This window comes from Staurois parvus, unplaced genomic scaffold (genome assembly GCF_062004578.1).
Source record: "Staurois parvus isolate SC_StPar_1 unplaced genomic scaffold, SC_StPar_1.0 ptg000080l, whole genome shotgun sequence".
In the NCBI taxonomy this organism is placed as follows: domain Eukaryota; kingdom Metazoa; phylum Chordata; class Amphibia; order Anura; family Ranidae; genus Staurois; species Staurois parvus.
Window position 1 is genome coordinate 7,647,831 of NW_028317876.1, and position 72,089 is coordinate 7,719,919.

The window sequence follows — 72,089 nt, forward strand, 5'->3', positions numbered from 1 at the left end:
TTGTTTGTACCCATAGTACAGCCCAGAAACAATAGTGTGCATTTTGTTTTTGTCTTTTTTTTTTTTTTTTTACCTAAAACACACTGACACTGGCATTGACACTAACTGACACTGATACCAATTTTTTTTTATCCTGACCTTTGACCCTGACCTTTTGACCTTGATCTTTGACCCTGACCTTGACCCAAACACTAACCCTGGTACTGAACTAGATGAAACCTTGATCTAGGTATTTTTTCTTTATTTTTTATTTTATTTTTTAATATTTATTTATCGTTTTTTTTTTTTTTTTACAAACATTTTTTTTCTCTCTATGCCAGGAGTCAGAGAGATACAATGTATCTCTCTCCTCCATTCATAGAGAGAGAGAAAAACAAGGGGGCCAGGCTGTACAGTGACTGATGACTGTGATAGCCAATCAGAGGCTATCAGAGCGATCATGTGACCAGGAATTGGGAGTCCCGGGTCCCGATCGTTCGAACAGGACCCGGGGCTCTCAGTGACACAGCAGTCTTTGTGCTGGGAGCACACTATGCGGCGCGCTCCCAGCACAAAGACAGGTATGCAAATATGCAGCCCCATGGAAAAAAGCCCAGTTCCGTGAGGCTGCATATTTGTGTGACTTCGGTGTCAAGGGGTTAAAGTGACACTGAACTTTAGTTTAAAAGTCTATTCAAGTAAAGTAAAGTATTCTTAACTCAAGAAGTACCTTTTTTGATCTTTGACTCCTCCAACTTCCCTTTTTCATTTTTCTGTGGGTCTGACATCCTGTTAGAAGGTAACTACTTTCACTCTCCATGGTCCCACTGCATTTAGGAACGTAGCCACCCTTTCTTGTTCACTCCCAAGATGGACTAGACTATGGACTTTGTAACATGCATAGAGCAGTGCATACTGTATCTCTGTAACTAAAGTGCACTACTCAGTCCAAAACAAACTGAACTGAGGATGAAAAGGAAAGGTTCTGGAACTCACAGAGAACATTACAAGGTTGCAAAAAAAATTGTAAAAAACAATTTCACAAACAATAGATTACAGGACAATAAAAGTAGTGGATATGTTTATGCTTTGGAGAATAAGGATATTGTTTAGTGTCATTTTAAACAGGACAACCATTTGAATTATAAGTGTCACCAGAACAGGACACTTGGGGCACATGCCCTTGGTATTCTGTCCAGTGTCCCAGGTCTAGTGACACCTCGCGATCGGGTGCTTTCCGATCATGTGAGCGCTGTGACAGCCAATCACAGCGGTCACATAACCTGAAAGCTCGCCTTCGCCTCCTGGCTTTTAGAACCCATAAAGGGCCGGAAGGTTGCCATCGCCAAAAGGTTAAAGAATATTTTATGGGTACAAGGACTGTGGCATATGTGTGCAGTATAATGTACACAGCAAGTAGGCTAGGATTCTATTTCCCATTAAAGTCACTCTCACTGTTAGGGGCGATCTGGCACTGCACACCCTTCAACCTTCTGGCTTTAAGAAACACTTAAAAAAAAATTAAAAAGAAGGAAAACTGTAGTCAGTTGCAACTGTTTTTGCAGATCAAGCAGAGGAAAAAAATATGGCATCAATCAATTCTGAGGAAAATATTACAGCACACCACTAGTACTTTGTTGCACCACCTCTGGCTTTTATAACAGCTTGAATTCTCTGAGGCATGGATTTAACTATCCACAAACAGTATTCTTCATCAATCCAGCTCCAACTTTCTCTTATTGCAGTTGCCAGATCAGCTTTGCAGGTTGGAACCTTGTCATTGACCATTTTCTTTCATTTTCACCATAGATTTTCAATTGGACTATTTTCAAATAGTCTGGACTATTTGCAGGCCATGCCATTGATATTATATGTCTTTCTTGAACATTTTCATGGCTTTTGTCCTATGGCAAGATGCATTATCATCCTGAAAAATGATGTCATCATCACCAAACATCCTTTCAATTGATGGAATAAAAAAAAGTGTCCAAAATCTCAATATAAACTTGTTCATTTATTGAAGATTTAATGACTGTCATCTCCCCTGTACCTTTGCCTGCCATTGAACCCCATATCATCAATAATTGTGGAAATTTGCATGTTTTCTTCAGGCAGTCGTCTTTATACATTTTATTGGAACGGCACCAAACAAAAGTTCCAGCATCATCACCCTGGCCAGTGCAGATTTGTGATTCTTCACCGAATGTCACTTTCATCCTGTCATCCCCAGGCCATGATTGCTTTTCTTTAGCCCACTGTAACCTTGTTTTTTTTCTGTTTAGGTGTTAATGATGATTTTCATTTGGCTTTTCTGTATGTCAATCCCATTTCCTTTAGGCAATGTCTCACAGCTCAGTCACAGACATTGACTCCAATTTCTGCCCATTTGGTCCTCATTTGTTTTGTTGTGCATTTTCTATTTTCAAGGCAAATTGTTTTAAGTTTTCTATCTTGGCACTTTGGTGTCTTTCTTGGTCTACCAGTACGCTTCCCTTTTACAACCTTCCCATTGGATTTATATTTGGTCCAGATTTTAGACACAGCTGACAGGGAACAACCAACATCTTTTGCAACATTCCCTGATGATTTACCTTCTTGAAGAAGTTTTATAATCCTTTCCTTTGTTTCAACTAACATTTCTCGTGTTGGAGCCACGATTCATGTCAATCAGCTTGGTCCAACAGCTCACCAAGGTGTGAAAGCACGCTTTTTTTTAACTGCAGATTAATTAGCAGATGCAATCTGATGCAGATGTTTGTTTTCCAGCTGCAAAGTATATGGTGATTGCATAATATTTTCCTCAGAATTCAGTGATTCCATATTCTTTTCCTCTGCTTGATCTGCAAAAATAGTTGCAACGGACTACAGTTTTCTTTCTTTTTTATTTTTTTAAGTGTTTCCTAAAGCCAGAAGGTTGGAATGTTAAAAGAAAATAGTTTTGAGGCATCTCTGTGATTAGTTTTATTTTCTACTAAATTAAACAATTGAATTAACATTTTTCAAGAGTGGTGATTCCATACATTTTGCCAGGGGTTGTAGTAATTATTCCATAGGAGTGAATTACAAAATTATCTAATTACGTCCTATGAAGAGGCTGCCTACAAGGCATCCAACAATAGACCTCTCCATAGTTCTCCATACATCTCCATAGGTAAAAATGGCAATTTTCTGCATAGAGAGTATGCTGCAGCTCCCTATGGGCTATAAAAACTGGACCCGAGAAAAGCATAGACAGGTGAAAATAAGAATTTGGAGGGTGCTGTGGGGGAAGAGGTTTAAATAAGGGATAATTCTATGAAAAGAAAAATATCCTCTACATAGTTGCTGTAGCAGTCAATTACAGTGCAATATATAGGTCTGTTTTAAATTTTTTCTTACACAAATGTCAGAAACATTTGTACAAGCTGAAAGAGCTTTCACTATATGTTTTCTAATAGATGAATTCCTGTATTATCAGCTCTTTGTAGTGGCCAAAATGCAGTCTAGTTTTATGAAATACTTCAATGAGAAAATATAGCGTTTTGGCCACTAGATAGAGCTGATGAAACCGGAACTAATAACACTGTTCAACAGGTAAAAAGTTTTGGGCATAAAATTAGCTAATCTTACATAATTTTGGGGTGCTGAAAACGAAAATGACCCTAAAAAATGTTGATTGGCTCTAGTTTCCATGATATATTCACCCATCTAATGACGTAAGCCATTCAAAATTATGATGCAACTTCAGCTGCATATTGCGCAATTGATACTGGTGACCAATAGAAAATTGCATGTATACTGAGATGATGCAATATTAGCCTTTAATTGCATCACTTCACTGCATAAAATCTGCAGTATCTGTAGCTGATTGTAGTTCGACAGCGTCTTTACATTTCGTTTTATGCTTCTATAGGCTACTCAGTAATGCCTTGAACTTGTGTGAATAAAGCAGATAATTTCTGCTATATCTGCGGTGAAATAACTTTTATCTCACAAAAAAGGAGGATAACAGGAATGATTAAGAAAACCTACAACTTGTATTTTGGCTGCAAGATAGGAGACCAGGACAAGAGCTGGGCACCACATATATGCTGCAATTCTTGTGGGACGGCACTGGAGCAATGGTTGAATGGAAAAAAGGCATCTATGCCTTTCGCTGTGCCAATGATTTGGAGAGAGCCAACAGATCATGTTAGTAATTGTTACTTTTGTATGGTGCCTCCAATTGTAAAAGGGCTAAATAAGAAGAAAAAGTTATCTGTGCACTATCCAAATATTCCATCGGCAATACGTCCAGTTCCTCATGGAGAGGGGCTACCAATTCCTAAAGCACCAGAATCCTTCGTGGTTGAGTCAAGTGAGGAAGAACCTGAAGCGTGTAGTCACGTGCAGTTGTAAGAGATAGCCCTTTCCTCAAATACAAGAGAAAAGCCAAAAGAAGCAAAACCGACACAAACTGAAGACAAAACTAGTGAGAATCCTAAGTATTAAAATGATTCAACTTAGCTTATGGCTATAATTTTTCTTGGTAATCCTATGCAATATATTATGCCATTTAGGCTTTGTTATGTAGTCAATATCACTTGCTTTATATTTGTGGAAAGACATCTATCTATATAATTATTGTGCATTATGTAGTCATTACGCCTATAGTAGAAAACTTTCCGTTTACAGAAAAACTAGAGCCAATTGACAAATTTCATTGTTATATTTGAACTCAAAATGTGAAATTCATTAAGAAATGGATCCTTTTGTTTCCAAAACTGGCAAAAAATAAAAATTTGTTGAACAGTGTAATTAATCTATAATTATTGTTATTACTATTGTAGCATCCTCTAGTGTAGATAGTTCATTGTGTGTAGTTAGAGGCTTGCTAGAAGCCTGGGTTTAGACAGAAGGTTACTTCAGGTTAAGCTGGAGGGCTCTACAGGTCAGTCCTCTGGTACCTCTCCCTGCTCTAGAAGCTGATCTGCATATTTATAGGAGTCTGACCAATCTCAGGCAGGAGGCCTGGAAGTGTGGCAGACTGACCCATAAATATGACAGAGCCTGGCCAGCAAGGGGGGAGTTGGGTGGAAGAAGGAGGAGTGAAGAGCTGCTGTGTAGCCTGGGAGGGGCCCAGGAGAAGGGGGAGGTCTGCCTCCAGGTTGGAGGAAGCTGTAAGAGGGAGCCCCACTGCCCTGCAGCCCTGCGAAAGGACAGCCTGAAAAGCCTGGAAAAGAACCAGTCCAGCAGAAGGCCTGAAAACAGTTCTATCCACAGCTGCAGGACAAGGACAGTGTAAGTACCTCTGCAACCCCAGGCCTGTAAGGGAGAAGTCTGCCAGATGCAAGTTCTTGGCAAGTCTTAAGGGGACAGTTTATAGCTTACCCAATCCCTTGTCCTGGGATATCAGATACCGTAGCCAAGTGGGCTGGCATTTTGTTCACAAAGGGGACCCACAGCTCCTACAAATTTCACTTTTCTGCGAGCATGTGAGCACTAAATTCCTAAGAGGGGATTACATTGCTAAAGACTGCCGTGGTTGCGGCTGGATGCAGTCAAAAGTCTGTCATTTTACAGTATTCTAGAGAAGGAAATTGTCCTCACTTTGTTACACTTCAATCAAATTGGCCATTCCATAATCCCTTTACCTTATCCAAGTTACATTTTCTAATAAATTAAAAAAAAAACAAGCCCATGGACTGTTTATTTGTGTCTGGATACAAGTTGGAAAATTTGTGTTGCGTGGCTGTGCAGGAAATAAGGGGGACCCAAAGTCAGCTGCTCTCAAGAAGGTAGCACCACATGATTATTAATATTATTCAGGATGATGCAAGCTTCCCTAAAGAGATATGTTTTCAAAGATCAACAGAATGTGGACAAAGTAGAACAGACCTGGACAGATTGGAGTAGTGAGTGCCAGAGGATGGGAGAGGCTCTGGAGAAGTCCCGGAAAGAAGCATGGGAGGAGGAGCTAGAGAGTAGAAGGTCTTGGAAGGAGCAGAAAAAATAGTTTGGGTGATATATTGAGATGGGGTTGGTTATGTAGCTGGAAGCAAAGTTGTAAATGGCTTTGTATGTTGTTAGTATTTTTAATTTTCTTTATTGGGCAATTGAAAACCAGTGAAGGAATTTGCAGAGAGGAGTGGGGGACATGCTAGTGTCCATGAATACAGAGGAGACTGAAGGGGAGAAGTGGGGAGTAGAGAGATAAATGTGGGTGTCATCAGCCTACAGATTGTATTGAAAGCAGTGGGAGTTTATCAAGTGATCAAGAGAAGAGGTGAAGATGGTAAAGAAAAGGGGTCTGAGGACAGAACCTTGCAGGACCCCTACAAGGAAGTGGAGAGGAGGAGTTGGCGGCAAGACAGAAGGAACACTATGATAGGTAGGAGGAGAACCAGCAAAGAGGAGAGTCTTGGAGGCCAAGAGAGTGGAGTTTTTTAACTGCTTCAATACTGGGCACTTTTACCCCCTACCTGCACAGACCAATTTTCAGCTTTCAGCGCTCTCACACTTTGAACGATAATTACTCAGTCATGCAACACTGTACCCAAATTACTTTTTTGTCCTTTTTCACACAAATAGAGTTTTCTTTTGGTGGTATTTAATTAGCACTAGTTTATTTTTTGTGCTATAATTTAAAAAAGACCAAAACGTTTGAAAAAAACCCACATTTTTCTTCATTTCTGTTATAAAATTTTGCAAATAAGTTATTTTGTTTCATAAATTTGGGCCAAAATGTATACTGCTACATTGCTTTGGTAAAAATAATCCCAATATTGTATTGTGTATTATTTGGTCTGTGTGAAAGTTAGAGAGTTTACAAACTATGGTACCAATCATTGAAAAGTGATCACACCTCATCAAACCTGATGTACTGAAGGCCTATCTCATTTCTTGAGACACTAACAAGCCAGTACAGTACAAATACCCCCCATATGATCCCTTTTTGGAAAGTAGACATTCCAAGGTATTTAGTAAGATGTATGGTGAGTTTTTTGAGCCTGTAATTTTTTTCCCACAATCCTTTGGAAAATGAAGAAAGTAAATAAAATTAGTTTTTTTTCACATCATTGTTATATTAACAGGTTATTCCTCTCATATGGTATATGCATACTTGCAGCTTCAGCCCAAAATACATTCTGCTGCTCCTCCTGAGTATGGGGATACCACATGTGTAAGACTTTTCCATAGCCTGGCCACATACAGAGGCCCAACATCCAAGTAGCACCTACAGGCATTCAGGAGGCATAAATTACATATCTAATTTCCTAACTACCTATCACATTTTTGAAGGCCCTGGAGCACCAGGACAATGGAATTACCCACAAAATGACCCCATTTTGGAAGGAAAACACCCCAATGTGTATTCTATGAAGCATAATGAGTCTTTTGAACATGTTATTTTTTTCCACAAGTTTTCAGAAAATGTGGAAAGAAAATGAAATTGTATTTTTTTTACACAAAGTCCATTTATAAGATATTTCTAACTCATAGCATGTACATACCAAGAATTAAACCCCAAAATACATTCTGCTTCTCCTCCTGAGTATGGGGATACCACATGTGTAAGACTTTTCCACAGCCTGGCCACATGCAGAGGCCCAACATCCAAGTAGCACCTTCAGACTTCTAACACATAGCATGTACGTACCCAGAATTACACCCCAAAAATACATTCTGCTGAGCAAAGGGTAAACAAAAAAATTACCCGTGGTTTTAGTAGTGCAGTTGTCCACAGAGGAGAGCATTGGTCCAGGCAATAAGCAGGGACAAGGTCAGCAACAGCGAAAGGAATCGCCCAGGCAGCAGGAAGGAATGTGTCAGATGTTTATCACTGGTACTTATGTGGGTTTGACACTGATACTCTGTGACAGATATTGATCGCTGGTACAGATGTGGATTTGACAATGGTACACTGTGACAGATATTGATCACTGGTATAGATGTGGATTTGACAATGGTACACTGTGACAGATATTGATCACTGGTACAGGTGTGGATTTTACTTTGGTACACTGTGACGGATGTTATTCACTGGCACTAGTACTGTGTGACAGATATTGAACACTGGTAAACTGTGACAGATATAGATTTGACACTGGTAGGCCGTGACAGATGTTGATCACTTGCATAGAAGTGGATGACCACTGGTACACTGTGACAGATGTGAATCACTGCTACAGATATGGATGACCACTGGTACACCGCGACAGATGTGGACCACTAGTACAGATGTAGAATTTACATTGATACACTGTGACAGATGTGGAACACTGGTACAGATGTGGATTTTACACTGGTACGCCGTGACAGATGTGGACCACTAGTACAGATGTAGAATTTACATTGGTACACTGTGACAGATGTGGAACACTGGTACAGATGTGGATTTTACACTGGTATGCCGTGACAGATGTGGATCACTGTTACAGATGTGTATTTTACGCGGGTACCCCGTGACAGGTATGGATCCATGGTACAGATGTGTAATTTACACTGGTACACCGTGGCAGATGTGGATCACTAGTACAAATGTGGATGACCACTGGTACACCATGACAGATGTGGATTACTGGTACTGTGTGACAGATGTTGATCACTGGTGCACTGACAGCTGTGTGGGAGACACTATGGGGTGATGTGTGTTTGTAACTCATAGTTTTACACAGATCAGCTCAGCTTCTCCTCACTAGTGGGCTCTGTATGAGCAGAGGCAGAGCCAATCAACAGACTAGCGGCTTTGTTGACATTACATGATGGCTGTGATTGGACACAGCCATCATGTGATCAGAAGGGCCAATCAGGTAGCCCTTCTGCCGCACGGCGTTGTGCTGTGTCCAGGGGACACAGGCACCCTGAGAGCGCGCAGCTGCGCGGCCAAAATTCTGAGGGATGTTTAGAAATGTCCACTCAGAATGGCGAAGATCCCACCTGACCGTTAATGTGCAGTTGCCAGATGGGAAGCGGTTAAGAAGGAGATGGGTGGTTAAAGGTATTAAAGGCAGCAGAAAGGTCTAGTAGTAAGAGAATGGAGTAGTGGGTTTTAGCTGTTAGCAAATTGTATGTGAGTTTTAGTAGGGCAGTTTATTGTGGAGTGTTGTGTGGGAACGCCAGACTGTAAGGGGTCAAGAAGGTTGTTGTCAGTGAGGTAAGAGCCCAGACAGTTGCAGACTAGGTATTCTAAACGTTTAGAGGTAAATGGGAGCAAGGAGATGGGTCTCAAGGTGTTCAAGCTTGAGGGGTCCAGTGAGGGCTTTTTAAGTATAGTGGTGATCAGTGCATGCTTTATAGGGGATAGGAAGGTGCTTATAGAGAGGGAGAGATTGAAGATGTGAGGGAGGGAGTATAGGATAGAGCAAGAGGGAGACAGTAGTAGTTTCTGTTCTCTGCAGCTCGAGACAGAAAGCAGGAGCCACCCACACACCAGTAAGCCAGGCAATTGCCAACCTGTCTAAGGTATATTAGGACTGTTCAGGGGAAGACTTGCATTAAAAGAGGCTCTGTGTTGTTAGGGGTGCTGTGTTGTGTTAGGGGCGCTGTGTTGTGTTAGGGGTGCTGTGTTGTGTTAGGGGCGCTGTGTTGTGTTAGGTGGTGCTGCGTTGTGTTAGGAGGTGCTGTGTTGTGTTAGGGGCGCTGTGTTGTGTTAGGGGTGCTGTGTTGTGTTAGGGGCGCTGCGTTGTGTTAGGGACGCTGAATTGTGTTAAGAGGAGCTGTGTTGTGTTAGGGGCTCTGTGTTGTGTTAGGGGAGCTGCATTGTGTTAGGGGCGCTGCATTGTGTTAGGGGCACTGCGTTGTGTTAGGGGAGCTGCATTGTGTTAAGGGGTGCTGTGTTGTGTTAGGGGAGCTGCATTGTGTTAGGGGCGCTGCATTGTGTTAGGGGTGCTGTGTTGTGTTAGGGGCGCTGTGTTGTATTAGGGGCGCTGTGTTGTGTTAGGGGAACTGTGTTGTTAGGGGCGCTGTGTTGTGTTAGTGGCGCTGTGTTGTTAGGAGCGCTGTGTTGTTAGGGGCGCTGTGTTGTGTTAGAGGCGCTGTGTTGTGTTAGAGGCGCTGTGTTGTTAGGGGCGCTGTGTTGTGTTAGGGGCGCTGTGTTATGATAAGGGGCGCAGTGTTGTGTTAGGGGTGCTGTGTTGTGTTAGGGGTGCTGTGTTGTGCTAAGGGGCGCTGTGTTGTTAGGGGCGCTGTGTTGTGTTAGGGGCGCTGTGTTGTTAGGGGCGCTGTGTTGTTAGGGGCGCTGTGTTGTGTTAGGGGCGCTGTGTTATGATAAGGGGCGCAGTGTTGTGTTAGGGGTGCTGTGTTGTGTTAGGGGTGCTGTGTTGTGCTAAGGGGCGCTGTGTTGTTAGGGGCGCTGTGTTGTGTTAGGGGCGCTGTGTTGTTAGGGGCGCTGTGTTGTTAGGGGCGCTGTGTTGTGTTAGGGGCGCTGTGTTATGATAAGGGGCGCAGTGTTGTGTTAGGGGTGCTGTGTTGTGCTAAGGGGCGCTGTGTTGTGTTAGGGGCGCTGTGTTGTGTTAGGGGCGCTGTGTTGTGTTAAGAGGTGCTGTGTTGTGTTAAGGGGTGCTGTGTTGTGTTGGGGGTGCTGTGTTGTGTTGGGGGTGCTGTGTTATGTTAGGGACGCTGTGTTGTGTTAGGAGCGCTGTGTTGTTGGGGCTCTGTGTTGTGTTAGGGGCACTGTGTTGTATTAAGGGGTGCTGTGTTGTGTTAGGGGTGCTGTGTTGTGTTAGGGGCGCTGTGTTGTATTAAGGGGTGCTGTGTTGTGTTAGGGGCGCTGTGTTGTATTTAGGGGTGCTGTGTTGTGTTAAGGGGTGCTGTGTTGTGTTAGGGGCTCTGTGTTGTGTTAGGGGTGCTGTGTTGTGTTGGGGGCGCTGTGTTGTATTAGGAGCGCTGTGTTGTTAGGGGCACTGTGATGTAAAGGGGGGCAGTGATGTGAAGGGGAAAAAGAGGACACTGTGGGACTTCTTTAAAGAGGGGACTGTGATGTAGAGGGGACTACAGTGTGAAAGATCATAATGTACTGTGATATGTTACATCGTTAATAAGATTCGGACCTCTGCTGGAAGGAAATTTTGCTGAGTGGACCTCTGTAAATTTTAATGCAAGACCCCTGATCTAGGGTCAAGGCTTGCTGGGATTTGGTTTTATGCCACAATCACTCCAGTACACGGCTATGTCTCTTGAGATTTCTTATATCAGTCTGCCAAGGTAGTAATGGCCGAGGTTTGATTCTGCATATAGTGAGAGGAGCAAGTGCATCCAGTGAGGATGACAGTAAAGTGAATGTAGAAGGAAGTGGCTGGGTCAGGGCAAGACGAGATGAGATTTTATCATAGAAGTGGGCAGTAAGTAGCAGAATAGAGAAGTGACAGGTTAGAGTGGTGAAGGTTTCTACAGCTAATCATTTTCTGCTGGGATAGGTGGTTGAAGACAGGGACACCTCTGTGAAATCTCTGTGGTCAGGATAGGAAAAGGGATGCTATAGAGGTTACAGGGAGTGCAAAGATGGGAGAATTTCGATTTACCATACCTAACCATGGACCTACTTGTTACCCTTCTATCCCAACCTTAGCACATTTGTCTTCCCTCAGAGATACTCTCTAATCAAATTGTATCTATACCACATGAACAGGCCAGTGTTTACATGGAACTGGTTCTCCTGAGATCGCTCAACTCTCACACCTACATTCTAGCCCCCTGCCCAAAACCCTTCCCTATTATTATCTCCCTACATAGGAATTGAGTGACCTCCTTGCCTGTTGCCCTGAGCCCCATTGACTCATTAATGAATATGTTTATGTATAGAACCTATACCTGTTGTACCTGCAAAACAATCTGTGTTCTGTAAGGTTTGAACCTTGGCCACATTTGATGTTTGTATCATTTAAACTTCCCAATAAACCTTTCTGTGGAAAAAAAGATGGGAGTATTTCAGGTCAAGGGTGTTATCTTCAAAGTGGAGTGGAGGACTGTGTCCATTGTGTTAAGTCAAAAGACGAGGTTAAGTTGAGATGTATCCAGACTGGTAACATTAATGGGGATGTTAAAGTCACCAAGAATGATAGGGGGTATGTCAGAGGAGAGAACGTAGGGTAGCCAGGCAGTGAAGTCATCAAGGAAGCATGATACTGGTCCAGGAGCTTGATAGATCACTGCAGTCTTTAGAGAAATTGGAGAAAACAGACGAATATAGAGAGCTTATAAGGGATACAGAGGGAGGAGGAACTTGAAAGGTGCACAGTGGGGATAGGAGCAAGCCAACGCCACCTCCTTTCCATCCACTGGGTCTGGGTGAGTGAGTTCAGAGGCCTGGGAGAGGGCAGCTGTAGAGGCAGATTAGAAAAAATAAGGGAAATGTTTTTTCAGCTTGCACAAATGCTTCTGACAGCTTAGTGTAACTTTGTAACATTGCACGGCCTATTACTACAGACCCCATGCTTGTTCTGCGATCAATTGTCTATATATATATATATATTGTTGTAAAGTGCTGCACAAACTATTGACTCTATATAAATCATGTATAATAATAATATACAGATACACTGTATATTTATTATTGATACATAGTTACTGTCAAATGCATTGGTAATAGACTTTAAATTGTAAAAAAAGGTCTGGGTCCTAAGTATGAACAAGTAGTAGTGGTCAATATATGATGAAACATGTAGCCTTCACACAATGCAATGAAAATTATACGTTATTTATGCCCTGGTCTACAGGAATTGACAGCCTCGTGGGTTCTGTTTCCATTGTCTGTCCTTGGAAATGCCACTGATTTTAAACCAGCTAAATTTATGTCTGAGGCTTCTCTCACACTGATCCATTTTTCTTCCGCTTTTGTGTTAAAAAAAGCAGAAGAAAAGCGTGTGACCATGTATTCCTATGGAACTCTTTAAATTGATCAGTTGCGGGTCCAGTGCGTTTTTCAAAGTCTTGCTTGCTGAATTTTGATGCAGGTTTTGTGTGGTAAAAAAAAGCACCAAAAATGCACCTCCCCATTTAAATAAATGGAGAATACGGCAAAAACACATTAAAAAACCGCACCTGCATTGCATTTTTAGTGAGGTTTTTGAGTCACATGTCCTTTAAAGAACGCATCACAAACACAGTAAATACACAGCAAAAACACATGTTTTTTTTCCATGTATCAGTGTGAAAGTAGCCTTACACCTCCTTTTACTGTTTCCTAAACTGTGTGAGAGGAGACATGGAAGAGACCTGTATGTTGACAGGCTGAAATAAAAAAAAAACTGAGATTTGTGTGCTAATTAACCGCATGCCGCCCAGCCATTGTAGATATACGGCGGCAGGGCGGCACTCGCAGGCAAAACCACGTTTTAAAACGTGTGTTTTGTAAACAAATAGGGGGCGCGTGCGAGTTGTGCCGCCGCCCTATGTCTCCCACAGATCACCACCGCAGATGTGAGTCGCCGGGTCACAGCCGTTCCTTAGCGGCTGTTTCCCGGCGATCGGCGGCAAACAGTGACAGAGAGCACAGCTGCAGTAGCTGTGCTGTCTGTCACTTCCCTGTCAGCTCGAGGATAAGCTGATCGAGAAAGAACAGTTTCTCTTTCTCGATCAGCCTTGTCCTGTCCAGCACACACCCCCGCCCCCTGTAAAACACTCCCCTCACTCCTAAACCCTTCCCTGCAAAATAAAGTTAACCCCTTCCTCCCCATTGCCTTTAGTACAGTGTCAGTGATTTTTTTGCACTGATCACTGTATTAGTGTTTTTGGGGATGTCGGTGACCCCAAGTCAGTACCCCCCCATGTCAGAATGTCCGCCGCAGTCCCGCCATAAGTCGCTGGTCGCTGCCATAAGTCCCTGATCACCACCATAATTCGCTGATCGCCGCCATTATTAGTATAAAAAAACCCCTAAAAATCCCATTATCTTTCCTGCCATTTGTAAACGCTATAACTTTCACGTAAACCAATTAATTTACACGTATTGGTTTTTTTTTTTTTAGCAAAGACATGTCGCAGAATGTATTTTGGCAGAAATTTATGACTAAATTTGATTTTTGCATTTTTTTTTTACTGGACATGTTTTATAGCAAAAAGTCCAAAATATTGTTTTTTTTTCCTCAAAATTGACAGCCTTTTTTTTTATAGCGCAAAAAATAAAAACCGCACAGGCGATCAAATACCACTGAAAGAAAGCTCAATTTGTGGGGAAAAAAAGGATGTAAATTTCATTTATGTACCATATTGCATGACCGCGCAATTGTCCGTTAAACTAGCGCAGCGCTGTATAGCAGAAAAATTGCGTAAATTGCAGTATTTATACCATAGTTTGTAGACGCTATAACTTTCACAAAAAGCAATCAATATACACTTATTGGGATTTTTTTTACCAAAAACATGTAGCAGAATACATTTTGGCCTAAATTTATAACCAACTTTGAGTTTACTATATATTTTTTTATAGCTGAAAGTAAAAAATATTGTTTTTCTTCAAAATTTTTGGCCTTTTTTTGTTTATAGCGTGAAAAATAAAAAGCGCACAGGTGATCAAATTACACCAAAAGAAAGCTCTATTTGTGTGAAAAAAAGGACGTAAATTTCATTTGGGTGCAGCATTGCATGACCGCGCAATTATCAGTTGAATTAGTGCAACGCCGAGTAGCAAAAAGAGGCCTGGTCATTAAGGGGGGTAAATCCTCTGGCGCTCAAGTAGTTAATTCCATTTATTGCAATAATTTTCCAAAATCTATTTATAATATTTTATCCACATAAGCTTTAATGATTTAAAGAATTACAGGCAATTTTTTTCTTTTTTTTATAATTTTGGATAAGATAAGGGAGGGTTATACCCCTGTCATTTTTTTAACTGTGTCCTCATTAGATAGGGTAGATAGGTAGGGTGGATCTCCTTTCACTTCCTGTCCCACCGCGAAAACAGGAAGTGAGGGAAATCCTTCCAAAATTTCCCCACTGAAACATTTTCCTTCTATTTGTGTTATGGTGACAATCCAAAATTGGGGATTTTATTTCACTTTTGGTGACAACGGTAAACAGGACAAATAGAGGGTGTGAATCTATTCAATGATAGTACAGTCAAAAATAAAAACCAGACAGGGGTTCTAATTACTCTCCACTATTTCCAAATATATAAAATGAAATATTGCCTTTGGTAATCTTTGTTCCTTATGCATACAAGGCATTTTGTGTGCTCCTCTGGATGCAGGAACTCCTTGCAGGAGAAAATCCATGTATTGCATAAGCATTTAAACATATTTAGGTGCATCAAGTGTTTGAGTGTTAGTGGATTCCATTGGTTTAATAATTATATTAAGTATATTCTGGCCATTGGAATGCATTAATGCCAAGTGCTAGATGCGTCTGACGTTTAGGCATGTTTAGATGCTTTCTGCCATGTTTTGTGTCTTTTCTGCTCTTCAGCTCCTGTCCTGAACATGTCGTTGGTGGGTTTTCTTTTTGCCTGTAAATGCTAGACATGTGCATGCTTGAAGTTTTTGTTTCATTTTGGATGCATGCATTCATTGAAGAATTTTGTTTCATCATATTCATTATGGTGAACTGATTCGTTTTTGGAATTTCATTTCATATTTTTGGCATTCGTTTCGTATATTCTTTGGTCTGGGTGGCTTCAAAAAATGTTGCAGTTTTTCCAGAAGATTGCTATATATTCAATATATTATTGAATCAGACAGTTTTGAATTGGCCACACTCTATATTTTTAGACACTAGTCAAACCCACCAAAAGAAATGGCAAGAGTTGATTGGACAATATCGACTGGTGTCATGTGTACCCGAATCAACGAATTGAACAAAATTCTGATCCATTTGGTATCCGAATTTGAATTATCGAATGGATTCAAAAATTTAATTAATCTCCCTATTGTATCATGTGACCTCTTCGGAATGAAACAAATGCATTTGTTAATTTTGTTATAATGTTTTTTCAGATTCATTGAAATTCGTCACTATGTCTATTTGGAGATTTGTATACATTCATCTAAAAAGCGAATCATAACGAAATGCATATGTCTACTAAACGCTCCTCTTCTAATATGCCTGTAAACACCTATGTGTGCATGGACATATAGGCTAGCATATAGTTGATTTTACAGAATGAAAAAAACAAAAAACAAACGCCATGACACAGCGCAGTTTTTTTAAGCCTCAGTGTAAATGAGACCTTAAACCTGGGTTCACATACATGCGGTGCGGTATATCGTATGTGATTCGCACAGGAACCGCACCGCATTCCTGTGCAAATCACATGTGATTTGTGTGCGGTGCGATCGGAGCCATACATTTTGTATGGCTCTATTCGCACCTCATCCGCATCAAAAACGTGCTGGACCCCTTTTTGGGTCGCACCTATGTGATTCGATTCTGTACATTGCACTGCGTTTTGCGGACCACTTTCTGGGTGTTGTTAACATACACACCTACAGCTGTTCGCATAAACGGGTGCGATTCTGATGCGGTGCGGAATTCGCAATGAAAACGCTGCAAATTCCGCACCGCATCAGTGTGAACCAGAGCTGAAGGTATAATCATTACGCTAAGGTGATAAGATGATTATTCTGTACAATCTTTTGATCCTAGATTGTAAGCTCCAAGGAGCAGGACCCTCGAACCCCTCGTGTATTGAATTGTATTGTTACTGTACTGTCTCCATTATAATGTACAGCGCTGAGCAAACTATTGGCGCTATATAAATACTGTATAATAATAATATAATAATTGTGTACTGTGAGTACCGTGACTGAATAGTTTAGGTACACCTAAGCAAAGTGTCCTAATTTAGAAATATTGGAAGTAATAGATTAAAAAACAGGTACAAAATTCAGAAATTTTACAACCAGGGAAAGCACAGTGTACCTAGCCATCTGTATCACAAAGGGTTACATATTATAAATCAGGGAAACTAAACTGTGAGAGTTGCTGGGCCAAAGTGAGGCCCATCCCTCTCTGCAGAGAAGCCTGATGATAATGCAACTCTGGCTCAGTGGCTGGTAGCTGTGAGCTGGGGAAAGATCCAGCTACGACCATGGCACCATGCAGAACCTTCTATCCCATCCTCCTCACCCTCATCCTGGCATATTCCTCTATGGCTCGGCACAAGCTTCTGGTCTTCCTGATTGATGGCTTTAGATTTGATTATATAAATGATAAAGAGCTGGATCTGCTCCCTGGCTTTAGGGAGTTTGTGGAAAGTGGCGTTAAAGTGGATTATATGACTCCAGACTTTCCTAGTCTCTCCTATCCCAACTACTACACACTAATGACAGGTAAGTACCATGCCTCTGTCACCTGCAGCTATCTATGCATTTCTCTGCTGCATACATGTATTAATAGCACATTGGACAAAATACCATTTTCAGATTACTGATGCATCTCATACTCCTCTTCTGCCTCTTTTGGAGAGTTAGACTGGCCATACATTATACAATTTTCTTGAGATTTTTGGTTTAGATTTACCAAAAAACATATAATATGAAGTCAAACCTAACAACACTTTAAATTGTATCCAGTTAAGCAGCCTCTTGCATTACATAGTTGAAGGTAAATCTAAAGAAAATTGGACAGAAAATTGTATAGTTTATGGCCAGCCTTACATAGTTACATAGTCTGGCTGAAAAAAAGACAAAGGCCCATCCAGTTCAACCATAGAAAAAAAAAAGTTAAAATCCTATACCCACAGTTGATCCAGAGGAAGGCAAAAAACCCCAGCAAAGCATGATGCAATTTGCACCTGCTGGGGAAACAATTCCTTCCTGATCCCCCGAGAGGCAATCGGATATTCCCTGGATCAACTTTACCTATAAATGTTAGTATCCAGTTATATTCTGTGTATCTAAGAAACAATTCAGGCCTTTTTTGAAGCAATCCATTGAGCTGGCCAGAACCAACTCTTGAGGGAGTCTATTCCACATTTTCACAGCTCTCACTGTGAAGAAACCTTTGCGTGTTTGGAGATTAAATTTCTTTTCCTCCAGACGTAAAGAGTGCCCCCTTGTCCTCTGTGATGACCTCAGGGTGAATAGCTCTACACCGAGATCACTATATAAACCACTGATGTATTTATACATGTTGATCATATCCCTCTTAATCTCCTCTTCTTAAGAGAGAATCAATTCAGTTCCTCTAATCTTTCCTCATAGCTGAGCTCCTCCATGCCTCTTATCAGTTTGGTTGCCCTTCTCTGTACTTTCTCCAGTTCCCCAATGTTTTTGTGAATTGGTGCCCAAAACTGAACTGAGGTCTTACTAATGATTTGTACCAGGGTAGAATGATATCTCTCTCTCTGGAGTCTATACCTCTTTTAATACAAGAGAGGATTTTTTTTTGCTTTAGAAACCGCAGCTTGGCATTGCATGTCATTATTAAGCTTGTGATCTACCAGAACTCCCAGATCCTTCTCCACCATTGATTCCCCCAGTTGTACTCCCCGTAGTATGTATGATGCATGCATATTCTTAGCCCCCAAGTGCATGACCTTACATTTATCAACATTAAACCTCATTTGCCACATAGTTGCCCAATTAAACAGTGCATTGAGGTCGGCTTGTAAATTGGAGACATACTGTAAGGACGTTATTCCACTGCACAGCTTGGTGTCATCTGCAAAGACTGAAATAGGGGTTTTTAATCTCAGACCTTATATTGTTTATAACTATATTAAAAAGTAAGGGTCCCAACACTGAACCTTGGGGTACACCACTGACAACCCTAGACCATTCAGAGTATGAATCATTAACCACTGTTCTCTGAATACGATCTTTTAGCCAGTTTTCTATCCATTTACATACGGATTTTTCCAAGCCTATAGACTTTACCTTACACATTAGCCATGTGTGGGGAACTGTGTCAAACCTTTTGCAAAATCCAAGTATACCACGTCCACCGCCACCTCTCTGTCCAAGGTTTTGCTCACCCCCTCATAAAAAGAAATCTGATTTCTTTTGACAACTTCTGTCTTTCATAAATCCATGCTGTCTGTTGCTTTAAATATTTTTTTTCCAGCAAGAACTCCTCTATAAACAAATGACACAGTGAATGATGTAGAGCTATCACTGTGTCATTTGTTTATAGATCATTAGGTATTTGATTGGATGTTGGCAGCTTTATTAGTGTATTGATTTAGAGATCTAGGTAGGAGCGCAGGAGGTTTCCATTTATATTATTCTAAAGAACTTATCTATGTGGTCTTTTATTAAACTCTCCACTATCCTCCCAACTATAGAAGTTAAACTAACAGGTCTGTAATTACTTGGTAAAGATTTTGACCCCCTTTTTAAAAGTCCCTAAAAATTAGATACAATGGCTTTGAAATGACAGAGCTCAATTCTTTAAGGACCCGTGGGTGTATGCCATCCGGTCCAGGTGCTTTTATTCACCTTTATTCTGTCTAAATATTTTTGGATCATATCAATTATGAGCCAATGTGGATCATCTGGAGCTGTGTCAATACCATGCCCATTATGGACAAGAGCTCCCCCATGCTCCTTTGTATACACAGAGCTGAAGAAGGTATTAAATATATTTGCCTTCTCCTTGTCCCCAGTCACTCACTCTAGAATATTTTGTAAAGGGCCTACATGCTCGGGCCGGACCTTACCAAAGAGTAATTAAAGCTGAATTCTAGTCAGGTATAGAAAACAGAAATGAATGCTGACCTGTTATTAATAAATCATTAAAGTTTTACTAAACCCAGGACCCTGCATTTACTGTATCTGGTCTCCCATAGTACACAACATGGGAATGCAATGATTGTAGTAAATATTAACTGCCAAATGCCTTTTCTTATCAGCAATTGGAGTAGTCTTGTGACTTCTATCAGTGTCCAGCAGAGCACTGGTTAAAGCTTGTAGGATGAGTTTTCATTCTCCCACTGCCCTATGAGATTGCATAATCCCTGACCATCTGTCTGGACAGCTCTGATTGGCCCTGTGCTGATCACATGCACCCTCCCAAGAAAAAGAAAAAAACTAGCAGTACACACCAAACTGAGCATGTGCAGAGTGTCCCCAAGGCTCTTTTCTATCAGGAGATAAAATGGGAATGTGGAAGAAGGGATGGATCAGAGAGGACAGGATCAAAGATCCTTTTTTCACAATGCAGAGGAATAACCTAACCCCTTAAGTTCCACAGTGAGTATAACAAGCATGCTTTACTGCATATATAGATTGATTTTTCTGTTGTGGGTTTAGTAACACTAAATATAATGCAAGCAGTGGAAGTACCTGAATTAGACCTGATATCAGCCTCTTGCAGTTTCTGTATAGCAGAGCTGGTGTGTTCAGGCTCATGCAGATAGGTGTTACGTGAGTATGTATATGGGTGGCTGTACACAGTGCCTGATCTTTCTTGGTGTGGAAGAAAGACAGATTTTTACATTGCCCTAACGCACCCCTCTACATGAGCCTTTAGGTTTAACGCAAACTGACTTAAAAAAATCACCAGTGTTCTTGAGCGTTTTTGTACTAGCCTTTAGGAGCGTTTAGTTTTTTTTTCTCTACTCTAAACGCTGAGCTTAAAAAATGCCTCTAAACTAACCAATGTGCATGGACACATAGGATAACATTAGCTGCTTCTACAGGCAAAACCCTAAACTCCTATAGAAGCAGCTTTTCTTTTTTTTAAGCCACTGTGTGTGGAGCTTATCAAATGAAGTCACATGAAGTCTAAGGAAAAATTTGTATGAATCTTCTCATAACATTCTAACGTTGCAAAGATTTTGTTTGCTTTTAACATTTGAGTTTGCAACTAATGGACTTTACTGAACAAAAGCCACGCTGTTAGAAATTCATTCATTCTGTCCTGTTCCTTCGAACTTCCTTGTCACTACGGGAGAAAATTAATGCCGATTTGACTCACTAATGATTATAAGAATGAACAAACTTTATTACATCTTTGGCCAGTTTTAAGTCTATGTAAAGGTTTATGTTATACTTACCTGCTCTGTGCAATGGTTTTGGGGAATAATGGAGTCCCCCCAATGATGTTCCTGGATCCTCCTGCCTTCAGAGTGCTGCTTGTTATGGGGGCATCCATGCTGGCTCAATCCCAAGCTGTACTGTGTGCTTCTATTGACACACACCGTGCAGCTCAGCCCCGCCTCCCACTTCCTCATCGCTGGATATGATTGACAGCAGCGCGGGAGCCAATGGCTCCCACTGCTGTTACTGAGTCCAATGAGGAGAGAATAGTGCTGCTGCTCGTGAGCACAGTGCTGGATCAAGATCGGGCTCGGGTAAGTATTTAGGGGGGAAGGAGGGGAGCGCACCTAGAAAAAAACTTTTTACTTAAAGCAAATAATATATTGAGGTAAAAAACCTTTAACTTTTACGTCTACTTTAAGAAGCCGTACAAGGAGCCAATCAGTTAATGTGCTGGAAGGAAGCATGCTACGCAGGGATGAATGTGATGCTTCTCCTTTGACTGTCCAGTCATAAGTGTCCCACTGATATAAATCAGTAAATCAAAACTAGCAGCAAATCCAGCCAGATTTCTTCAAGCCAAAGTTTGCCAGGAAGCGATGATTAATGCAGGCCATAGACGGACCATTTATCGGCCGAATTTTTGGCCGATTAACGAAAAATCAGTCGGCCCCGTTGCTGCTACCAATGTCTGCGAAAAATGGCCAACGGGCTGGCCCCACTAACGGCGTGAATATCGGCCAATTTTTCATGCAGACGAAAATTCAGCTGATAAACGACCCGTCTATGGCCTGCATTACTTCATTGTGATTGCTAAAAGGGTTTAAAGGATCACTTACAAATGCACTTTGCTGCAGAGACACCCTCCCCCCCCCAAAAACACCCTGTGATGGTGCTGCCCTAATAAGGAAATATTCTTCTTCAGATTGATTTAGTCAAACTATTTTAAAGGCAAAGTTCACCTTTTGGAACATGTCGCATGTTCAACCTGTATTTAGGGTGGAATTTGTAACATGTTCCAGCTCCTGCCTCCTCTTCCACCGATTACCCCCCCCCCCCCGCCCTTGTGACAGTGGGTTTAGGATCTTCTCCCCACACCTGGTGTCACAATTTAAAAGCAATGGGGCCATTTGGGTCTCCACCCACACGGCCGTGTCATTCATTTACAGAGTTCTGTGAAATAATGTCAGCTATTACAGCCGTTGGCTTGTAGCTCTCAATGAACTGTGAGGGCACTGAGCCCTCTCATAGTTCATTGATTATTCCTGCAATTCAGTAACTGCCTGCCTAGATGGGCGGTATGGGCAGACAGTGTACTCAGAATCTGCAGAAGTCTGCAGTGATCTGCTGATCACAGGCTTCAGTGTAAAAAAAAAAATAAATGTAAAATTTGTTACCTGCAAAAAGATGTGCAATTATTATTTTTTCATAAAAAGTTAACTTATCCTTCCAAAAAGAATTAAAAAACATAAGACCGTACTTACAGTTAATGCAAAGTGTCCCTTTTGCTGCAGGCTGTGGTTTTAGTTGAAAGTTTCCATCCTCTCACCCAGCACCACTGCTCTTGGGTAAAAACTGTACAGCGTTGACCAAAATTGAATAATATATATATATTATTTGGACACGGGCACAATTTTCATACTTTTGGCTCTGTATGCCACCAGAATAAGTTAAAACAAAACAATCCAAATGAATTTGAAGTGCAGACTTTCAGCTTTAATACAAGGGGTTGAACATAAATATCAAGTACAAATTTTAGGAACTGCAACCATTTTTATAGAGTCACTTCATTTTCAGCGTCTGAAATGTAATTGGACAAATAAATATAATCATAAATAAAATGTTAATTTTTAATATTTTGTTGAGAATCCTTTACTGGCACTGATTGCGTGAAGTCTGGAGCCCATGGACATTACCAAAGACTGGGTTTCCTCCTTCCTGATGCTTTGCCAGGCCCTGATGCTTTGCCAGGCTCTAACTGCCTTCAGTTGTTCTTTGTGGGTCTTTCTGCCTTTTAGTTTTGCCTTCAGAAAGTAAAATGCATGCTCAATTGGGTTGAGATCAGGTGATTGACTCGGCCATTGCAGAATATTCCACTTATTTTCCTTCAAAAGCTCCTAGGTTGCTTTTACAGTGTGTTTTGGATAATTGTACATCTGTACTGTGAAGTGCCGTCCAATCAACTTTGCTGAATCTGGGCTGACAGTATATCTCTAAAGTCCAATCTGGCTTTTCTATTCTTCAGGCTTATGAATGGTTTGCACCCTGTGGTGAAACCTCTGTATTTGCTCTTGTGAAGTCTTCTCTTGATTGTAGACTTTGACAATGATACGCCCACCTCCTGGAGAGTGTCCTTCAATTGTCTGGATGTTGTGAATGGGTTTTTCTTTACCATAGAGAGGATCCTGCGATCATCCACCACTGTTGTCTTCCATGGATGTCCATGCCTTTTTATGTCGCTGAGCTCACCATTGCATTCTACTTTCCTCAGAATGTACAAAACTGTTGATTTGGCCACTCCTAATGTTGCTTCTATCTTTCTGATGGATTTGTTTAGTTTTTTTGAAGCCTTACAATGACCTGTTTCACTTGCATGGACAGCTCCTTTGAACGCATAATGTCGGTTCACAGCAATAGATTCCAAATGCAAATACCAAACTTAGAATCAACTCCAGACCTTTTACCTGCTTAATTGATGAAGAAATAACAGAGTAGCCCACACCTGGCCATGAAACAGCTTTTGATTCAATTGTCCAATTACTTTTGGTCTCTTGAAAAGGGGGAGGGTGGCTACTCTTAAGAGCTGTAATTCCTAAACCCTTCCTCCAGTTTGGTTGTACATAACCTCAAATTAAACCTGAGAGGTTGCACTTTCATCCCATATCCATTATATAACTATAACTTGAATATGTTTTGGTAAATACCTGAATAAATACTAAAATTGTGCCTGTGTCCAAATATATAGGACCTAACTGTACCACATAAAGCCTGACTGGAAAAGTGAGCTCTTTCTCTGTTGGAAACCCCCTCACATGCTCTTTCTCTCCCGTGATGCAGTAGCTCTGAGTTCAGAATTTGAGAGCTCACCCCTGTGATGGTTCAGTAACAGCTGGGCCTCTCTTAGAATTAGAACAACAAAAACAGATCACACACCAACCTCACAATACCTTTTTATAGAACCTTTTGTTGAAGAAATAGAACAGTTGTGTACTCACAAGTGGCATATAGCATTAAGCTCATCAATGTCCCACACACATTTTGAGGGTAGGTGACCTCTTCCCAGAGCCCCCTCTCTTAGCATTGATCTTCCTGGGAGTTTTCAATCAGGATTCCTGAGCTAAGTAAATGGCCTACACCTATAAAGCTGTACAGTTTATCTACAGATGCCTCTTCTCTGCATAGACAGTTCTTGGTATAAGGGAACTAACCCTTTAAAGGAAACCTCTGCTGAGAGATGTATGTGAACTTCAGCTGACATGTCTTTCTGAAAATGCTAGTTGCTTGAATGTCAGTTGATCTAATATCTTCAAATCCGGCAATAACCAGAATAATTATAAAGATTGAACTCAACTTTTACTTGCTTAATGGTTTAAAGCTCCACCCAAAAGGGGAAGTTCCACTTTAAGAACTTGTCCCCCACTCCCTTTTAAGGATTGGCATCTTTGGGGAGAGGGGGGAGCAGGTACTCGATTTTGACAGGTACTTGCTCCCACTTCTGGTCCAACCGCTTAGGCGATCGGAAGTGGAAGTTCTTTTTTACAGAGTTTAGTTTCTTTAGGGTTATTCACAATGATGTATTTTAAAGCTTGTCATATAATGCACAGATGTTAGTTATTGTTTTAACCACTTCCAGTCCGGACACTTTTACCCCCTTCCTGTCCAGGCCAGCTTTCAGTGCTATCACATTTTCAATGACAATTGTGCGGTCATGCAACACTGTACCATATGAATTTTTTAGCATTTTTTTGAGACAGATAAATCTTTATTTTAGTGGTATTTATTCACCACTGGGATTTTTTTTTTGCTATGTAAATGAAAAAGTCCAAAAATTTTGAAACAAAGTGTTTTTCTTATAAGATTTTGCAAATAAATAATACTTCATCATAAATCTTGGCCAAAATTTATTCCATTATCTTTTTAGTAAAAAAAAAAAAAAAATAACCCAAATTAGTTTATAACCAAAAATTATAATTGTTTAACTTTTTTTTTTTACTTACGGTCACCCTAGCAGTACAGTGTCACCATGGTGACCTGTTGTGAATAGCCTTGTACCATGTGACCTCTGTGATCATTCACATATTTCACACGTAAGCAATGATGTCAGAAGTGACATCTTGCTTACTACTCTGCATGTGATCACTGATTGGCCAGTCAGTGATCACATGATCAGGACCTCACACAGAGGTCCCGTAGGACAATCTGTGTTCCGCTGTGGACACAGCGGGCACCGGATCGCGGTGCTGCACGCTCCCAGGGGCCACACACATGCAGGGGGCAGGGAGGCAGTTTATAAACGGCCACCCGACCCTGCACTGCCACCGCCCGGTCCTTTATATACACTGGCCGGACGGGAGGTTGTTAAATGATGCTAGTTCACATCTGCTTAACCACTTGCCTACTGGGTACTTATACCCCCTTCCTGCCCAGGCCAATTTTCAGCTTTCAGCACTGTTGCACTTTGAATGATAATTGCATGGTCATGCAACACTGTACCCATATGAAATTTTTATAATTTTTTTCACACAAATAGAGCTTTCTTTTGGTGGTATTTAATCGTCGCTGGGTGTTTTATTTTTTGTGCTATAAACAAAAAAAAAAAGCAAATTTGGAAAAAAAAAAAGTTTTTCTTTGTTACTATTTTGAAATTTTGCAAACGGGTAATTTTTCTTCTTCACTGATGTCCATTGATTAGGCAGCACTGAGGGCACTGATGAGGTGGCACAGATAGGCAACACTGATGGGCAGCTCTGATGGGTGGCACTGTTGCGCACAGGTGGGTGACTGCTGGGCAGTGATGGTCAGTGCTGGTCCCTCCTCTGACAATTGTAGGTTATCGGCAGCAGGGGCGGACTGACCATTTGGGAACTTGGGCACTGCCCGAGGGCCTGGAGTCAGTAGGGGGCCCCATTAGATGTCCCTGGTACCTTTTCATAGGATTTTTTGGGTGTGGTTTGAGTGTGGGCGAGGACACAGGCGCCCCATGATCCCCTATTGCCCAGGCGCCCCATGATCCCCTATTGCCCAGGGGCCCCATGAGTTGTCAGTCTGCCCCTGATCGGCAGTACTTTCCTCATGCTGTGACAGCGTGAGGAAAGTGCAGCCGATGTATTTACCTGGTGATCTGCTGTGTCATTGGACACAGTTGATCACGTGGTAAAAGGCCGCTGTGATTGGCCGTTTACCATATCACGTGATTGCTGTGTCTGCTGGGTGCACGCAGCTGGGTGCACGCAGCTGGGGGTGTGTTCTGGAATGACGTCCATGGACGTCCTCCCAGAACTAGACAACCATGCTGTAGCCGTCTTTGTTGTTTGTGTTTTGATGCATTAATGTACAGTATGTCATAGGGCCGTAGAGGCTAACCTATGGCACGAGTGCTGTAGCGGACACGCAAAGCCCTCCTCACATGGAAGAAAAATATATTTGAAATATATTTTAAAAATATTCTTCCCAAATATATTTGACATATATTTGAAATGCTACAATTTTGGCCATATTCAATATATTTCAATAAATATATATACTGCATGTTAAAATGCGTTTTTATTACAAAATATATGAAAAATATTTTTAAAAATACATTTCAAATATACTGTATGTCTTATATAAAAAAAATATAAATCTACATTTTTGGAATGCATTTACAAATAGATGTAAAAATATGTTACTTTTTTTAAAAATATTTTTTAAATATATTCTTCAGATTTTAGTAATAGTTCTAGATCAGAGCTTTCTTATTGCCTATAGGTGTTGTAATATTCCGACCAGGTTTCTGGATTCTGAGCTGACTGCTTCTCTACGCCACCTCTAATGTCAGTGCATTTTATTGCCTTTGTATTGTAATTTTTTGCTCTTTCTTGCCTGCGTTTTATGACTGCTCATTTGTTGCCCATGTATTGTAGCCACAGTGTAGTAATAGTTTTCTTTTGAGTGTGTGTGTGATCAAGTCAGGACTGTTTGGTGTACTATATTACTAATTTAATTCTCTGCAGGCCTGTCCCTATAGAACCAAGCCTCTAAAAACGTAGATAGTTTGGCACCGTTGTAAATTTTGTCTATTACTCCTGTAGCGCTACCACCGGAGGATTTTATTTTTGCCCAGGCCTCCCCTTGCTTTGCCCCACAGCCAGGCACAAAGTATTTTCCACAGCCAGGTACACACACTCTTCACTCCTTGTCTTCAATGACCAGTCTAGGGGATGTTTGTTTTTGGAGTTTTATTGTAGAACTGGGGATAGGGATTAGGAATTTGGTAGGATACACCAATATTGGAACTATTCAAAACTGAGGACATCTAGCTGATTTATTAGTTGAGCATTTTTGAAGTCCTGGCTCAAAGCAAATAGCAGACCTCTCTTTAAATTGTAGTTTAGGAGTGAGAAAAGTCCCTTTAGCGGTAGAAGTAAAGGACTGAGTTCCTCAGACAGGCCTGTTAAGTAATAGAACTTGGCAAAGTCCTTTGAAGTAGCAACAGTTGGACAAGCTCTTCAGAACACCAGTCAGTGTTCCCTTTCTCCAGCCCCACGCTTACTATCAAGCACCAGAAGGGTAGCAAGCACACAGAGTCCCCAAGATTTCTGTGTCTGTACTCACAAGTCCAAGGTTAAAATGGCAGCCTCCTTCCAACCTTTCAAGTGACTCTCTCCAATGATACCAGACAGATCTTTGGCAGACAGCTCTCCTCAACCAGCTTCCAGTAGAACCATTGTCACTCTTCCTAACTGCAGGCCCTCAGGTCTCCCACCCGTGGCCTGCAAGGCAGCAAGTGCCAGGTGAGGCAAGCCTGCCTCCAGCCTGGCTTGGTGTAATCCTCTCCAGGGAAAGATGCCGAACACATGTGCTCACAGAACGTAAATAACACTCCCAGCATGCAAAGAGGCCACCCTCCTCTGCAATTGGTCAGGGCTGTATCTATATGCATGCTGCTTGTTTGCTTAGTTCCCTCCCAGGTTCTCATAGCTTCCTGAAGGCGGGCAGAACTCGAGGCAAACTCAGAAGCACCAGAGCATCATGAGCAGACCAGACTAATCCATCACAGCACTCTGTTAAGCAGAGAGCCCAATTAGATTTTCCTAACAGTCTCTCTGTTAAGCAGAGAAACACAGCTATGCTTATCCTAACTATATAAATCCTAGCACCTGACTAGGGGGGTGTTATACTCCCTCCGGTATACTCCTAGGTCAGTACTTCTAATCAAGAAGCAGAGCCTGCATATTAAATCAATTATTTACCATTAAATGATATAAACATTACAATAAATACATTTTCCAATACTAAGAATACCCTTTTTGTAGAACTAAAAATGGACTACTGATGTTAAAAAAGACTATTTATATTCTTTGTGTAGTTTGGGGTGTTGAGACGATTTGTGTTTCTTCAGGTCGGCATTGTGAAGTCCATCATATGACTGGAAACTACATGTGGGATCAGAAGACAAATCTTTCATTTGATATTGGTACTAATAAAGACAGCCTGCTGCCAATTTGGTGGGATGGATCAGAGCCACTTTGGGTTACTATGGAAAAGGCAAAAAGAAACGTATATATGTACTACTGGCCAGGTAAAGTACGGTAACTCAAAGCTAACAATTCTATACTGTACTTCTGAAGCATTAGACTTACGATTTATTTTAACGGTTTTTGCAAATTGGCTTTAACCTGACTTGAGTTACATACCAATTCCAGCTAAATGATTTCTTTTTTTTTTTCAGTTGTAGTTAGTGTGTTTAAGGGTTAGAACATAGGGTGGGTTTATTGACAAAAATTTCCACTCCTTTCTCTGGTGACAGGGGATAAGGAAATTGGTGTAGATCTTTCCAAATACGATACAAACTGCAAACTACCCAAACTTTAAATTTTTTTTAATTCTCATCAACTCTAAAAAGTTTCTGTTCTATGAATGGGTATATTAGAGGGTATAACTAGCGTTTAAAGGATCCTGCTGCAATAAACTAGGTTGATCCAGGTAGATTTGGTGTCATTACCACAGTTGCAAACTACCACTGATCCACAGTCCCCATACTGTTTAGCATAAGTAATGGCAACCCCTGCAATTAGTATTGTTATTTACAATCCCTGCATGTCCCAACATTTTGGCTAAGACTGTCATTGAGGGAAACACAGCAGCTGTGGTTTGTGACTCCCTGATGATGATGCTACTTGCATGTCTGTCAGATCCGGATCTTGGGAGGACCTGTGCTCACCAGGTCTTTGAGAATGCATACGCTGATCCATTAGCCAGTCTGATGCAGACAATTGATGTAAGGGGAGGCGTTCTGGGAACACTTGATATAAGGGGGCACTCTGATGGGGATACCTGATGTAAGGGGGCACCTGTTTCCCAGGTTGTAACACTGTGTGCCAGGCTGTCCATGTCTCAGTGTTGACATTATGCCCCCTGACTTTTTTTTTTCTGCTGCGCCCTCAGATCAGATAGACTATATCCAGTACCATGCCTGTACCATAACCCACTAGCTTCTGTCCATTCCAAGTGTCTGACCTGGAACAAGTATGGAGTTTAAGATTATAAAGAAGCCAGAGGTACTTATCATGGGTTCAACACCAAGCAACTGCCATTTTCATCTTCACAAAAACATCCAAAAGCTCTAAGACTGCTGCTGAATTCAGCCATTTTAGATGTGGTGTCAGCAGCCTCAGCAGGTATTAAGCAATCACTGAAGTGGCACTTTGTAGTATTCCCCTTTGCTCTTCCCCAAGCTACTAGATAAAAGATTATATGGGGGTGAGGGTTAGAGAGGCTTGGCCAGCAAAGACCGTAGATTAGACATTTGCAGAAGAGAACCGGAAGAGAAGAAAAATGCTGCAAACAAGGATTAAAAATATTTTCTTTTTCTTTGCTTTTAACGGCAACTTTTTAAAGTTGGTGATAGAACATCTTTAACATCCATAGTGCAGATAAGCTTATATTAAAGAAAAAAAGCATACTGGAAATTTAGGTTTTTTGTTTTTTTTTTTTACAAAATTGAAGTAACTTAATCAAACATTAGAGTTCTTATTGGGTCTTCAACATATACCGTTTTACTGCCAGGGTATCTAATTTCCCATCCCACATACACAAAAGGACAATTATTAACCCCAGTAAAAAACCTGGACATTTTGCACATTTTATTGCCTAATGCATGACATCTGTACAGCAGCAGTGTCGTTCTGAATATGCCAAGGTTGTAAAGGGAAACTAGACCACTCCTGAACTGTAGTATCCATCATACCTGCTGTAAACATATTTTATTCATGTATCTTCATTTTATGGACAGATAACATTATTAAAATATATTTTTTTATTTAGGTTGTGAGGTTGAAATTCTTGGCATTAGACCCAAATATTGCCGTGAATATTACAATTTTCCATCTGATGCTAATTTCACTAGAGCTGTAAATGATGCTCTTCAGTCCCTGAGGTAACTATCGTATATCTCTGTTAGCATGCTCCAATGTGCTTTTAAAGGCGTATAACACACACACACACACTGCAACTTAAAAGGTGAAACTAATATATGAGATACTCATTACATGCAATGCAAGATAGTTCAAGCCGTGATTTGTCATAATTGTGATGATTATGGTTTACAGCTCATGAAAACCCCAAATCCACAATCTCAGAAAATTAGAATATTGTGAAAAGGTGCAATATTCTAGGTTTAAAGTGTCTACAAATATATGTTGTGCTCCTAAATACTTCTCAATAATAATTAAATTATTACCATTAAATTAATTCAAATTATGATACAAATAACTAATAAAAGTGTATAAATACCAAAAAATATTTAAATAAATAATTTCAACTAATTAATCTCCTCCAAATAAATATCAAAATAATTCCACATAAAATACTCCTCTGAAAAAACACTTTACCAAGTGCTCACAAATCATTAGTGACATGATGTACCCACCAATACCATCAATTTCATTTATATTCACAATCCCCTCATTTAATATAACAAAAATAATAAACCAACTAATAACAACTAAAACGCATTTAAATGATCCCCATAAACAAAAATAACCAAATGCTCATAAATAACTAGTAGTGATAATTAAGAGGTCTGAGATAACAAAAGGAGTGTGTAATCCCTGAGGGGATAATCAGCCACCAGAGGATACATCCATTACTCCTAAAGGAAGGATCTCCCGCTTTTACCAGCAAAAGTATATGTCCAGCAGGTTCCAGGGAAAGTGAACCGAAAGCGTGTATAGCCTAATTGCAGGCATCAAAGGAGGTGAGCGCACATCTTCACTATTTGAAGGATTCACAAAAGTCACAAATTGAAGAACAACAAGCACCAAGTCACTATATACAAACAATTGTTTATTCAATGGGACTATTATTTTGATGATGTTTGGATTCATACTAATCACTACTAGTTATTTATGAGCATTTGGTTATTTTTGTTTATGGGGATCATTTAAATGCGTTTTAGTTGAGTGTTGTTAGTTGGTTTATTATTTTTGTTATATTAAATGAGGGTATTGTGAATATAAATGAAATTGAGGGTATTGGTGGGTACATCATGTCACTAATGATTTGTGAGCACTTGGTAAAGTTTTTTTTCAGAGGAGTATTTTATGTGGAATTATTTTGATATTTATTTGGAGGAGATTGATTAGTTGAAATTATTTATTTAAATATTTTTTGGTATTTATACACTTTTATTAGTTATTTGTATCATAATTTGAATTAATTTAATGGTAATAATTTAATTATTATTGAGAAGTATTTAGGAGCGCAACATATATTTGTAGATATTTCTAACGCAGTTGTAGTTATGTGTTTCATGTTTGAGATCCTCTAGTAATTATCACACTTGTGGCTTGCAAGTCACTCTGATTTCATCTAGGTTTAAAGTGTCCCACTCTAATCAGCTAATTAAGCCATAGCACATACAAAGGGTTCCTGAGCCTTTAAATAGTCTCTAAGTCTGGTTCAGTAGGAATTGCAATCATGGGAAAGACTGCTGACCTGACAGTTGTGCAGAAAACAGGTGTGAAACAGAGAAAAATGCATTTCATGTATTATACTAAATTAAAAAGCGAGACCTCCAAAAATATTGCCATTTAGAGGGCATGTCTCCATTTATTATGATGTATCATTTTTGCAAGGCTGCACTTTAATAAATAGTTACACCCCCTCGAGCAATATTTTTTTTACTACCATTACTCTTCATGCTTTGGATCTTTTTGTGTTCAGCAAAACCTGAACAGAGCATCCTCAGATCTTGTACAGCATCCATTGTTGGTTTTTTTAAGGTGTTTTAAAAGGGGTACAGCTTATTTATTAATAAGTCTACTAGATGACTGGTGGTCTACATCCCTTAACCCCCTTCCTTTGAGCCCAGGTCATCTAGGATCCATCCCAGTGGAAACCATGAAATAGAAAAGTAGGGCAGTGGTCAGCTCATCTCTGTTTTCTCTTTCTATCAGTCTGTTCCTCGTTAGCACATAAACTGATTGGCTTCTTGCTCTCACACCCCAGCCTTCCATACAGGAACTGCAAGAGGCTAATACCAGGTCAAATTCAGGTAGTTACACTAGTGGTTATGCTTGCATTTAAAATACAGTTAATGATATATTATTACAAAGTTTCATTGATTTGTGCTTTTTATATCTGCCCAGAGTTCAGCTTTAAGCCAGCAAATAAGAAATATTCAGTTAGATTCAATGCAGAATGTAATCTAAGCAAGCGAATGGAAGGAAGCAGTAGCTGGGGTGGACTGGGTACTTTTTAGACATAGATAAAAAACCTTCCAACTAGGCCTTTGATGGTATGGACAGATTTCTGAGGGTTAAGGAAAGGGAACCGTGCAATGTGTGCCATAGTGCCTTATTTTTTGGTGGGCGTAGTTAAAGATGAGGATGCAAACCCTGACACTGACAAAAGCTTGTTGACACCGGCCCATAGGGCTCGTTCACACAAGTCCATACACCAAAACGTTTGCGGTCTTATGTCTGTTGTGCAGAGGCGGTGCTTTGTTTAACTTTACTGAAGTGGGACAGCACAGTGGCTAAATGGTTAGCACTTCCACCTGGCAGTACAAGGGTCGTCGGTTCGAATCCCAACCATGGCACCACCTGCCTGGAGTTTGCATGTTCTCCCTGTGCCTGTGTGGGTTTTCTCCGGGTACTCCGGTTTCCTCCCACACTCCAAAGACATGCTGGTAGGTGAATTGGCTTCTGTCTAAATTGACCCTAGTATGTGTATGAATGTGAGTTAGGGACCATAGATTGTACACCCCTTGAGGGTTAGGGACTGATGTGAATGTACAATATATATGTAAAGCGCTGTGTAAATTGACGGCGCTATATAAGTACCCAAAATAAATAAATAAAAAGTGTCACAAAATGACACTTTATTCAAGTCTATGCACTGCAGTGCATAACGATGAGTTGTGGTGAGTTGTGCTGTGTATAAAAGCATGTTTTTACTTTTCATGGCACACTGCAGCCCTCCTCAACACAACATTGTGTTGTGAACAGGACACATAGAAATCAATTGTTTTTTTATGTGCCCCTTGCATTGAGCTTGTGTTGATCAATGCAGATCAACACTGCTCATCAGATATGAGGTGCGTGAACCCTACATATGCTTTTTGTAACACCTTTTCACATCCTCCATCACATCCTCCATCATGAGCTTCCTTTTGCAGCTCTTGGCATTCAGTGACATCTGCAAAGGAACTTTGATGCTGGAGGATTTCAATCTGCCTGATGACTGCAGGCCTAAATAGCTATACAATACCCAACATTTGTCTTAGTTTCCCCACCTGATTAATGTCTGAATGGTGAGGTATCTCCACTCAAGCTCATTAGCTCAGTGTTTCTTAATAGCGGTGGCTCAGGGGGCAGTGCCCCCCAGCCCACTCACCTTCTCATTAGTCGTAATGTAGGTGCTCATTAGCAGCTGCACCCGCAGTACCACCTGCATACCTGATTTCATTCCATGTTGTGTAATACAGTGGCAAGAAAAAGTATGTGAACCCCTTGGGATTACGTGGAGTTTTTCATTGAATTGGGCATAAAATGTGCTCTGAACATCATCTAAGTCACAACAATAGAAGAACAGTGTCTGCTGAACATAATACTACACAAACATTAGCTGTTGCCATGGTTTAATTGCACATAACATGTAAACATTCACAGTGCAGGGAGGAAAAAGTATGTGAGGCCCTAGCTTAATGACTTCTCCCAGAGCTAATTGGAGCCAGGAGTGAGCCAACCTTGACTCCAATCAGTTTGATGATATTGGATGTGTTGCTGACAGCTGTCCTGCCCTTAAAAAACACACACCTGTTTTGGGTTTACTGGTTTCAAGAAGCACTGTCTGATGTGAACCATGCCTCGCAGAAAAGAGCTCTCAGAAGACCTATGATCAAGAATTGTTGACTTGCATGAAGCTGGAAAGGGTTACAAAAGTATCTCCAAAAGCCTTGATGTTCATGTGTCCACGGTAAGACAGACTGTCTACAAATGGAGAAAGTTTAGCACTGTTGCTACTCCTCCTTGGCGTGGTCGTCCTGTAAAAATGACTGCAAGAGCACAGCGCAGAATGCTGCATGAGGTAAAGAAGAATCCCAGAGTGTCAGCTAAAGACCTACAGAAATCTCTGGCACATGCTAACATTTTTGTTGACACATCTACAATAAGGAAAACCTTAAATAAGAATGGAGTACATGGGAGGACACCACGGAGGAAGCCATTGCTGTCCAAAAAGAATATTGCAGCATGTTTGAAGTTTGCAAAAGAGCACCTGGATGTTCCACAGCACTACTGGCAAAATATACTGTGGACAGATGAAACCAAGATTGAGTTGTTTGGGAAGAACACACAACACTATGTGTGGAGAAAAAAAAGGCACAGCACACCAACATCAAAACCTCATCCCCACTGTAAAACATGGCGGAGGGAGCATCATGGTTTGGGGCTGCTTTGCTGCCTCAGGGCCTGGACGGATTGTTGTCATTGATGGGAAAATGAATTCCAGAGTTTATCAAGACATTTTGCAGGAAAACGTACGACCATCTGTCCGCCAACTGAAGCTTCACAGAGGATGGGTGATGCAACAGGACAATGACCCAAAGCATACAAGTAATTCAACAAAAGAATGGCTGCAACAGCACAGAATACGCCTTCTGGAGTGGCCCAGTCAGAGTCCTGACCTCAACCCGATTGAAATGCTGTGGCATGACCTTAAGAGAGCGATTCACACCATACATCCCAAGAATATTGCTACACTGAAACAGTTTTTTGTGAAGAGGAGTGGTCCAAAATGACTCCAGATCATTGTGTAGGTCTGATCTGCAACTACAGGAAACGTTTGGTTGAGGTTATTGCTGCCAAAGGAGGGTCAACCAGTTATTAAGTCCAAAGGTTCACATACTTTTTCCTCCCTGCACTGTGAATGTTTACATGTTATGTGCAATTAAACCATGGCAACATCTAATGTTTGTGTAGTATTATGTTCAGCAGACTGTGTTCTTCTATTGTTGTGACTTAGATGACGTTCAGAGCACATTTTATGCCCAATTCATGCAAAACTCCACGTAATCTCAAGGGGTTCACATACTTTTTCTTGCAACTGTATAATAGTTTATATCCACCAATAAATAGACTGATCCCCTCATATGTTTACATATGTATAGAGTATTATGTAATTCGGTTAAAGGTAGATGTATTTATATATTCATTTTGCTTTCAGGAATAGGGATACTGACATGGCTGCTGTCTACTATGAACGGGTAGATGTAGAAGGTCATCACTATGGACCCTGGTCTGACCAGAGAAAAAATGCTACTAAAGCTGTAGACCAAGTCCTGCAAAGCCTAGACCAACAAATCAAGGTAATTATGTACCAGAGATTTAATCAAAGAAATCTGTGCCTTGCAGGATAAGAAATGAAATCTAAAAAAGAGTGGAGAAGTTGCCTGTAGTAATCAATAAGATCCCAATATTATTCTAAAGCTAGAGTCTCCTAAAGTTCTACACAACAGGCCAGTTTACTGGCCTTCAGACTTTAAAGAGGCCAGACTGTGGCTAGTAGGAGTAGATATTACCCCAGTATCAATGGGAGTAGCCTTATTGTTGTCAGTAGGAGGAATAGTGTTCCACTGTTGGTGTCAGTGGAAGGAATGGTGCTTCACTGTTGGTGTCAGTGCGAGGAATAGTGCCTGGTATTAGTGGGAGGAACAGTGCCTCAAGGATCAGATAAAGGCTAGCAAAGGGCCACATCTAGCCTGCAGATTCCAGTCTGGAGATCACTGCTCTAATGGCAGTTAAAAAAATGTTGTTTGATTCGTGCGCAAACATTGCCCCTGCAATTCAGTACATCCCATACAAATCTATGGTACATTCATGTGTGGCAATCTGGCATTAGAATTTTACCAGCCCTGCTGCGGACAGTGCAGGAGGAAGCAACAGGTAGGCCAAACTTAATGTATTTATAGGGCCAGAGAACTGACGGTCTACTTTTAAGCACAGAAAGATTAAATTTTGAATGGGACAAAACAAAAAATGCAGGTAAAGACACAATATACTGAAGTTTTCCTTTTAAAACCCTAGGGATACAAAAAACTCAGCTATGCATAAACAGCTATTGTACTCTTTGACATTTTAAAGCTGACCTTTTATTTGAACATGAAAATTCCCCTTATAATCCACCCACCCGCAGCCTCCTGGGATAACGTCGCACTTCCCAGGAGGATACAGGACCAGTCTCATTGCTTGCTGCCATCTGGCACATGTGCATTAAAGGGGTGACTGTTCGTCATCAGGAAGTGAAAGTCTGGTCCTGAAGCCAAAAATTAGCTGTGTGTAAGACAGAAGTACACTTCATAGCCTGATAAGTATCTGCTTCTTAAAGGCTCATTCTCACTAGCATCAAAGACTGCTGCTCCTCTGAAAAGAGATCCATGTCCAATGCACTTTTCTGAGGCATTTGACAGGCAGTGAGAAGGCCATATGTCCCCTCCTCACCACCTGTTTTAACTCTGTTTTAACCACCGCACCGTGGCCCCATTCATTTGGAGTATAGTTCCTGTTGTGGCAGCTAAGAAAAGCATCATGGCCACATCATGTGTACTTTCCTGGCTGTTGCTTTTCCAACTGCATGCTTTGACGGCCCCCCAAACACAAGTGTGAACGAGTCGGCATCTACAGTATTTGTAGCTGCTGACTTTTAATTTTTACACTTGTTTCCTTTGTAACAAAAAAGTCACTTTGAACATTGGGAATATGTCAAAAGTCTATATTTATTGCTGAAACCTTTAAAATAGAGCAGAATCCTTTCTGTGTGTGTGTGTGTGTGGTTGTTTTTTTGTTTTGTTTTACAATAAAATTTTACTTTTGAACATGCACATGCTACAAGTTTCCTACCTATATGGTATTCCAACCTATCCTTGCTGCCATGTACTATGGTGATTGTTTACAGTGTAGGAGATTGTCACAGCTACTGTTTTTGAATCTCTCCCATCTTCCCTTATTCACATGCACAACGGACACCCTAATGGAGCCTGTACCAGCCTGGTCTGTTAGACTATAATAATAGAACTTAAAATACTTTAATTACAGCTTCCATTAATGATAAACCCATTGTTTTAAAGGGAAAACCTGTCATTTTTAGGGTACATTTTTTTTAGCATTAAAATGGTTATAAACCTCACACATGAAAAATGAATATTGAAAAAAGCATACCTCTCTAGAGTCAAGAAGGAAAAAAGTATATCCCTCTATAGTGTGTACTTGTCTCAGTTAAGAGCACTAACACCCCAGTCACATCGGGTGCAGCATGGAATGCGATTTGCATGCCAGGCAACTTGCAAATCGTATGCCAAGTCATACCCTATTGTCTGCTATTCGAGCTGACATATTGGTGCGGTTCCGACTTGGTCGGAGCCACACCGATTTCTAAAGTAGTGCATGCACTACTTTTGTTGCGATTTACATAGACATCTGTGTCCGATGTCTTGCAAATCACAACTGAAATCGGCAGGTCACCCAGTTTTGAAACTGCGATTTTTTTTTTTTTTTTTTTTTTTTTTTTTTTTTTTTTTTTTCCTGTAAGTCACACAATTTAAAAATCAGCTTTGATGTGACCGGGGGTTAGTGTCATTTCTGTCTGCCTCCTAGTTCCTCTATCAGAATGAGTCATTTCTGATACGTTTTCATGACACCGAGAAAAATGGAGACGGGGAGGGAGCTCCAGCAAATTGATAGCCTCATGTCTGTTCCTGTGAACTGTATGGAGGGGGTGTGTCTTTTTCCTCCAATCAGCTCTCAGAGCTCTCCTCACTCTTCAACCCCTTTTTTCTGAACTCTCAGATAAGCTTTATTAATTCAGCACTTTGAACAGATGTAGAGAAGAGAAGACTGCATAAAAAAAGGTTAAACTTATATAGGAAGGTTTGTTTCATTTTTGATGCTCTAAGACTGGCTGTGACTTGGCATGCGATTTGCATGCCTACGACTTGCAAATCGCATGCCAAGTCGCACCCTATTGTCCACAATTACAGTGGTCGTATCAGTGACTTGTTCGGAGCCGCACCGATTTCTAAAGTAGTACATGCACTACTTTTAGTGCGATTTCCATAGACATCTTTGTCAGATGTCTTGTAAATCGCACCGCAAATCAACATGACATCCAACTTTGAAATCGTGCGACTTCACTGTAAGTGGCACGATTTCAAAGTCAGGATCTGCGTGACTGCAGTGTTTTCTTTGTAGAAGTTAGGAAATATTTTCAGTTACAGTGTTTAGCTGGAGGTGATTGTAGCCGTATTAGTGCATTTGCAACAGAAACAATTGAGTACTGTCCGTGATACTTTTTTTATTTGCTCTAACAAACCATTTTGAGGACAAGCTTTCGGGGAATGTCCCCTTCTTCAAGGTCCAAGCAGTACTATACAAATTACAAAGTTTTAGCAGAATGGTAGAAGAGATGGAGGAAAAAAAAAAAAAAAAAAAGAGGCTAGAGATAAGACACAGCAAAAGCAAAGGGGGGGGGGGGGAGGGGGAAGACAACACTCACACAGAGGGAGTCAAGCTTGAGCCGATTAGTCATAAAAATATTGGATAATGAGTGAGGAATCCCATGTCCAAATTCAGGCCCATTATCTCTTGTATTTAGTGTTCTTTTAGTATTTAGTGTTTAGCTGAGTATCTTTTATCATAAAAACTGAGTGGACACAACACAACTTTCAATGGATATGCAGCTGAGGTTGCAAAGGACTGAATATTAACCCATGACAATCATACTGCAGTTTATTTCTGTTAAATATTGCTAGACTAAAACTGTTTACAAAGCACATTGCATGGTAATGAATACATGCTAAGGGTCCATATATCAGAATTACATTTTGTCTGCTGACTTTAAAGTAAATATCAAGTACAAATAGAAAATGCATGTTTTTTAATCAGCATTTATTACAAGTTCTACATCTTATAAAAAAAAAAAAAAAAACTTTTTCAAAACATGATCTCACAGTATTGATGGTTAACATTCGGGTATTAAGTATACATAGAGAAATGCCACACTAGAGAACCATAATCTTCACATTCCTGAATGTTTGATTAGTAAATAACTGAGCAGCAAAAGAGTTTTTTGGGAACCTACCTATATGGATATCCATACCTCCCTACTTTTTGAGATGGGAACGAGGGACACGTATTAGCAAATGTATGTAGGCATAGGGCACACCCCCTGCAGCGCCCCTTTAAAGGATAATTGGAGGAAAAAAGGTTTAGCACTGTGAAACACTTTTTGAAAGATAAATGGTGCAATTTATATATAATTTTATATATATATATATATATATATATATTAGACCAAAATGAGGGACAAAGGAGGAGGAAAGGGGGACAGAAGGACTTTGTTCCAAATTAAGGACAGTCCCACGAAATCGGGAACAGTTGGGAGGTCTGGCTATCTCCTACATAAAGTGCTATAGACCCAACCCAACCCCTTGTGCATCTTATTGGGTCGGCATAGGATCTTTAGGTGTCCTTTTGTGAGGGCCAGTACCTTACTTAGCCTATAAGTAACATTAGTAGTATCTTATTCCCAGAGATCTCAAGATCTAGGGGGGAATATCTGGAGTGTCACCTACTACATATCTGTCCAACTTTCCTGGTGTTCCTTTAAGGGTATAAGTATGATATACCTTTCTATTATGAGCATAATATTAATGTTGCTGTCACTCCTGTAGTGTGTGTGGGGGGGGGGGGGGGGGCTGAAACAGTGCTCCAGTATAGGACATGATTTTACTCTGAAGCCATCTGATTCTTGAAAACTGGCAGAAATAATTTCCAGGGGCCCTTCTGTACTTAATGTGCCACAAATCTCTAGAAATGTAATTTCTTTCTCATTGGCTCACTGCTTTTATCAGTAGCTTTCCTTGTATAGCAACAGTGGCACTGATTATTGATTATACCAGCTAGAACCTCCCATTTAGCACTCAGCTGTTTGGAATATACATGTGTAAGTTTTAACAGAACATCTGCAGGTAAGATTCTGCAGTGCACTTTGTTAAAATCCTTGTATGTACCGCATATCATATACCTGGGTTTTTCTTCCAATTTACATTACAGTAGTAGGGAGGTGGTTAAAGAAAAAGACATGTTTCATATCTGAAATAAAAGCTGCTCCCATTTATAACCTACAATAATTTGAGTAACTTTTATTTCAGCAAATATGAAACATGTACTGTGTGTATTCTATAACCACCTCCCTACAGCTGTAACATAAAAATGGCAAAATACTGAAGAAATAAGCCACAGATGTCTGAAATACAATTGTCCAATTGGAAAATGCTTCACTTTCTAAAAATAGTCTTTATTTTTAATCACTAATATTAGTTTTTTTCTACCTTCCTCAGTTTTTGACTTTTGCTATAGCTATATCCCAACTGTCCCTCCTTTTGGAAGAATAATTCCTCTTTTGTCCCAGTCATGTTTACATATTAATGGTCTGTGTAACTGGGGACATGTCTGAGGTGTGTCATTTCCTACATACTGGGTACTAAAAGGTGTCCCTCTTTCTTATCTCAGAAAGTTGGGGAGTATGTATAAAAACTGAGTATTTCTATGGTTCATTTTAATTTATTTTATTTTGAGTTTAAAGCAGTAATAAATTGTAAGCTCTAACAAGCAGGGCCCTCTGTTTCCTCTTGTACCAAATTGTATTGTAACTAATGTCTACCTTCATTTTGTAAAGCGCTGAGCAAACTGTTGGCGGTATATAAATCCTGTATAATAATAATAAAACCAAAAGCAAACATTTATTTCATTGCAGCATACAAAAATCGTAGATGTAATGGCTGTGTTATCTTTTTTTCTTTTTTAAGCTTTTTTTTTTTCTTCATTTTCATCTGGTGATCCGGCCAGTAAGTCTGTTGATTTTCAAAAGAACAAGCTCTCCTGCAAAGGTATCAGTTTACAAGGATGAGACAAACCATTTACCACTGACAGGGGTGCTTTTAATTAGCTTTTATTTATTTATGAACTGTTTAGTTCACACTTTATAAGTAGTTACAGCAGAGTTTGGCTTCAATCTGTCATTGCATCTAAGTCTGCTAATCCATTACACCTGCTATCTTCTGTACCTGGAGGGTATCCTGTACCTCCTTAAAGGTATGCCAACATATGAGAAATCCATACTTGCCCAGAGCAGCTAAAGACTTCTTGTATGTAATTGGGTCCCCTTCATTGGCCAAACACCCTTGAGCGTGGGGAAATTTTCATTTCTCCACATAATTCTATATAAATCAGGTCAGTCCCACATGCATTACATCCCCCAATGTCAACAGGGTTTGTGTCAGAGATGTTAGTTTGAGATGGTTCACAGATCATTCAGAATACATTTGGCCTACAGTTGATTTCCTTCTGAGCTGCATTTTACTGGCTTCCTTCGACACAGTTTGCATTCCCATAGACTTATAAAAAATATAAATGATCTATTTTACTGTACTCCCTTTTTTCCTAGATTTTCTTCTTCTGGCTCTTCCATAGGGATACCATATGAACCATGAGGTGTCTTATACACCTCCCATTTGGATTGCAAATTTGCGTATCCTTCAAGATACCACTTTATATGGCTGATGAATCACGAATATTTAGTACCGTTTGTGTATCAAGTAACTAACTGACACATAAAGTATGTTTTACTTCTGATCATTTGACAAATTGTTTATAATGTTACTTATTTCAATTTTGTTCTATTCACATACAACCACCAATAACTGATGTTTACTTTTGCAGCCTGGTTTTATGTACTTACTGTATATGCGGTCACGTTTTGATCTTTGCATTTAAAATTATTAAAAAATCTAATAAAAATTATTGAAAGGAAAAAATATAAATGAAGTCCAAGCTAGGTCACCAGTCAGTAAAAAACAAGCATTTGCTGTGAAACTGTGATACCGGTCAATCAGATAGTGAATATGTCTGCATTGCCATCAGCTTTTTTACTTCATGCACATGCCACTTTTAATGTCTAACAACACATGCATTGAAGGTCAATACGGAGTGGGCGAACGACATTTGAACCATATTTGGATGCTATGGAGAAGGCTTGATTGGCTGCTAATCGTCATTTTTTTTTTGTCTGATTGTGACTACTCTGTAACATGATGGTCAAATATATCTGGTAAGCCTTATTTGAGCACGGAGTGGGATGACGTGTTTGCACAGATATTATTTGGTCATCTGGCAATTGAAGATTCACGTTTGCACTTTTGATACATTTCTTTTGGAATTGGGACTCACTTTTATCATGTTATTTTGTATTTTATTGTATATATCTTTGTGATATTGATATATAGTTTGTATATCATATCAAGTTTCACAGGTTAATAGCTGGGAACACAAAGTTTTTTTATATGTAAGTCAATCAGACAGTGCAAACAAGCAGCGCTAATGTGGATTAAATTATCAGCATGTGACATACTGTACAATAAGAATTAGACTCTCATAAAAGCATGTGAGATAAACAAAATATCAATAATATATAACACTAAATTAAAATGTCCAGACAAAGTGTATCCAAAAGGAAAAAAGGTGAAAATATCCCTCTTTAGAAATCATTTATCCAAGAAGAATCCAATCCACAAAGTAGAAGTAAAGATCACCATTCATCAAAAAGTGTGTTGTAGTCCACCAATAGTTAAGGAGATTCCACCACCCTGTGATACGGTTAAAAGCGCCTCTTACCAGATCAGATGGACCATTGCATTATAAATGGTCATAGTATGCTCAGCACATCATGGCCAAGGATGGCTTCATCATGGCATACAAATGCCCTCAGCAAGCGATGTCACTAATGGATGAAAAATAAACAATCTCCCATTGTGAAATATGTTTAAAAATCCTCCTTTTTTTTGTATAAAAAATAGTGCTCACATCCATGTTGGGTAAAGTGCGAAGTAACAGTAAAAAGGTTTCTTACATAAAATTTGATATAGCAGGCTGACAGGTTTGGCATAGAGAATGCTAGATAAACTTTAAAGAATACTTTTACCTTTTAACAAAAATAATAAATGCACATTTTTTTTTTTATCAGGTAAAAAATTGTGCATTTTATTATTTTTTTGTTTGTGGAGCCTCTAAAGCATTGCACCCACGATCAGCAGATCGCTGGTGCCTTGCAGGTCTCCCCCTGACCTGTCAGTATATCTGCTTGCCCGTACATCCTGTACAGGCAAGCAGATACTTACTAATGGGAAGGCTTAGTTAACTACCATGGCACTGTGGAGCGCCGAAAAGGCTGCCAGGACATGTAGTTTTCCCATTCATAGAATACTGTGAATGAGTGATGCGGCTGGGCGAACGGAGACCTGCACGGCCAAGTTTTTTTTTTTTTAAATTGTCACAGCTAGCGGGAGGGAGAAGATCCCCCCACTAGCTGTCATAATGAGGATCAGGGGAGCATGGTTGTCTGATTGTTACATGTTACACCCTGAATATGGGTGTAAAGTAACCTGTTACGCAAGATGAACTTATCCTACAATTCAGTCCACGAAGAAAAGCTCCATCTTGTGGTGAAAAAAATATATTGCCTGATTAGAGCAATACAAATCGTAGGAACTCCTATAAAGAAAATCATATTAAAAAATATATAAAAAAGCGATCGGCCTGCCAATTATAAACATTACCAATTAAAAAAATTATATCCATTATTTTGTTCATATATTGCTTATAGACCATAATTTAATCAAAAACATTAAAAATCTATATTTATGAAACAAATCAAAGGACAACACAATAATGATTTTTCCTATTAGTTAAAAAAAAAATAATGTATATTTAAATCAATTGTTTAGATCTTTTGAATACATTTTAAAAGAGAAGTTGGGCTTTTCCCCCCCCTATTTATGCTTACCTAGGTGGATTTAGCATCGGTCCGATGATGCATCTGTCCTCTGCCGACTCTAAAGGTGAGAACTCAGCAATCACATTATTGCTGAGTTCTCACAGCCGCTCTAAGCAGAGAGTGGGACTGTCAGTCACCGTTGTCTGCTCAGCCTCCCCCCAGCGCTCACTAGAGTGCTAGGCTGTAGAGGGGGAGTGAGCAGTTGGCTCAGGCTCTGAGCGCTTCACTGAGTGGCTGAGCCAGGTGTCGCTCCAGACACTAGGGTGGATCCTGACTTTTAAATTGGGATCTTTCTCCAGCCTGGACTGACTGAGTGACATAAGCCAACAGCGGGCTTCAGTCTATTAGCTGAAAACAGGTCACAGGAGTGCAGAACGAACTGCACTCCTGTGATCCACAGGAGAAGTGCAGCCAAAAAAGCTTTGGCTGTACTTCTCCTTTTAAACCATAGAAGACACCCCAACAAAATTGAAATACTATATTTTCAAAATATCTGACTAGCTGTTACTAATATTAAAGCTTTGAATGTCTTATTCGACATTCAACCCAAATGGAACATAGGTTTTCAAATTATATATCCATCTGGTCTCTAAACGTGGTGGAATCTCCTTTTACTATTGATGGACTACACTGCATTACTCGATGAATAGTGATCTTTACTCACACTTTGTGGATTGGATTCTCCTTGGATAAATGATTTCTAAAGAAGGATATTGTCACCTTTTTTCCTTTTGGATACACTTTTTATGGACATTTTAATTTAGTATTCTACATTATTTGGCATACTTACATGAATACTTTAATTTAGTGTCATATATTATTGATATTTTGTTTTTCACATATTTTCTCACATACTGTTATGAGAGTCTAATTCTGGTTGTATGTCACATGTTGATAATTTAATCCTTATTAGCGCTGCTTTTTGTTTGCACTATACACGTAGACTTGTGTCCTGGTCTTTCTCAAAAGTTTTGCCCAGGCACACTGGTTCATTCACACATTTTTTTTCAATGGCCAGTCTAGGGGTGTTGTTGTTTTTGTTGTTTTTATTTTTGGAGAACTTGGATAGGCATGAGGGAATTAGGTGGGATACTCTAAAAACAAGAACTGACTACAGTCAGACTACAAATCACACTGACTACAGTGTGACAACTAAATTTACCTATCAAAACACAAACTAAATCTATCTAAACCTAGCACCAATCTAGATGGGTGCTACACTTGTATAGGAATGCAAAATCAATTTGAAGCAAACAAAAGCCTGTTGACACAGGCCCTTACTTTTTATCCTTTACAAGACTCCTATATTGCTTCTTATTATTTTATATTGTCTATTTCCAGGACAGTGGTCTTAAGGATGACTTAAATATAATTCTGTTCTCGGACCATGGGATGACAGACATATTCTGGATGGACAAAGTGATAGAGCTTCAAAATTACATTGATTTCAATGATATTTTACAGATGAAGGATAGAGGTCCTGTTGTGAGCCTCTGGCCTGTGGAAGGCAAGCTTTCTAAGGTAAGTGAGACTAGGCAATCATTTAATTGCCATTTTTAACCTGAGGTAATAAATATGGTTCTGAGACAAACTGACATTTTAAAGGTAATGTAAAATATAATTCCTATTTCTCCTATTTGGTCTGTTAAATATGTTGTTGAAAGACTTTTATTGTACTTGTTCAAGTGCAAAAAAAAGCTAGAAAGAAATCTTGTGAGCTGATAACTTCCTGTATGCTCTGACTCTGGACTGTTATCAGGTAGATTTGTTCATTGCTATCTTTGTGGACTACAGAACACCCCCCCCCCCCTGTTATGGAGAAAAGAGGAAGGTGTTATGTAGACTTAACACAATGTCCTATTGTGGGGAGACAAAGCTGCTCAATATGCTTTTCACCCTAGGACAGGAAGTGAGATGATGCCAAGATTAACAAGTTAAAATAAAGAAGGGGAAAGTACAAAAAAAGAAAATTAATGTAGCGACCACATCTAAGGCTGCCTTACTATCAATTTTTGTTCTTGGGTTCCGAAACACTTTAAGTCAAACTAGCCCTAAGTTTCCCCTTTATGTAGAGAGGACTCCACTTGAAGTGTCTCTTCTCCTTTTACTGTTAAATTCTAGAGACGGTTGAGCTCATGTCACCAATCTTTGCAGTCGCTCCACACCTACAAATTTGCTTTGCAGAATGCTATTGTGTAGACTATTATGCTGTTAAAGTTACCTGCAGCACTGAAGAAGTTGCCATTATCGTTTTTTGGAAAATCTTTATTTTGTTTTCCAAACATACAGGTGTTGGAAAACAACAGAAAACGGTATGCTCTGGATTAAAATTTAAAATGCAGAAACACAGTAGGGTTTGGTACAGGCATACTGAATAAAGGCAGTTCGCCCTCTTCAGACAGGATAATCCATATTGTTAACTAATACATAGTTTAAAAAAATTATAAATAAAATCTTGTGATCTGCTATGGCAACCTATACAATTAATAGTGCCAACAATTACGGTAGCTAAAAATAGTAGATCGCTTACACCATACACATACCCATACAAAGGGGTCATCAGTATGCAAATACAATAAATTTGTGTCGCGCTCCACTAATAAACATGTATAAAATATATATATAATCTCTAAAACTTATAAGTCTCTTCCAAAGTTTGTATATCTCTTCCAAAAAAATTTAAATTAAAACATTGTGTCCATATTTCATCCTTGACCATACACTTCTTCAAAGTATTGTGGACAAATCGATTAGTCCTTGGTTCACCTCTAATGTGTTGTCATAACAACCATATGTGCACCTTCACCAGTTGTGTGGTAAATATGATCAAACTGTTAAGTGAGGTCATAAATAGCTTGTGTCACTTAAATGGACTGTGGCTGGTTGGGATTGTTATTCAAAAAGGGTTTGAAACCCCTCACTTCTTTAGTGATCTTCCTCCATTGGTCCGTGTACCATAAGAAATAATCAGAACATAGTGCCGTATCCTCTTTTAATACATGAATTTATTGAACAAAAAATAAGTATAAGTGGTCCTTTCCTAAGTATCTCCTGGAATGTTTTGTGCTGATCCTCACAAAAGAATCATTGGATAGGCACTTCCGTTGTTAGGGTACACTATTTTCAATAAGTCAGCCAACTAGTAGAACTGTATTCTAAGAAGCAGCAGTGAAGTTTAGCTATTGTGCAGCACGGCAAAGCAGGAAGTGGAGCAAAGAGCAAATATGGCTGCTCCTATATACATATAGATTTGTTATAATTACTTAAAGAAATATAAGTCCAATACTCAGCCAATAATGAAATCTCTGAATTTGCCCCATGTTTTGTTATAGCATAATTACAGCTTCAAAGTGTAACACAACATTTTGGGCTATTCATTTGGATTATTGTTTTATGTGTGTCCCAAAATGCTTAATAAATTGTGAAGCAATAAGGATGAGATTTATCATTAGGCACACAATAGGTCTCTATCAAATGCTTATAGATCGCAGAACAAGGTGGCATTTTCCCCTACAGTTACAGTGCGCCATACATTTTTTCCCATCAATGAAAAAACAATTGGCTGATTTTCTTAGATAATTAGTTGTTTAATTTTGTCTGGTCTTTTTTTTAGCTAAGAACATGGAAAACAGTCTTGGAGCAAAATCACACTAACAATCCTGTAATAACTCTAGTTCTACTTTAAGGTTCTTTTGCTGCATTTTGGATACAGTAATCCAACACTTAAGAGAGGTTTTTCCTTTTACAATATACTTTAACCCTTTTTGTGACCAGAGTTTTCTGAAGTGTTAAATGACCATATCAAGTTTAGTAGTGTCAGTATGTGTCAGTTCACATAACAACTCTATGACTAATTGGTCTGTTTGACACAGGGTGTGAGAACTAGGAACACACAGTTGTGCATACTAAGTTCTCTGCTGGGAGGTTAATTAGCGTTTTCACACTAAAGGGCATTTTACTTCCTGAATGGATATTTTATGTCTGGTGGTATTGTGGGATTAAAGATTCTCTGACACTGGTCTCATGGGCTGAAAAAATGCTGAAGAATCTTCTTTGTTAGCAACAAAGCAACATGTCATTTTCATGTCCAATCACCAAGTAAACAACGTCTTACGAGCAGGTCAGTTTTCTCTCTGCACTGGCTATTTACCAGTGCAATGTGGGGCTAACTAAAGTACATATGTTTCATCCCAGTATGTCCAATGGCCATGCTTAAAAACCCCCTAGGGTTCCTCCAGAGGTTTCTAGGGGTTCCCTGAGCTCTGGTTGATTGACCTCTCCTTGACATCTTATGGTGCCTGCAAAGTTCTGGCCCAACGCTACTGGGCAGAGTCAGCGGCATGACACCAGTTACCTTTTTTAGTCATCTGTAAAGGCAGCATTTTGAGCACCACCACCAGTAAGAGGGCATGCTTCCGACTGGTCACCAATGTAAGGGGCATTATTTCCACTCCTCACCAACATAGGGGGCATTTTTCCCACTGAACATTAATATAGGGGGCATTTTTCTCACTGGCTCTGTTTAGAAATATTTTACTGGGGTTGCATGAGATCTGAGAATTATTTCAAGACTTCCTTTGGGGTAAAAAGGTTGAAAAAGGTCTGCAGAAGCATATTACATTATAACGATAGCTTTATTTTGCAGGTGTACAACCAGTTGAAGGATTTACAACATATGAATGTTTATATGAGAGACCAAATTCCAGACAGATTTTCTTACAAAAAAGGAAAATTTGTGTCTCCCTTAACTCTTGTTGCTGAACAGGGCTGGTTTATTACACAGGTAAAATAGACTTTTGCACTTTCTAACTTTCATTGTGCTATTTCATATAACTCGCTGAGCTGATCTGTCTCCCCAGAGTAAGGAAAAACTGCCCGTCTGGAATAATGGCACTTTGCCTGGGCAAGGCTGGCAGCATGGATGGCATGGCTATGACAATGAACTGATGGACATGAGAGGATTCTTTTTGGCATCTGGCCCAGGTGAATATCTGAAATAAAGAAGCAAAAAAACTAGTTTTGCTAAAATTGACATATATATACAATCAGCTTGTTTATTACGTTGAGTTTGATATGTGCAAATAGTATATAAACATTGATGCATTTATAGCAATACATATGTTTAAAAAAGATACATGCCCATTGAGTTCAAGCAGTAAATTATTATTGTTACATTTATTAATTTCAGGTTCGATTTTATTATCTGCCTCTGCAATGTTGTGGAACATTATTCGCCTTTGTTATAAGCAGTTCTCCATTCTTATCTAATACATGCAGCAGCTCATGTCTCACATTAGAATCATGTGCATCCCTATAATATACAGTGCTTCATAACTTACAACCAGTGCTCCAGAGCCCTGTGGCACACATAGTGCTTCATATCTCTGTAGTTAATGTATACAACAGTGCCTCACACCTCTCTGTTATAGTTTGCTATGCTTCTTTGTTTCTCACAGTGCCTCACACTCCTTTTTATATAAGTTATAATTTTATTGCATTTTTATTAGGTGCAGCATCACTCATCAAAATTTAGAAAAATAAAAATGAACAGCTGTGCTTTTTATAAGACCAAACAAACATTCAATCACCATTACATATGGAAGTAAGAAGGTAATGGTCGAAATCTATTACAGCAATGGGCAGGCACATAAAGAGGCCCAGGGCTACATATCTAGTAAGATATAGAAATCCGTATGTGTCATAAGGTCGCACAACACCCCTTTTATATCTCCATGCAATACTTCACATTTCTTTTATCACAGTGCCTTAGGTCATTCTATTGTATTCTATGTCTCACTCTTTATTTTGTTCCCATTGTTTAACACCTCAATTACATGCTATTCCTAATTACATGCACTGCTTCATGGCTTTCTGTTACAATGCCTCATACCTCATAAATTCCTAGGTCCTAGCAAATACATAGGATGTTCTAGATGACATTTGCATTTACTGCGTGAGCGTCAAACACCCACATGAGTGAGTGGGCTGTCTTTTGGAATTTTAATAAACCTATCAAATGGTTTCCATTATGCTAATTTCTGTCCACAAACCTGGCTTAATTTTACGTTAAAGTTAGGCTTTGTGTGCAGGGCTCATTGCCCAAGGTGGGGACCTTTCGCAAATGTACTTGCTAATGCCCGAGAAACAGGCCCTAGGTCACAGTCTTTCGAGAATCGGCATTAAGACCACTGCTCTACTTGCACAGTCCCACTTTGTACGCTTTCACTACAAAGCACTCTTCCCATGTGACTGTACACCTTCACCTCCATCTTCATCCACCACTACCAACCACCTTCATCTTGCTGCATTTTGCTGAATGCAGCATTTTGAGAGTGACACTGCGGAGCCTGTGTCCTGTTCCACCAGTACCGCCATGATTGTCAACTCACTGCCAATGACAATGTGGGCATCCCACCACTCTTCTGTTATGAACGAACTTTAACACATTAATGGATTTACTTCTTACTCTCTCCTTCTTCCCGTGCCTCCAGGCTAGGTGCATAGGTTTCCTATGTTGCGATGTCTGTCCGAAGTATGGGACACCAGTCACTAGGGAGGGAGTCAACTCACTGATCCTCTCACTGCCAGGTTTTCTATCTCCAATGCTAAGTACCAAGCTCCCACTGGTTAGCTGCTATAACATTGTCCACCACTTGCTGGTTACTCATGGCAGCAACATGTTGGCCTCATCTCCTGCCAACTCCTTTGCACAATGGCAAATGGCCTCTCTCCTCTTTTTCCTCCCCAGTTGGAACAAGCCCTTGTTCTTTTGATATACTATTACATGCAACCCCTTTAGTAAGAACGTCAGATCAGACACCTTTAAGTTACTGGGAATGTATACTGAGAAGTATTCATTTGATATAGCATACAGCAGCATCTTTACAGTTAATAAACTCACTCTACCCCAATCTCCTATCCAACCTGTTTCCTAACCAGGCTGCCATCTCATATCTCAGAGCAGTGCAAAGTCTATAAAGTCCTTAGTCCTCTTCAGCGCCCCAACTGGGCACCCTTTTATGGGAATGACCAATCCTTGGTAGAGATCACATTCTGCAGCACCCTCCTTGCTTGTTCCAATGAGGAGACCCAGACAAGCTGCCTCTCCTTGTATTTATGACCTCTTACTAACCCCATAGACAACTCACGGTACAAAGATTTATTTACGCATATACAATACAGTACAACAGAGGCAGTGTGCACCCCAATAGTAGACACCTGCCTACAGGCTAGCCATACATTAAGCAATTTTCTTTCCTTCAACCATGGGTGTTGATGGAGGAAGCCATCCTGCTAAGCTATTGTATTCTGACAACGGGAGGTTTCCTCACCATCATAATACAATGATTACTGCTGCTGGCTATGGTTGGTCACAATAATAGTATGAAAAAAAACAACAGGTTGGTTGCACTGAAGTCAATGGATAGATTGACTTCTGTACAACCAGTCTGCCTATGGATGGATCAAAGTTAGGCCAGTTCCTGCCTGAATTTCAATCAGTCTATGGCTTTACACTAACAATTTATTTAGATTATTTTTCATTCATGTATCCTGATATAGTATGAAGATGATAGGAACAATAAAGGGGGCAAAAAGGCAGATTTTTACTTTAAGTTATACCATTCTGCTACATTACAAAAAAAAAATAACACTTATGTGATATTCTTCTAGCCAAAGGACTGTAAAATTGTGTTGGGAAAATACAAGAAAGTGCAGGAGATGTTTTTTTCAGTTATTTCTGTATAATTAGAATATAGGAGTAAAAACATCCAAATGATATCAAATTAGGCTCCATTTATCCTCAAATATAGTAATGAACAAAACATTATCCTAGTCTACAAGATAATACTACCACCAAGCTTATTTTCAACAGGTTAGCTATTGTGCAGCCCTCTGGATAAATCAGGGGGACACTTTTTAGGGCCCCTGTATTCATCAAGACCACTGCCATAAACAATCCCCAGGTATGAACAGTCCTAGGCCATGCCTTTTATGGGCAGAGTGGCAGAACAGAGCATAGTAAATACAAAAGACACAACTACAGTAGTACTTAATCCTACATACAATCTACAGTAATATTATGGTACTTAGGCGCATTCCCATTCATCAAGTTATAGTAAAAAGTAACAACTCAAGCAAAGCTTTCTTTTTTTTTTTTCAGATTTTAAGGTGAACTTTCGATCGGCTCCTATAAGATCAGTGGATGTTTACAATGTGATGTGCAAGGTACTCGAGATTGAGCCCCAGCCCAACAATGGATCGTGGTCTAGAGTAGAGTGTATGCTAAAAAGCCAAGAACAGTCTGTTATGCTGGAAAGATACTTGCTAACACTACTTCTCTTTACAGTTGTAGGATTATAGATTTAGGTGCATTTTTTATATTTCTTTTTCTAAAGCAGCAATCAGGGATTTTATAATACCTTTTTATGCTTTCATATGAAGATATTTTATATTCCAACAGCTCTTTAAAGGTCACTTGTCAAAAGAATAAATTTATTATTTTGCCGGTTAGAAATGTCTGTCTTTACCTATGTTTGCACTTGAAAAGTTGGCCCTGCTACCAAAGCTAAAATCATTGATGCAACTATGCAACTCCTTTTGATGAAAACTGTCGACCCAAACATTTATTGGAATAACAAAGCAATATTTCTTAATTGAAAATGCTTTTATAACACTTTAGGAGCATTGATAAAATGAGAAATATAAAATCGTTTTATAATACATGTATTCTACAAAATGGTTTGTAAGAGCAGATGTACAGTAGTATGGTCCAGTAATATTAGTGATATAAACAACAAATGTAGTTATTTGCATACTATTATGTTTATTACCAGAAACTCCTCATGCTTTATCAAAATACTATAGCTCACTGTCCTATTCTATACAGCACAAATGACCAAAATCAAATTCTCTACAAAATGGGAAAATATGTACTGTATGTTTTTTTTTTGCAGTATGGATGTCTCATAGCCCAGCTTTTCAGATGAAGACAGACTGTCTAGATTGTCTTGTGCCATGGTTGCACATGAATTAGAGAAATATATTAAAGATATTGAGAAAAAATGCTAAGAACACTACCAAACTACCACATATCTAATCTCAAGAATACATATGCATGGCAGATAAATGATATAACATGACCTTGAAAAGGTTCAAATTGTTCCCACATACAACATTCTTTAAACATTATATATATATTATATTTAATTTTGAAACCTAAAACATTATTAAAATCATTCCTGTTTTAAATTCATTATTTTGAGACCCTGAATAAGAATGTACTTTGCAGCCCCTGCATAGCAAACCACCCTAAATCTAACCATAACTCTATCCACTTTGCAACTGTGAGCATACACATAACACAGCAAAAATCAATGCTACGTTTAAATGACCATGTACAGCTTTTTTCCTTTACATCTGCTTGATCGATACAACAAAACATTTAATTACTAATTTCATATTTTCATGCATACAATTCTAATGTATCCATAGATGTGTGAGCTCAGCAAGTAATAGATGTTAGATCATGTGATGTATCCAGGAATGAAAAAAGCTCCCCTCTGCACTGCCATGTAATGTTACATGATGTAGAGCAACACTGGAAGCATAATAGGGGTCCTAGACAAAGAGTGTGTTCAAATGCACATTATCGGGACATGCTGCAGCCAAAGGAAAATAGTGTAAGCCGTGTACCGGGGTGGGCTCCCCAGGGTACAGTGAAGTCATGAACGAGGAAAGCAACCCCAACACCAGCTTTTGTCACAACAGAATTTTACTTAGATGTGGCAAATAAACAAAAGCACAAATGCTGGAATATACAATAAATTTACATACACTCAGCCCAAAGGCTGAGACCCTTGTGCTGCACAGCACGGTGCCTTCTGATGGATGAAGGTAGAAAGTGAAGTAATTTACCTACTGGCGGGCACAAATAAGCTGCCTCACCTTACCTGTTATTACCCTAAAAGAGCAGGAATCAGTGTATGGGTGTATGGTATGGGCTAGCCTGCGGTGCAGCACAACAGCTTACAATCTTACACAAATCTACCGTATTCCCCCTCCCATAACTGGTCCTGTAGCACGTGCCTGAGTATTCCTTCTGAGCAAAATGCCAGTCTGGCTTGAGTTTGTAGGATTTTATCAGCTCTTCAATGTGAAATGTCACTTTTAAGTTGTGGAGTCCTTCCAATGATCAGTAACAACACTTGTGGCCTGACACAAACAGAGACCCTAACTAACTATAGGCCTGTCTCAGTCCTATAGGCGCCAACACTGAAATGAGGTGCATGCACGATCTTACCGACTCGGGTCTGCTTTGCATCCGCTGGTGACTCTGAACAGAAGAAATGTCGCTCCAACAGGCCTGCGATATTGTAGTGCATGCTGAGTTGTTCCTCAGCTCTCATCAGCTTCCTGGCAGCAATCTCATCAGCTTCACCCAGCTGCAGCTCACAAGGCCCCTTCATTCAGCATTCTCCAGAACATGGCTCCTGCATTCAGCATAGTCCAAAACATGGCTGCAGTCTCCTCTTCCTGTTCACTAAAAACCCCACCTCTTCATGAATATACAAATATCTATGCCTTCTGAGCCTGTGTTAGAACAGCGACATCTTGTGGCTAAACCGCAGAATGTCAGTCAAAACATCAATTTACGCCACACCATAATTTACTGCACACAAACAGTGTTCAAACAATGAGAGCTGTTTCCCCATCTCACAATAGCAAAGGGCATAGCAGGGCAAATACAGCCTCTGGCTCAGTTAGATAATATTTCTAAAGCACTCATCTTTTTGGGGACTGAAAGCGCTTATCAAATTTGTGGTGTTATATTTGAAGAGAAGCATTTGTCAGGTGTTGCTATAAGCCTGGGTGGATAGACTTTTCTTGAATCTACTTTTTTAAACATCCAGAGAGGGTGTTTTCTGCATAATAGATGTCAGAGAGTTCCAGTCTGTAGGTGCTGCATAATAGAAAGCATGGAATCCAAAAGATGTTAAGATGACTCTGGGAGTTGGAGCATGTGGGAGTATGAGTAACCAGAATTTTTCAGGTGGGACCCAAATTATTTAGGGATTTAAAAGTAAGTAGCCTAAGTTTGAATTTAATTTGAAGCCAGGGAGTGAAAATTGGGGTGATGTGACAGTGGCAGGGTTGGTGAAGTCAAAAGTCCCCCACCCTTCCTTACATCACAGTGCACCCCCTTTACCTTGTACTACTTCTGGGAAGAAGCTGGGGACAGAGCTGGGAAGGAAAAAGTGCAGGGTCTGAAGGAGGACCAGAGTAGAACTGAAGTCAGCTGGAGTCTGCTGAATGCTGAGACCAGGGGAGGTGAAGGTGAGGGGGTGCTGTGCTGCACAAAGAGGCACAGGATCTGTAGGAGGAGTTAGATCCTCCTCATTGCAGCTGACTGCTGAGATGGGGGGGATGGAGAGACAAACCTCTCCACAGCTGCATGGAGAAACGCAGGATCCAGTGGAGGAGTTCTGTACTCTCTACTGCCAACTCCTCAGACAAGATGAGGGCGGAGACAAGGGGGGGATGCCACAGCTGCAGGAGAGTTGCAAGGGTCATATGAAATGGCCTAGTGGACTACATTCGGCACATATGCTCTAGATGGACTCGTATGTAGGCAGGTGCAGTTTACGCTGTCCTCTGTAAGTAGCCCTTTGTTGCTGGCCACTGTACAGAGGGAATAGAGGATGAGAGGAGCCTTGTTCCTCTGCAGCCTCCATAGGGTCACCAAGGGAGCAGTGGTCCAACTGGACACTGGATAACCTCAGCGGCCATCTTTAGTTTACATAGTTGTCATTTTTCAACCGGAAAAAAGTCCATCCAGTTCAAGCAACAGAAAAAACAATACACACAAATAGATAACCTCCATATATACTATCCGATACCCACAGTTGATCCAGAGGAAGGCAAAAAACCCAATAAAGCATGATCTGATTTGCTCCAGTGGGTGGAAAAATTCCTTCCTGATCCCCCGAGAGGCAATCTGATATACCCTGGATCAACTTTACCTATAAATATTGGTATCCAGGTAAATTATGTGTTTTTAAGAAAAAATCCCAGCCTTCATAAAACAATCTACTGAGCTGGCCAGAACCAACTCTTGAGGGAGTTTATTCTGCACTTTCACAGCCCTTGGTGGGGGTAATGCTAATAAATAGCAGTTCCCCGCTGCAGTTGGCACACATTTGCAAAGTGGACAAAGTTGGGACAGGACCCATACTGGATAGGGCCAGCTTATTTAGCCCTAGGGAGGGGTTCTTGACGAGGGACAGACTAGGGACACTGCTGCCGGCTCTGCTATTCCTTGGACTCCAGTGCTGTGATAAGTTTTGGATTAGTTCTTTCAAGTACCGCTACAGCCACAACTATGTGTAGCGCTAACCCTGAAGGAGCTGCTTGGTAATTTGGATTCTCTGTTCCTTGTCTCGACTGTGTGAACTACCACAGCCCCTCTGGCTTACCAGGTTAAGCAAATAGTAACTGCCTTACAGCAGAGAGCTACTCACTCAAGATACTGTACGTACTAAGCACACAATTATAATTCAGTATCTGTAAGTAAACACCAGTCTGGTTATGAGTAAAGAAGTGTGTTTTATATTGTAACAAATTGACCGCCCTATAGCAGATATACTGCTACAGGGCGGCAGGGGTGCGCAAAATCGCTTGTGTGTATATACTTGATTTTTCATTTCCGGGTAGGGGGCGCGTGCATATTTTAAACTATTACCACATAGTAACTCTATCTGGAAAATTACATTCTACCTGTTCCTATATGTGCACATTTCCATCTACTTTAACCACTTGCCTTCCTGAGGATTTATCTCCCTTCCTGACCAGGCCATTTTTTCGTTACGGTGCTGCATTACTTTAACTGGCAATTGCGCGGTCATGCGACACTACACCCAAATGAAATTTATGTCCTTTTTTTCCCATGAATTGAGCTTTCTTTTGGTGGTATTTGATTGGCTGTGCATTTTTTAATTTTTGCGCTTTAACCGTTTCAATACCGTGCAATTTTACACCTTCCTGCCCAGGCCATTTTTCAGGTTTCAGCGCTCTCACACTTTGAATGACAATTGCGCAGTCATACAACATTGTACCCAAACTAAAATTTTATCATTTTCTTCACACAACTAGAGCTTTCTTTTGGTGGTATTTAATCACCGCTGGGGTTTTTATTTTTTGCTAAATTAACAAAAAAAGACCAAAAATTTTGAAAAAAAAACACATTTTTCTTTGTTTCTGTTATAAAAGTTTACAAATAAATAATTGTTCTTCATAAATTTAGGCAGAGATGTATTCTGCTACATGTCTTTGGTGAAAATAACCCAAATTAGGATGTATTATTTAGTTTGTAGGAAAGTTATAGAGTTCACAAACTATGGTATAGATCTGAATATTGATCAATCCTGAAGTACTGACAGCCAATCTAATTTCTTGAGGTCCAAGAATGTCAGAATAGTACAGATATCCCCAAATGACCCCTTTTTGCTGAGTAGACAGTCGGACGTACTTCATAAGAGGCATGGCGAGTTTTTTGAAGTTGTATTTTTTTGTCATAATTTTTCCGAAAATGAAAAAATGAAAAATATTATTTTCACTATTTTTTTTTTTACATACTAGCACCAGTGCAGTACAGCGTCATCATATAACTGGCATGGCGGTGAACAGGGACACTGACTGGTGACAGTATGAAAAAAAAAAAAAATTATATTTTTTTTTAATTTTTTTTTATTTTTTTATTATATTTAATTTTTTATTACATTTTTTTTTTATTTTTTTTAAGATTTTTTTTCATATTTTACTATGACCAAAATAGTACAATGTTACCATAGTAACATTGTACTACTTTGGGGAAGTGATCAGTATTTTTTTTTTTTTTTTTTTTTTACACAATTTGCTTATAGCAAAGAATTACTTTGCTATAAGCAAGCATTTAGCTGAATGAAATCGATTCATTCAGCTTTTTTTTTTTTTTTTTTTTTTTTGTGCTTAGCTGTGATTTGGTCACAGCTAATCACATGACATGTGCATGTGATTAGCTGTGACCATTCACAGCTAGGCACTAGTATACAATGGATGGCATCATGAATGAAGCCATCCATTGTATACAACTGTCATGTGACCTGCTGTGATTGGTCGCGGCAGGTCACATGGTACCGGCAACGGGAGCCGGTACTCGGATCTGTCATCGGCCGTGTCCGAGGTGCACGGGCGGTGACAGATCCCGCTGCTGCGCCGCTCTGCAATAGCGCAAACGGCGCATGTGCGGGAGCACGCCAAATGGCGTGGACCCGGAAAGCTGCAGCGCTTTTCAAGCCGCCAAACGGCTATTGGCCGGGCGGCTAATGGTTAAAAAAAAAAAAGTCTGACAATTTTGAGAAAAAAAACAATATTTTTTACTTTTTGCTATTAAAAATGTCAAGTAAAAAAAATCAAAAAAATCAAATTATGTCATAAATTTAGGCCAAAATGTATTCTGCTACATGTCTTTCCTAAAAAAAAATTCCAATATGTGTAAATTAATTGGTTTACATGAAAGTTTTATAGTGTTTACAAATGGCAATATAGATACTGGAATTTTTTTTTTACTAGTAATGGTGGCAAACAGCGACTTATAGCGAGACTTCAGTGGGTATTCTGACACTGGGGGGAACTGACTTGGTGTCACTGACATCCCCAGTGACACCAATACAGTGATTAGTGTAAAAAAAGCACTGACACTGTACTAATGGCACTGGGCAGGAAGGGTTAACATGAGGGGCAATCAAAGGGTTAACTGTGTGCTGGGTGTGTTTTACAATGGGCTTTGTGTTTGTGCTTCACTGTAATCACACTGCGTTGCATGGCTGTTTTAAATTCCACTTTATACATCCCAGCAGACTTCCCTATGAGCCAAAATTCATGCATGAGTGCTAGACTGCTGTACACTCTAGGCTACATTGCCACCTTTCTGGTGTGGTTTAATGGCATGGTGTAGTTTTGATGCAATTTAAACCCGTTTTACATGCATTACCATTCATACCTATAATATGTGTATTTAAATTAAAACCTCCTCAACCTTGCACCAAGCAATGTGTTTTCTTTTTTTTTTATACAAGAAATCAAAGAAGAATGGCAAACACTAGAGAATTAGAGCAGATTGCACTAAATAGGAGTGAAAAACCCAATATATAAAATAAATCAAAACAGTGCAGCGCATAAAATATACATCAAATATGTAAATATGTGACAATTACCCTAAAAAGTCTGCGTGATCTACCCGATGTCCAGAAAAGCAAATTAATGAGCATAAAAACAAATATAAATAAATGCTAATGCATAAATAAATAGTGCTCATAAAGTGCCAAGTGTTATAATGTAACAAAAGTCTTTTGGATGAAAAAAATCCTATAAAGATCTCCAGCAATCATTCCAGAAAAGTGCTCAATCCAAAAGTGCTCAACTACAGTGTAAGCTCCTCCACCACCATGCATTTACCAGAAGGCCAGGCAATAGCCTATAGCCCAAACATAGGGGACCTCCGTCACTCACTCCTCAGTACCGCTGGAGATGCGACCAGAAGCCTAAAGGAAACTGCTCACCACACAGAGCCCAGAGGATAGTATATAGTGTAATATAATTAAAATTGCAACATTTAAAACCAAATTATGGCAATCTTCCATGTGGAAAATAAACAATTGTGGCCGGACTTACTAAGATGGCCTCCAATCCGGGACTCGGAAACGGCGGTGTGACATCAGCACTTAAGGCTCCACCAATGTGTTTCATACACACGCACATCCTCAGGGATAGGTGTTACTGCTGACGTCAGGACTTAAATAGCCTGCAGGCATGCTACCAGATACTGCGTGCCATTTTGTTGAAGACCAAAGAGCCCAGCTTGCTATTTGACATCTTCTGGATAGAAGGAACCATATTTCAATGGGCCAAAACAAGAATATATATAGATGTAAATGATGTTACATATGAATAATAAAAGCTAAATATGTGAAAACAATATACCCGCCATTTTCTTGAAGACCACAAGGGCTATATAGCTATGGGTCATCTTCTAAATAAAGGAAACCATATTATAGTGGGCCAACATATATATAATGTGACAGGAAGCCAGGAAGAACTAGGGGATGTGTCCAGGGTGAGAGGTATATTTGTCCCGGATTCATGCTGTACACTGACGGTTTTTCTTTTTGTGCTGTGTAGTGAGCCTGTTTACTTACTGAGGGGTTAATGTCCTGTCCATGGCAGAAGATCTGGCAGTTCTGTCAGTACTCTGCATAGCCGCAGAAGCACAGATCAGCCTCAGTTTGGTGCCAGACGGTCTTTATAAGGAGGCTCATCACTTTCTCAAGTTGCTGAATGATCTCTAGCTCCCCGTGCCCTGTTCCGGTTTCCTGTTCTCTGTGATTTTGACCCGTGATTTTCTGTTACCAACTCGGCTTGCTCCTGGACCTGTCTACTCTGCTTTACCCCTGATCTGACCTCGACTTGGCTTACGGATACTCTCCCTCTCTCGCTCCTCTGTGTATGACCTCGGCTATCCTATCTGACTACGTCTGCTCTAATTCCCACATGGTACCTGACCTTGGCTTGAACCGACTACCCAGTAAACATCTAAATCCCGGAAGGGCTTGCATACCATGCACAGGCGCCTCCTGTCTACAGATCTATCTCCATGCACCAGCTGTGCTTCTGAGTGGACCACCAACCAGCACTCCTACAGGGGACCTGTGCAACTTTGGGCCTGACTCCCACTGTCCCACTCTTAGGGGAGTCCAGAACTTAGCCACAAGGGAAGCCCTCTCTCCATTGGCCTTCATCACCAGGTATGTGATACAGGTTAAGGAGTTGCAGTTAGATGCCCAATGTGGCAAGGATTTCTATTCTTATTTGTTTTTTTTTGCTGTTTTGGATATCTGCACTTTGTGATCACCGTATATAAAGCAAGATCCTGCTGTCGTGCTGTGCCTCTTTCACTGTGCTCTGACTCATCCAGGGGGTCAAGCACAACCCACTACTGAGCTAATTCTTCACAATATATATACAGTACTCAGCATAAATGAGTACACCCCAACAGATTTGTTAGAAAACCTTTCCTTTCCTTTCAGAATCAACATTTTCTATGGGACACTATACTACAAAATACTCGGGCCATTGATTGCAAACCGGATTTGATAATTTGCACACACAAAAATTAATTTTCCTAACAAATTAATTCAAGACTATGTTGCAAAAATGAATACACCCCAATGAAAGTCTTAGGAGCAAAACGTAATTTTAGACAACAAAATCCTAATTAACAAGAATTCAACTACAGATGAGTCTAATTTTTCATTAAAACAGGTGTCCAGCAGACAGTTGATTATAAAAGGGCGTTACTTAAAGAAAACCCCTTCCCATTTGATGCTGTCAGCAATGGCAACACATGGTAGAGATATGTCAGAATATAGGTGAAGAAGATCAGCAAAGCTTTACTTATCGGTCAGAATACTCTAGCAAAAGTGAAAAAAATTTAACAAAGATTGAACTGCAACCATCTCACAGAGATGCCGACGGAAGTTAAAATCTTGACAGGAGTGTCTTCTGATGAGAAGGGTTGAAGAAAATCGCCATGCAAGTTCACTGCAGTTAACTAAAAAAGGAAAAAGCCACACTTGAGTGATTTTCCCGTGACACATAATAGCCCGCATAGGATTTGCCAGGGCCCATGCTGAAAAAGAAGACGACTACTGGGACTGTGTAATCTGGAGTGATGAGACCAAGATAAATGTTTTTAGAACTGATGGCTTCAAAACTGTATGGCGTGGAAGAGGTGAGGAGTACAAAGAAAAATGCATGGTGCCTACAGTAAAACATGGTGGTGGTAGTGTTCTTCTGTGGGGCTGCATGAGTACTGCAGCTGTTGGGGTGCTGAATTTCATTAATGGTATCATGAATTCACAGATGTGCTGCTCTATATTGAAAAAGAAGATGCTTCTATCTCTCCGTGCCCCTGGCCATCATGCACTTTTTCAACATGACAATGATCCAAGACACATATCTAAGGCCACTGTTGCATTTCTGAACAGGGTGAAAGTGATTCAGTGGCCAAGTATGTCTCCTGATCTGAACCCAATCAAAAACCTTTGGAGAATTCTGAAGAGACAAGTTGAGCATCACTCTCCATCCAGCATCCAGGCTCTAAAAGAGGTCGTTCTTGAAGAATGGAAAAAGATAGATGTTGCAATATATCACCAACTTGTTCATTCCATGCCTAGGAGATTTGGTGCTGTCCTTGCAAATCATGGAGGTCATACAAAATACTAGATGGAGTAGTTGTCGTTGTGGGGTGTATTCATTTTTGCATCAACTGATTATGTAAAACTAAAGATTTTGTAATCTGTTATATTATTAACCTTACTTTCATGTAATGAGCTAAACAAATGTTCTATAAAACTTGGTTTTGTCACAATTTTTGAAATTGTTCTTGTATTCATTGAGATTTTGATTAATATCTTACTTTTCAAAAGGGTTGTACTCATTTATGCTGCTCACTGTGTATGTGTGTGTGTATATATATATATTCCATAACAGCTGTAAGAAACAACTGTAGATCTTCGCACAGAGAGACACTGGCAAAACACAGACAAAGGGATCAGGTAACTTTTTTAATCAGGTCAATCCTTTCCCTGTAAGAATTTTCAATCCTTTCAGCTAGCAACCTTGGCATCGGCATCTTGTAGCCTGCTTAAACAATTTTGCAAGGCCGTAATCACCAGGACCAAATCTGATGCCTAAAACTTTAGTTTCCTGTCGGGGCCCTGGGAAGGTAGCCGGTAGCTCAAAGCCTTCGCCTTCCTCTACCATCCAGAAGACTTCACTCTTATCCTGATTGATCTTTGATGCTTCAGCATACTGTTCTATCATTGAGACCACCTCTTTCGCCTCCAGCGTCCCAGAGATGAAAACAGACACATCATCAGCATAGGCCACGACTCCCAGAGGAGGCTCACCAGGAATGCCCAAAGGAACTCTCTACAATGGTCCACTCTCTAACCTCCGAATAAAGGGATCAATTGCGAATGTGTAGAACAGAGGACTCAAAGGACACCCTGATGCACACCAGAGCCAACCTCAAAGGGCCGCCCAATCCAACCATTTACAAGCATGAAGCTTTCAGCCCCTCTGTATAAAGTCTTTAGTCAGTCGATGAAGCCCCCCTCCAGGCCATATTTGAAAAGAAGCAGCCATAGGTACTTCTCATTGACCCAGTCAAAAGCTTTAGCCTGATCAAATGCCAGCAGGAATTTTTCCCCAGCCTGCAGCCCTGCACCACTCTAGGGCCTCCTGGACAGCTAATACCACTGAAGAAATGCTTCTACCCTGAATCGAACAGTTCTGATTGTGAGAAAGTAAATTGCCTGCAACAGACAATAAATGCTAGAAAATGATCTTTGCCAGTATCTTTTTATCAACATTGAGAAGGCTAATGGGCTGCCAATTCTCAAAGAATCTTTACCCTTTGACAGAAGAATCACTGCAGATTTTTGCATGGAGGGAGAAAGCGAACCCTCTCTGACAGCCATTTAAAAACCTCCACCAAATATGGAGCCAGAGTAACCTTAAAGTGCTTATAATTTTGGCTATCCATCTGGCCCAGGCGACTTCTTAGTGACAAGCTTATCAAAAGCTTTAACCCTCATCGGCCGTGACCTCCTCTGTCAAACTCGCAAGAGAACTGCCATTTCCCAGTCCCGGAGTAGAGTCCAGAAAACCAACATGCTCGCCCGATCGAGGTACCTCCTACCCAGGAGGTCAGCATAATATGACCTGGCGGTTTCCAGGAACTCAGAATTGGACTTTGTCAAAGAACCCATACTGTCAACCAGGCCTACAACTGACTTAACTGCTCTACCTTGTTTGAAATTCTGGTAAGGTTTGGGCAAGTGATACTTCCCATAATCCCTTTCCAGAGCCAAAGAGGCATGCCTGTCATATTGACATTTTCTGAGCAAGAGTTTAACCTCAGATATCGTCCCTGGATCTCCATTATTTGAGACAAGCCTACCAAGCTTCCTCTGCAGACGCTGGTAGGTGACATACTTGACAAGATGCTTATTTCTTCCTATGGTCTTGAAAAACCCAACGATCCTTAGTTTTGTAAGCTCCCACCTCTCTGTGCCTGAAAATCCTCAGAGGATTGACTCACCTTCTCATCGACCAGGAGTGCTTAATTCAGCTTCCAGGTACCCCTCCCCCAGGTGGTGTATTGGGGCTATTCAGTGTCACAAACAGAATACAGTGATTGGAAAACTCTACCACTTGACACACTGGTGCTGAGAAGGTGGAGTTCCCCTTTAAAAAAAAAACCCTATCTATTCGGCTCTGACTAGCACCTCACTGAAAAGTGAATCCCGTGCCATCTGGGCAGCAATGAATGTGCACATCAACCAGACCTGCCTGTCTAGCTATTTCATTTACAAAAAGCCGTCGCAGTCCAGCCTGGCTCCGGTACCTTTCCTGTCCTTAGGTGACAGTGCTAAAATCACCTCCGAAGACAACTTGCTACGCTGTAAATAGAAAAGGCATGATCTTCACGGAGAGGCATTTCCTATCCATCTTTGTCTGGGACCCATAGATGTTAATCAGGCGCAGGTCCTGCCCCCCACATTGAGAAGTCTAAGACAATGCATCTCCCCATTTCTACCTCAATAATCCGCCGACAGGTTACCATGCTGGAAAAAAGTACTGCAACTCCAAGGTAAGGCTCAGCTGCAAGAGACCAGAAGGAGGGACAGCGCCTCCACTCCTTTGCCAGATGAATATCCGCCAAACTAGACAACCTGGTCTCTTGTAAAAATTAAATATCAGCATTGAACCTGCTGAGCAAAAATAAGGCCATTTTATGAGCACTTACTGATTTTATGCTGGCGACATTAATGGTCGCCACCTTCAAAGGAGTAGGAATTGCCATGAGGATGATTGAGGTACATGTTTCTTAGTCTGCTTACCCCTCTCCCTACTTGGAGACCCTACACACTTCAATATTCCCTGTGATTCCTCCTCCATGGAAATCACAGACTCAATACCTGAAGAAACCTTACTCTCCACCTCAGAAAACACTATAAAAGCATTTGACAACTCCACCCTCACTGGCTCTGGAACATTGACATCCTTCCTCCTCCTCCACCTCTTACCTGTTTTTTTTTTAGCCTCCAACCATTTTTTATCTTCATTTGATAATTCTGATGGCAGAACCCTCTCCCCTCCGCCCCTCAGGACATCCTCATCCCATTTACCCCTCTCCCCACATCACTCACCCCACCTTCCACATCAATCACTGCGCATTCTACACCAGCCACCTTCATCATCTTCCCCTTTGCCCCCCCCCCACCATCCAATTCATCACCCACTCCACCCCTCGGTGTCTGTTGACCTGTTGCTGCACTTCTGCCATGCTGCGGAAGAGGGGGCACTGCCACCATACACGTTGGTCCAGCACCCTTCACTACTCTGTCACATAAAATGACAGCTGGCCCACTGTCGGCTGATTCTGGGCCACAGGAGAGCAAAATGTCTTGGAAATTCGCTTTAACGAATTTCTCCTTACTGTGAGTACTCGCAGTTGGATGCGCAGAAATCCCCCATAAAGCTGTGCGAATCTCGCTTACCACGACTGCAGCCAAACTACACGATTCCTGCCCATCCAAATACTTTGGTTCTGTTGAATTTGTGGGTGATTGGAGCTCCGTTACCCTAGAATGATCACACGACACTCTAAGGCTGGTTGCAATCCACATAAGGGCCGGCTTTAGGCTCAGCTCTCTGTTTTATTAAGAATACACACATGCCCCCCACATGAATAAAGTCAATCCCTCCCACCGAACAATGCAATGGGGATTGCCTATACAGAGGATGTACATTCCAATTGGAGCATAGCCTTTGCTATTATCTATCACTGGTCCTCCCCCATGAACCTTCTGAGGTCAGCAGACTTCCTCCCCTTCCCCCCTATGAGCCATCTGAGGTCATATTTCCTGTCCTACTAGCTTCTATTGGTATGTAAAATTCTCTGCACAAGCACTCCCTAAAAATATCAGTCTGTACCTGGATGGGCCCGATACGATCTTTATTAAAACACATCCATCCAAGATACAGTTTCAAGTTGGTAATGGGTTGTAAGATATGCATAAGCCTACACGTGGAGTTCACACCGCTTGCGCATTGCGTTATGAAGCCCACGTGGTACCATGCTGCTGATATGTGGATACAGGCCCACGGTCTACTGACAGCAGCATTCGCATGGAATGCCGTGGTGGTATACACGCCGGTCTATAAGCGCAGATCTGCCATCTCATCCATTACCAAGCCGAGTACTGTAATACATACATTGTACATGCGCATGGCCCAATTGCAGCCTTCAGAGCTTTAATTAAGCCACACGAGAGACATATGAATAACACGAATATATGACACATTTAAAGTTCGACCAACAATACAAAATTTCCATGACATTCCCTCCTGTTTTATCATATTCTCCTCGTGTCCCTTCTTGATCTTCTTCAGCTTGATGGGTGTAGTCTCAAACTTCAAAGAGTTCCTGTAGTTGTCCCTGAGAATAAAGCTCCACGGGGTACCTGAAACAACAAGACCCGACGCAGACTCGACGCAAACAGGCTTGATTGAAGCGATGATCCTCAAGAGCGTTGGAACCTTCACTACAGGAAGGCTCTTGCAAAAACCACAAACAGACTTGTGGTATGAATAAAGCTTGTGATCCCACGGTGGTCTGGGGAGATCCAGCAACAGATTCTCAAATTGCTCCTGCAGACGGGGCCACACAAGGCTGGTCTCGACCCAGACAGTTTTCCAAATCGCAGACACAAACCATGATGAGGCTTGAAGCTTGCTTGAAGGTCTTGGAGAATGTGGTCTTCAGAGAGATAAATTAGAGGGAAGCCAGGACGTAATCTGTAGAGAAGGTGGTTGGTTGGTGAGGTCTTCCTCCGATCAGTGGTTGGAGTGGGATCCCCGGAGCGGGCATGGAGATGTGGTCGTCTGCCCGAGCTTGGTTTACACGGTCGATGAGGCAACAGGAACATCTCACCGCGGCATATAAAAGGTAGATGAAAAAGAGAAGCATCAGGATATACACTCCCACTTCCTTCAACCAAGATCCGATGGAGAACAGGAAATCTCCCAATCCTCCCAAACCCTTGAACGGATTCCAACCCTCACTAGCTATAGCTCTAGCTTTTCCCTGTAGTTCACTAACTTTGTCCATATGGGCCTGGACCTTGTCATCGGTGTCTTCTATCCAAGTACAACAATCCTCTCCGATGAACTCACAGAACGCCCCTTTGGCGGCTAAAAGATAATCGAGGGCCATCTTCTCCTGAAGCACTAAAATTCCCATCTGCCGTTGTTCTTGGGCAATTTCTCTGACAGCCTCTACGGTCTCGTTAAACATACTATCCACGATGACAGAAAAATTGTTCAGGCGCTTCATAAGTTCTATTCCCCATCCTGTCCATGAGGGGAACCAAGCCCATGCCTGGTCGCCCTCAGAGAACAGCTCCCTGCGAACTCTCCCTGCCATCCTTACCTTCTTGTGGACCATCAACTCTTCATGGTCCATCACTACATAGGATGCGGGGACTAGCTTTATGAGGGCACACGAACCTTTCGCGTTCTGGGGAAATGTTCTATAGGCTGCCGAACCACACAGAAAATAGTATGGACCTGTCAGAGCAGAACAGGAGGAGTTCCTCGTTCGGCCTCTGGTACTGAGCAACAGTTGCACAGACTGGGGGATTGCTCCCTCAGTCTGCACATCACATCCGTCCTTCCAACACACGTGGTCTGGTCGGTCAGTGTGGTTACTCAGAAAGGAAGTCTGGTTAGTCAGATTGACAGTTATACCTCCCTCGCAGGTGGTAATCCCAACAAACTTGTTACCTGTGCCAAAGCTGATGTTAAAGCACACCTGAGGGCTGCCTAGCTGCCCAGTTACCCATAATGGACTGGTGAGGGCCCTACAGGAGCTAGAGCTAATATTGGTGCTGAAACTGATGTTACCTGCTAAAAATGTGTCATTAAGTTCTACCGACAAATGTCTACGTGGGGGCTGACCAGGGGTCCCTTGCTTTTTCATGCCGACGCGGATGTCATATAGGGCATGAACAGCGGCCATTGCGGACATGTGATGACTGGGTGGGGGCTTTGAGCATACCCAACAGTTGGTTTTGTTGGCGGTTCTGGCTAAACGCAGGTGCATTTTAAATAAAAGGTTGGGGTATCTGCCATCTTTTCCTCCGTTCACACACATGTAAGACATACAAACAAAAAGAAAAAGGAAAATGACACCCCTCATTCTCTGGTGTAGCTGAGAAGCTTCTTGCAGTGGCTTGCGTGCACCCAGTTGTCTCGTCCCTCGAGCTTGAGTGAGGTAGGTGTCGTCAGCTGGACTTGGTATGGTCCGGTGAACCGTGGCTCGAGTCCGGTTCTTTGATGTTTCTTTAGGACGACCCAATCACCTGGCTCAATAGAAAGAACACCTGTTATTGTATTTGGATCGGGGAGCGATTCGCGAACCCGATGGTGTATCTTCTGCAGCTCCCGTTGCAGAGATTGCACATAACCTGTAAGCTGTGAATGCAAAGACAACAACTGTTGAGGAAAGTACAACCCTGTTTTGGGAGGTCCCCCAAACAACACCTCGTAGGGTGACAGCCCATGTGGTTGCCGAGGGGCATTCCGGATGGAATAGGGGGCAATGGGGAGACACTCAGGCCAAGGTTTTTGGGTATCGGAAGACGTTCAACCTTACCGCTACTCTCGGGGTGATATGGGGTGTGTCGCCGCTGACTCCAGTTCCACCAAAGAAATGCAGTCGTGTCCTTTGGAAGAGAGATTAGTAGTGGACAAAGAAGACATGTTAGCAGAAGAGGTGTTAGTATTGTTAGTCGTGTTGCAAAATTCAGCACTGTCATTGCTGTCCTCCCCCCCCTTCTCATCTTCCGACACAGGAAGAAGAGAAGCTGGGTTAAGAATAGTGCATCGTTTGATAGTGAGGTTAGTAGGGGTTAGGAGGGCTTTCCCCTGAGAGGGGTACCTTGCCTTGGATGTCCTGTTTTCGCAGGACCGTTCTTGCTGCACCGGTGTCAGTGAGGCAAGGGAGGGGATATTTTAATTCCTCTAGAAAAAGATGGATCTGGGCCGACACCGATTTGTCAACTTCCTATGAGAATTCATAGGAGTTACTTACCATGGTGGTCATAGGGGCGGAGGACTCATCAGGAATGAACTGCCACCGACCTTTAGGTAATTGGGGACAGCTCCTCCTCATGTGCCCCGTTTGGTGGCACTGGAAGCACCTGGGTGGGGGCCTATCCTTCCTGTGACCCAGATCCCTTGGTTTTTCGTGTGGGGTCTGGGACATAAGAACTTTGGCCTTGTCTTGTTTTCTTCTATCCATTTCCCTCTCTATTGCCGCAAGAGTGGAAAGGATAGCAGGGATAGACATCTCATTATATTCGGGTCGGGCCAGAACCAGCCTTTCCCGAATTTTAGTATCGATGCCTTCCAAAAATTTGGCCCGCAACAGAATGTGCGTCGCGGTCACCTTTACCCCTTCAGTTGGAGCATCAGGTCCAACTTCCAGATCCGCATCCAGTGCCGTCTGCTTGAGACGGCGCCAGAAGCAGGCGCTTTCCTCATTAGGACCCTGGGTGAGCTTCATCATGTCCGTAGTAGAGGTAGCACCATACATTTCTGGAAGCTTTGCCTTTAGCTGTGTACAGAACTCTTTGCCCCCTGAAGTCATCTCCTCATGCGTGGTTATAGAGCACCCTGCAATCACTGTACTGGCCACTTCCATGCCCACCTTTGCCCGTAGGATCTGTGCACAATCTGACCCGCTCATACCATAGCTGAACTGGTTTTGTCCAAACATTCGAGCAAATCCTCTCGGATTGACTCGATAGTCCGGGAGCTCAGCCAGAATAGTGCGGATCTCTGCCGGGGTGAAAGGGACATGCCAAACTACCCGTTCCCCTAAAGTCCGTTCCCCCTGTGCATTGGGAGGACCTTCAAATTGCTGCACCCTGACTGGATAGGCCTCGGTCCGGGAAGAGTGCAAGGGCTGACCCAGCATCATCGGTGGGCTTAGATTAACCACCTCGCTTACTGCACCTTCAGGTTTGAGGTCCCTCAGATCAGGGTATAGCTGGGGGGCAGGGGTCTGATCAGTGGTTCGTAGCGCTTTGATGCAATCCGCCCTGTTTTTTAACCGGGTGTCTATTCCCCTTGATTCACAGATAGTCTGCAAATCGGTTGTTGAGAAGGCTTCATAGTTGGAAACAGAAGGAGCTGGGGTGAAGCAGGGAGAAGGGAGAGGTAGAGGTAGAGGCAGAGGCAGAGGCTGAGGCATAGAGACAGAAGACACAGAAGGTATGTCAAGAGTGACGTCACTAACAGAAGAGACAGGTGCAGTTATACTTATCTCAGCCACTGTTGGTTGTTGGGGGACCCCAGTAGACCCTGATCCTGCCTGCCTTAGTAGAGTCAGCCCTGAAAGAGCTTCCTCCACCTCTGACACCGGATCTTCCTGTTTTATTCCCTCTGGAGGCCAGGTATACATCACCTGGTTCTTCCGGACAGACACCAGTTTATGTATGCCCTGCTTCCCTAATCGGATTGACCTGTGAAGCCATAGCTGTGCGATCTCTAGTTCTGACGCCTGCATCCGTGGTTCAAATTCAGAGATGAATTTTTCCCACCTCCATGCGTCAAATGTACCTTCCCGGGGAATTTCCCATCTGGTACCCTTCGACCATTTATTCCACCTTTTGAGGGGTTCTGTAGACTTCCCCCCCAAACTCACCTTCATCAGTTGTGCAGCTGTCCTTACCCTGAAGAGGGCTGCTTCCCCCTCTCTCTTCATGGACTGACTACTGCCCATCGTGACTAGTCACTGGTATATATCCCGCGTCCGGGTACCTGTTTACCCCCTGGAGCACTCGGTGGGATCCTACCGAGAGGCCTGATTCCACCACTTTCCCAGCACAGCGTAATTTATGTGATACTTATCGATCACCCGAAGCGCATCAAGTGGCGGTCAGACTGAGAGCACACCTCCCACTCCCACAGCGCAATTTGTGTGATCCTGACCACCCGAAGTGTTTGTGGTGACCAGGACTTCCCTGGACCGCCCACTCGCACAGCGTAATTTATGTGGTTCTCATCACCCACTGTGTTTGGCAGGCCACACCGCACAATGATGAAAGTGGCTTTTCTCTCCCTGCACACAGTAGCTAACACAAGTCAAAACAAAAAGAGGGGTTCTTGGATGTTACTTAGGGGTCACTGGTTGGGCAGAAACCTGCTAACTGACCTTTAGGAAATTTGTGTAAAGAAAAAAACTTTCCTAATACACACAGAAAAACCCTTTTTCAACCTGAAAAACTGTTAAAAAGGACAAAGTGGATCCTTATGAAAAACACGGGACGTTTCACAGTAAAACAATTACACAGAGGTAAACCGAAAAACTGCGCCAAAAGTAACCTTGTTGCTGACGCAAAAATCACTCCTATCAGCACCGCTAAACGATCCACGTTATACACGCAATCTTTACTGCAACCACCTAGAACCGTTTAC

General features: G+C 41.1%; 1 protein-coding gene across 1 annotated transcript; it reads left to right on the top strand.

The window, feature by feature from the left end:
- The first annotated feature begins 16,887 nt into the window (after positions 1 to 16,887).
- On the top strand, positions 16,888 to 52,956 carry ENPP6 (ectonucleotide pyrophosphatase/phosphodiesterase 6). The gene is made up of 8 exons (XM_089669633.1): positions 16,888 to 17,201; positions 28,453 to 28,632; positions 30,378 to 30,489; positions 35,781 to 35,922; positions 45,783 to 45,962; positions 49,087 to 49,224; positions 49,301 to 49,424; positions 52,603 to 52,956. Exons 1-8 carry the CDS (start codon positions 16,961 to 16,963, stop codon positions 52,800 to 52,802), a joined length of 1,317 nt encoding a protein of 438 aa, XP_089525759.1. The 5' UTR covers positions 16,888 to 16,960; the 3' UTR covers positions 52,803 to 52,956.
- Positions 52,957 to 72,089: the final 19,133 nt, after the last annotated feature.

Bases quoted from the DNA above. Each gene is read 5' to 3' on its own strand.
- ENPP6 (XM_089669633.1), top strand. From the start codon at position 16,961: ATGGCACCATGCAGAACCTTCTATCCCATCCTCCTCACCCTCATCCTG. The intron at 28,633-30,377 runs GTAAAGTACGGT...TTTTTTATTTAG, and splicing joins ATATATGTACTACTGGCCAG to GTTGTGAGGTTGAAATTCTT. The intron at 45,963-49,086 runs GTAAGTGAGACT...TTTATTTTGCAG, and splicing joins TGGAAGGCAAGCTTTCTAAG to GTGTACAACCAGTTGAAGGA.